Source organism: Diadema antillarum, unplaced genomic scaffold (assembly GCF_040938485.1).
Source record: "Diadema antillarum isolate AM-2024a unplaced genomic scaffold, OU_Dant_1.0 seq00000776_RagTag, whole genome shotgun sequence".
NCBI classification, from domain to species: Eukaryota; Metazoa; Echinodermata; class Echinoidea; order Diadematoida; family Diadematidae; genus Diadema; species Diadema antillarum.
Window position 1 is genome coordinate 1,298,348 of NW_027271665.1, and position 72,089 is coordinate 1,370,436.

General features: G+C 40.5%; 1 protein-coding gene and 1 pseudogene across 1 annotated transcript; one reads left to right on the forward strand and one right to left on the reverse strand.

The window, feature by feature from the left end:
- Nucleotides 1-12,842: 12,842 nt before the first annotated feature.
- Nucleotides 12,843-35,051, forward strand: LOC139738972 (sodium-dependent phosphate transporter 1-A-like). Its single transcript, XM_071649589.1, has 10 exons — nt 12,843-12,942; nt 20,057-20,259; nt 22,068-22,236; nt 23,624-23,764; nt 25,545-25,630; nt 26,395-26,491; nt 28,331-28,450; nt 29,260-29,614; nt 30,133-30,318; nt 34,814-35,051. The coding sequence occupies exons 2-10, from the start codon at nt 20,080-20,082 to the stop codon at nt 35,049-35,051; spliced, it is 1,572 nt and encodes a 523-aa protein (XP_071505690.1). The 5' UTR covers nt 12,843-12,942; nt 20,057-20,079.
- An 8,852-nt stretch (nt 35,052-43,903) lies between these two features.
- On the reverse strand, nt 43,904-49,434 carry LOC139738968 (uncharacterized; annotated as a pseudogene).
- Between the last annotated feature and the right edge of the window lie 22,655 nt (nt 49,435-72,089).

The window sequence follows — 72,089 nt, forward strand, 5'->3', positions numbered from 1 at the left end:
GTTGTTTACAGGATTGACGGCGCGTACGCGTATGCACGCAATTCATCAAAGGAGCCGCCGCGCGCACAGACGATCGGCAATCTACCATAGGATTACAGGCAGTGCAGTTGTACTGAAGTAAAGGAAGGAGGTGTGTCTCATTTCAGCGCTTCCTATTGGCTACATTCTTGAACCCATTTTATAATAGGACCGTCATGTAATTTTGCGAGGCTTCTTGCATGGTATCCCTCCGTAACAGAATAAAACAAACTCGCGATCGCGAGCCGGGCAAATTCACCGGCTCCTGAAAACGCGAAACTGACACAATTTTCATTCAGTTTTATTATAACATACTGATACTCACTTCATTCTCGTATGTCTTCTTTTTCTATCTGATGTCAGACTAAAGGTCTTTTCAGAAGGTTTGAGCACAAATTTGCTCAAAAAACCACACTACCAAACACGATTTGTGATTAAAATCATCACATACAGCCCGCGGCATCGCGAAGCTCGCTATCCTTCAATCGCATTCACTGCTGTAGTGTAGCATCGACCGACCGTCGACCGTGAAATCTGCTGCAAAACCATGTGCGTGATGTGGACCGTGTTGTACATGTATACAGTACAGGCGTACAGTACAGGCGTACATACACGTGTACAGAAGACGAGGCATGGCAGAGCAGAGGCCAGGCCGCGATTATTTTTTCCGTAACCCTAACCTGCCGATCGACACACAAACGATTATGGAACTACTGAGAGTCTTATTCATATTTATGAACAAAATATTTACGTCGATGTAGGGCAATTTGTTAATCAGTTGCAATACTGACAGTCTATTATTAACTTAAAATAGTAAATTCTATTCAAACACTAGCCATATAAACCATGTACCTAACTTAGGGTTTAATAAGGTTCGTGTTTAAATATAGGCAGGGGCTTCAATCAAGCTGTTTTCGAATCGGGGAAGGGGAGGCGGGAGGTTACGGAAAAAAATTACTGTGGCCATGCCAGGCCGTAGTTTCGCGAAACTAGATATAATAGTTCGAGGACATGCCATAGCAACGTGTAGGCCTATATATCAAAACACGCGTTTCTATGGGATGTCCATGAACTAGGGAACGGTTTTGAGAAATTCGAAGTCATTCGAAGTTGAAGTGGTCTTTTCCTATGCATTTTTAGGTGATCCGAGTATCCTCTCGAATCACCTTCTGTATCTGTACGGATTCTTTCTTTCTTTCTTTCTTCTTCTTCTTCTTCTTCTTCTTTCTTTCTTTCTTTATTTCTCCCCAAAAGTTGTGCAGAGGTTAGCTCAGAAAGTGATATGCCTATCAAGTTCATACTTATACCATGTATGTATCGTGTCCCAAAGACGACAGATCTAGTTATTTTTTGTTGTTGTTCATATCTCAAAAATTCGATTTCTTATTTTTTTTTCAACTGGTATTTGGGAGTCTTGTAATATATTTAAAATGTTGATAGAAATTTCTGAATATATTCAGAAAGTACGCCTAGGCGCCTACTGTTTGGATAAACGGTAAACATAGTCTACGTTCGATACGAAGAAATCATTACGTCTTTCACTTGAGGAAAAACATACAAAACAAACAAACAAACAAAAAACACGTACGAACGAATGTTGATAGCCAAAACCAGGGAGGTGGAAGAAAGACCTCCCTGGCCAAAACTTTGATAAGTAATAAGCAGTTATGATGAGCGTGAACTGAAATTAATTGTCACGATTTTGCTGTCTAACCAGGTGATGACTGCATCTCATTGAACCTACTCGTAGTGAATTTCTCTGGGCATACGAGACCTTTTTATTTCTGTGATTGCATTTTTAATTGACTGATTAATCGATCTTTTTTTTTTTTAGTGTTCAGGGAACATAAGATATTCGATCAAGTACACTATATTCGACTGTTTGATGTTTCCTACTATGCGCCAAAAGAAAGGCTATAGAATCACGATATTTTTGCAATGATTCCTTTAATTCAACTAATGAGCTGGTTCTTCGATCGATATTTCCAGGATATTTACACGCTGTTTATTCCAGCGCGCGCATTCTTTCGTCTGGCACGCACCTGGGTGTGGCACCTGCTTTTGTGGAAATTTCCACAAGGGGAGAGAGGTGGGGTGTCAAGTTTCTTATCGAGCCGAAGAGACTGCATGTAACACAATCTCTTCGCTCTGATTTATTGTCATTCGTGCTTTCCCCTTATTCTTTGCTGATGTTGGTAAAATCAGACAACTTGTCTAAAATTTGTCACAAATTTTCTTTAGGTATGGAAGAAGAGAAAGGGGAAAGGAAAAGAGAAAAAAAGAGGAAAGAAGAAGAAGGCCAAGGGGAAGGAAGAACCTGGGGTGTTAAGTTGGATTGACATTTTCGGGGGAATTGGCGACTGTGACCTCTAAAGTCTCTAACAACATGTTAGAGGTCATTTTTAGTGTTTGGGTTAACTGGGGGGGGGGGGGGGGGAACATTTCTGATGGGGGAAATGCCTCATAACCCCCCCCCCCCCCCCCACCCTCTCACTCTCTCTCTCTCTTTAACTTATGTGAATTTTAACACTTCAATCTATCTTTTAGGCCCGTGAAGATTAAACCTAGCAGAATTAGATTATTATCCATAATCATATAGATCTAGGCCTTACAAAGAAATACAGTGTCACTCACGTCGTTACAAGTCGCGACGACGTGGAATCGGGGAAATCTCCACCGACTCCCGTCCTCAGATTTAGAAGACGACCCGAGGGTAAGAATTTGAGACGTCACCTCGTACTAAGCTTGACGTTCGGTCTGGCGTTAGAAAGCTGCCTAATGCAATGAAAAACCCCCACCCCATTCCTAAATAATCCAAACTGCCTTTAGAGCCACGTTCTATTACAACCACAACACACAAAAAAATGTAAATAAAAACAAACACAAAACAATAAATAAATATATATTTTTTTAAATTGTTCCAAATTCGAATAGACTAATAGTAATATAAATCTTAGGGCTTACCTTTATATCAGATGCCATGTACATGGCTTCCTGTGTTATCTTGTTCCGGTAACATGTGGGTTATGAAATTATAATCATCATGATTTAAAAAAAAAAAAATTGATCAAATGGAATTATAAACACTTTAAAATTAAAGAAATCGCGTAAATCAGAAATAATTTGTTTTATGTGTTTATCATTAATAATGATCAAGTCACTTGGTCTAATATCTAAATGAGACTCCATGAGTTTCTTCAGCAGTGGGCTCGCTTTTGACGACATATTTTTGTATCTTGACTCGACTCGACTATACAGTATTCGACTTGAGAAAAAGAATGAAGATGGCGTATCGATATCTCTTGTGAATATCGATACAGACCTCATTTTAACTTTCAACCAATGAAACAGCCGCAAATTTGCAAAGAATCGTTTTTCAAGTAGTTCAAGTTTTGACACGTCCGGCGCACCATGAATCGAAATGACGTCATCTCTTAGTTTGTTTGGGTTTTATCCTTCGATCTCTAACCACTGGATATAGCATAGTACCAAAGACGCTTAATTGAAAAGACTGGGAACTGCGCGATTTTCATGTACAAAACAAATGGACAGCGCGCGGTCATCAAGCGTGCTAATTAATTCATACGCGGGTATACTCAGTCGCACTTGGTGGGTAGTTTCTCAGTTATAGTGGTACGCAATTATACTAATGATGCACAGGATAGAGTGTGTTAGTGAAGGTGTGGCGCGCTCGAGAGTATTGACAATGGTGCGACATGCACGAGGCGCAGCCGAGTGCATGTTTGCAACCGTTGTCAATACTCGAGAGTGAGCCGCACCTTCACTAACGCCACGAAATAATCCTGTGCATCATTAGATTTATAAAATGGGTCGAAAACTAACAGCATTATTCACGTACCTTTGTGGGTCAATACCAGTCAGCTACATGTAGCACTCGCTCAAAAGTCAAGGTGTCCGAAGATGTTCGTCCCAAACATTTACGCACGTCGCACTCGGAAATCCCGCACACTATAAGTACTGTACGTACGTATAAGAGTATACGTACGCCACGTACTGTTATGCACAAGAAAGGCCGCCGGCTGTTGTGGCAGCCCGCGGCCCGAACTAGAAGTTGTTTACAGGATTGACAGCGCGTATAGTAGCGCGTGACGCACTTGTAACAACTGATTGAGTGCGCACTGCTAGTGTAAAACATTGTGACGTACATCAGGCCAGGGAGGTGGAAGAGAGACTCTTCTTAGTGCTTACCTGAAGAAAATAATGCACGCACACGTGACTCATTTCAGCGCTTCCACTTGGCTACATTCTTGAACCCATTTTATAATATACTAATGATGCACAGGATAGAGTGTGTTAGTGAAGGTGCGGCGCGCTCGAGAGTGTTGACAATGGTGCGACATGCACGAGGCGCAGCCGAGTGCATGTTTGCAACCGTTGTCAATACTCGAGAGTGAGCCGCACCTTCACTAACGCCACGAAATAATCCTGTGCATCATTAGTTTTATAAAATGGGTCGAAAACTAACAGCATTATTCACGTACCTTTGTGGGTCAATACCAGTCAGCTACATGTAGCACTCGCTCAAACGGTGTCCGAAGATGTTCGTCCCAAACATTTACGCACGTCGCACTCGGAAATCCCGCACACTATAAGTACTGTACGTTCGTATAAGAGTATACGTACGCCACGTACTGTTATGCACAAGAAAGGCCGCCGGCTGTTGTGGCAGCCCGCGGCCCGAACTAGAAGTTGTTTACAGGATTGACAGCGCGTATAGTAGCGCGTGACGCACTTGTAACAACTGATTGAGTGCGCACTGCTAGTGTAAAACATTGTGACGTACGTCAGGCCAGGGAGGTGGAAGAGAGACTCTTCTTAGTGCTTACCTGAAGAAAATAATGCACGCACACGTGACTCATTTCAGCGCTTCCACTTGGCTACATTCTTGAACCCATTTTATAATATACTAATGATGCACAGGATAGAGTGTGTTAGTGAAGGTGCGGCGCGCTCGAGAGTATTGACAATGGTGCGACATGCACGAGGCGCAGCCGAGTGCATGTTTGCAACCGTTGTCAATACTCGAGAGTGAGCCGCACCTTCACTAACGCCACGAAATAATCCTGTGCATCATTAGTTTTATAAAATGGGTCGAAAACTAACAGCATTATTCACGTACCTTTGTGGGTCAATACCAGTCAGCTACATGTAGCACTCGCTCAAAAGTCAAGATGTCCGAAGATGTTCGTCCCAAACATTTACGCACGTCGCACTCGGAAATCCCGCACACTGTAAGTACTGTACGTACGTATAAGAGTATACGTACGCCACGTACTGTTATGCACAAGAAAGGCCGCCGGTGTAGCGGCAGATAGCGTTCCGCGGCGTTTTTTGTTCTAGAACAGTATCCGCCGGCAGTTATCGTTTCAATCGGCAGTTATCGTTCCGACATGGGCTGAAATCTGCCGCGATTAGTGACGGCAGATACTGTACAGCGGCGGATTTTGTACGTACAGGCTACTACGTTGTAATAGCGTTGCTTAACCTGCCGCGTGCACGTGATCTTCGTCAGGGACTGTGTCGAAAGAGTTCCGCGCTGCGCGGATTAGGTTCCAAGTGGCTACTGCAGCCATTTTAGTAAGCAAAATGCTGCATGAATCGTCACGAGATGGAGTGAATTCTGCCTCCCTATGAATACACAACAGGGCGGACTTATTCCTCTCTTTGAATACGTTACAGGGACTCACGGTTGACATTTTTATAATCTGTTGATATTTTTATAATCTGCGGACATTTTAGTAGGCAAAGTGCTGCATTCACCTAGGCATGATACCTGCACCATGTGCACTGGAGTGAATTCTGCCTCCCTTTCATTTTCTCGTTTGAGGGGGAGCCGAGGGGAGGGGGTGGGGGAGGGAGGGGGAGGGATCATAATGCTATTCAAAAGCATATATCTATAAGATAATTTCTCGCATGGCTACGAAAAAAAAAGATACGTGCGGACCAGAGCTAGCTGTTGTAACCTCGGAATACCGGTCTGGAGTGTAAGTGGAGGCAGCGAAACAGCAGCAGCGAGGGGCGGAAGCAGCAAATATAGAGTTATTGTACGTGAAACTCGAAATGGAAGCAGCGAACAAGCAGGGGCGCATTGGCAGAATCAGCGAAAAGAAGAAACCACAGTGAGAAGCAACGATAGTAACGATACCTGCGCTTCAGAACAGTATCCGCCAGTGTTAGGACACGATCTGCCGGCGGATACTGTTTTAGAACAAAAAAAAAACGCCGCGGAACGCTATCTGCCGCTACACCGGCTGTTGTGGCAGTCCGCGGCCCGAACTAGAAGTTGTTTACAGGATTGACAGCGCGTATAGTAGCGCGTGACGCACTTGTAACAACTGAGTGCGCACTGCTAGTGTAAAACAATAGCCGGGTTCACACGTACAAATTAGCGGGATGACGATCGCGATGCTCATCCCGAGTTTTTTGGCGAGCGTCCACACGTACCAAATTAGCGGGATGGCGATCGCGATCGGTAGGCCTATCCCGCTAATTTGGCGAGCGTCCACACGTACCGAATTATCCCGCTAATTGCCGATAGAGACAACAACAAAGCCTGCAAACTGGGTCACACAGCGCCCTTCTCTAGCCGGGTTCACACGTACAAATTAGCGGGATGACGATCGCGATGCTCATCCCGAGTTTTTTGGCGAGCGTCCACACGTACCAAATTAGCGGGATGGCGATCGCGATCGGTATCCCGCTAATTTGGCGAGCGTCCACACGTACCGAATTATCCCGCTAAGTGCCGATAGAGACAACAACAAAGCCTGCAAACTGGGTCACGCAGCGCCCTTCTCTATCACTGCTTGCGCGCACTTACCTTTGTCCATTGTCTTTTACGCGTCAGTGGTGTGGTTCGCGCGCTGTTGTTATTGTTCTCCAAAGAGGTGAAGGACCTCTTCGCAGAGGCCTCGCTGTTGTGATGTGCGCATTGCATGATGGGATGTAAAAACTCGAGATTGTAATCCCGACCGTTCACACGTACCAGCGCGCGGCCAATTATCCCGCTAATTGACGAACCAGCGCAAGATTTCTTGGGATTAGCATCGCGATGCTTATCCCGCTAATTTTCGGGTTTTTTCTGTCCACACGTGCAAAAAACTAGGGATGACGATCGCGATGCAAATCTCGAGATTTGTATCCCGCTAATTGGTGTACGTGTGAACCCGGCTTCTGTCACTGCTTGCGCGCACTTACCTTTGTCCATTGTCTTTTACGCGTCAGTGGTGTGGTTCGCGCGCTGTTGTTGTTGTGCTCCAAAGAGGTGAAGGACCTCTTCGCAGAGGCCTCGCTGTTGTGATGTGCGCATTGCATGATGGGATATAAAAACTCGAGATTGTAATCCCGACCGTTCACACGTACCAGCGCGCGGCCAATTATCCCGCTAATTGACGAACCAGCGCAAGATTTCTTGGGATTAGCATCGCGATGCTTATCCCGCTAATTTTCGGGTTTTTTCTGTCCACACGTGCAAAAAACTCGGGATGACGATCGCGATGCAAATCTCGAGATTTGTATCCCGCTAATTGGTGTACGTGTGAACCCGGCTATTGTGACGTACGTCAGGCCAGGGAGGTGGAAGAGAGACTCTTCTTAGTGCTTACCTGAAGAAAATAATGCACGCACACGTGACTCATTTCAGCGCTTCCAATTGGCTACATTCTTGAACCCATTTTATAAATCCAATTAATGTACAATACAAATGGACGCGTGCGCAATCACCCATATATTGCGCAGTGAAACTTAATCATGGCAAGGCGCGTGATCAATAAATTCGACGCAACTGATTGGTGATTGATGCGCTTATTTCTTTTGTCACTGATTGTGTTTTGGCGTATTGTGGCATTGCCTATTTTTCATGTACACGAATTAATCCTTATTTTTCTAAAATATTTTGTTACGATTCAAGCACTTTATATCACAAAAATCGCTTAGCTCTGTGATTATAGTTCTGCCCGATCAGTCAGGCGCAAGATCGATTTACCGATCTTATGGAAAAGAATGGTTTTTGGCTGTTTTCAATCACCCGCCGCGTGATGGCGTAGAGATCGTGCTACATAGACTCTACGCAGTCGTTTATTCAAAACAACCAAAAACATCAAAATTATTAATCGATCTGCACGCAAGAATGATAGGAGTTGCGTATACGTGAACGGGTGACATGGTAACTTCATTCACACACACACACACACACACACACACACAAACACACACACATGCACAGAATATTTCTCAGTATAGTTTCTTTTTGAAGGTATTGCAGTTTTGTTACGTTATTAGTAGTATACACACACGCACACACACACACATACATACATACATACATACACACAAACACACATATTTTTAGTGTCTCAATATGTAGCGCTTTTATTCTAAGACAATGCAGTTCCATTTCGCGATTACTATGGTCCAAAAACTACCTGGCCTGATGTGCATGCTTGGTGGGGGGGGGGGGGGGGGGGGGGTCAAGCAGGAGAAGCAAACCCCATAATTTGAAAACCAAACAGGGTGTTGACCCATACGCATTGAGCGGGAGATGTTTTTAGTACCGTTTTAGAATGTTTTCCCCTGCTCGTTTGTCATAATTCAATTGCATATCTTGGTATATAAGAAATCAAAACAAGAACAATTACATAATCTTACCCCCCGGTTCAATAGAGGGGTTTCGTAATGTCAAATTTTATGCACACACCTTTGTTAAATTTCGATAAGCAAACATTTGTTCACCTGATAACAAACAATAACATTGTAATGGATGGAATGATCGTCACCCGCTGTGAATGTTGCTATAGGTTTGACAAGCTACAATGTTTGTCCGACTTGGCAATACTAATGTATGCAGTTCGCCTTCTGACTATTGTGATGTGGTTGTATTTGACAGGTGAATACATAGTTTGTCTACATTACCAAATCATCTATTCTGCTCCACCCCCCCCCCCCTTCTACTCTATGTCTCTGAGCTTCACGATAAGATGTTACATTGATAAACATTAGCGAGTTGCAACCCAACTGATAACAAACAATACCCTTACCAGATTGCGTTATTTGACAAAGCGCCTGTTCGAACACGTCTATAAGGAACGGTTCGTTCAAATCTTCAAAAATATCGAGCCTAATTACGTATTCCAGTGGAAATTCTCAAAAATGTCATGGCTCATTTTCTTTTATATTAACAGAGAAGTATCATTATGTATTCTTCATGATTCATGCGCTTTGTAAAAAATATTGAGCCATGACATTTTCCGTAAATATTTTTTGAAAAACGGTACTGCAAACCAAACATTTGTTGGCCATAGGTATAACACGCAACGCATCGCAAAGCATGACGGGACTAAGGTTTATGTATTATTCATCAGGCCCCAAAACAACCATAAACCGTTCTTTTGGGGAAGAACGGTATTTCGATCTTGTGCCTGACTGCCGATTGCGGTCCAAATGTGCTTGCTCCATGCATACTGCACGCTTTCCTATCTTGTTAACTCTTTGATAGTACCAAAGATATTAGAGTTAACAAGATAGGAAAACGCACAGAATGTACGGAGCAAGCACATTTGGACCTCATTTGGGGAAGGGAGAAGAATTAAAGTGGAATTTTGTGAGAAGTTAACCCGTTGAAGACGAGTCCCGGGTATAATCGGGCTGGGGTCATAAGAATTGCGTGTAATAGCAAAATCAGCTCGTCTTCAACGGGTTAATGGAACTTAGTAGGGTGGAACATCCTATTACCGGACGCTTTTCTTTGTGGCTTTGAATTCCGTACTCATAGAGTGAAATTTCGGCTAAAAACAACACCACTTATTCACAGACTCATGGAAATTACGAATTCAGCCAACTTACGTCATTTCTTCGTTCCAGTTTTTAGAAAATATGCTTCAAACATACCCCTCTAAAAATAGTGGTTTTTTGCGCGGTGCAAAATCGCATTGTATTACCGGACGCTATTTTCGTAATCGAATAATCGAGGTCTTTCGCACCTAATCCTTGCACCAGAATCACAATTCATCCCACAAATCACCATACACATTCTCACCGAGCGGATGACACACAAAAAAATCTGCAAATGAAGCTCAAATTTCGTATTTTACAGTAAAATGTCTGTCTTGACCATTTCGAACAGTTCACGCAATAAAACCTTGTGAGAAATCGACAACTGGTTAGAGTATACGTGCTTTGTCTATGGGAGCTGCACGCGCGGGTGATGAGTTGCGTGCCCCTTAGCGCACAACTATTCCGCATCGTTCGCGTTTGAGGACGATAGCTACAATTTTTCCGATATTGATCAGTGAACTTTTGGTTCTAATAGAATCTTCAGCATTTTTCCTGTATGTGAGTGGGATTTCATAGAATTTCAGTCGCGAAATGTGATTCAAACATGCATAAATATTAACTATAAACAAGGTACGGGTCACTCAACTATAAATTTGAGGTAAAATGTGAATTTTTTCGTTTTTTTTTACATTTTTATGTGGCGTTTTTTGCGATTTCGGTCCACACAAAGTTCTGTGAGGCTAATCTACGAAGTCTCGCGCGTACAGAATGTCATTAGTACGCAAAAATGTGCGTGTCCGGTAATACCATGGTGTCCGGTGACACCATGCTTGCCCCTACAATTTTATGTGACTTTGTGAACCTTTGCGCAATTTTGCATAACTTTGTGAAAAGTTAATGTAACTTTGTACAACTTTGCGCAATTTTTTGCAACTTTGTGAGAAGGTCATGCAACTTTGTACAACTTTGCACATTTTTGTGCAACTTCGTGAGAAGTTTATGCAATTTAGTGCAACTTTGTACAATTTTGCGCAATTTAGTGCAACTTTGTACAATTTTGCGCAATTTTTAGTGCAACTTTGTACAATTTTGCGCAATTTAGTGCAACTTTGTACAATTTTGCGCAATTTAGTGCAACTTTGTACAATTTTGCGCAATTTAGTGCAACTTTGTACAATTTTGCGCAATTTAGTGCAACTTTGAGAAAAGTTTGTGCAACTTTGTACAATTTTGCGCAATTTAGTGCAACTTTGAGAAAAGTTTGTGCAACTTAGTACAATTTTGCGCAATTTAGTGCAACTTTGAGAAAAGTTTGTGCAACTTTGTACAATTTTGCGCAATTTTGTGCAACTTTGTGAAAAGTTTATGCAACTTTGTACAACTTTGCGCAATTTTGAGCAACTTTGTGAAAAGTTTATGCAATTTTGTACAATTTTGTGCAACTTTGGTCAATTTTGTCAATTTTTGGCAACTTTTGTCAATTTCCACTGTGACATGGGGCCTACTGCTGTTTGATGTTCGATCCTCGGGGCCGTGGTGATTTGGCCCTCTATCGTTAGGAGTATGGACAGGCCAGTTGACTTGTGTGTGTTCACAAGGACGTGTATGAGGGTTTTATATTCTTTATGCAGGCTCACACGGCGTATACTCTTGGGACCTGCTAGTCTAAGAATTCAGCTCTCGATAGATACAAAAATTTTGAAAATCGGCCAAGAAGAAGTTGAGTTTTGACAATGTAACTGTTTAACAATAGCCATTGTTTTGTTCTTGTCTTAATCAAATTACGACGCAATGTCAAGTGTAAATCCTGACTAGTGCTGACGAAATTCACCTGTAGATCAGCAGATGTTGGGGTTTTTCTTTATTCTGTATCAATGTATCACTTCATTGTTCGCTCGTGTTGGTTCTCTTGTCATATTTTTGGGGAAACCTGCCTACATCCGCCAAGACATGTTTTTTCTGGTCCCACTAACATATTTTTGTGAGCAATTTTAGTTCTCCAGGGGATGAAAACACCATTTGAATGTTTTTTTGTTGTATGCTGGGGATATATTGAGGCAGGAGGGCTCGAATCTACAACAGAGTGGTCATGATGGAGACCACTATAGGACCTAATCTTGGTGAAATAACTTGCCTCCTTGCCTGGTGTATGGTGAAAACATGTGAGAGTTCAGTGAGAGCTCACATGTCCTGTATCACTGTATCCCTGATAAGATATTCACCATGGCGCTTTTTTTGTCTGTCTCTCTGTTTTTGTTCTATTCTTATTTGAAAGCTGAATGGGTATTTTTATGATGGTTGTTGCTGTTGTGGTTGGTATTTTCTGTGCTAGCTTGGTATTGAAATTATTGTTATCATCAGACATTATTAGGGCCTGTGTTCCACTACTCAGCTGTTCATGTTTCCTTCATATTCTTACAATCAGTATATTATTATTGGTGCTGCTAATCATTATTATTAAATGTTTTTAAGTCTGTGTTAATTTGTTTCCATTTCATGTAAAAGTTATTTCACCATAATAGCATGCAAAGTACATTTGTTCCCAAGAAATATTATAGTACATGGACATGTAAATGCACATAAGTTATAACACCTTGAATACTAGCTGCAAAATTCAAAATGTGACCATGCAACCAGTTCACTGCACATCACAATGCACCAGTGTTGTTTGCAGGCACAGCAATGGGTAATGCACCAGTAATGCACCAGTATACACCACCCACCAGTACCACGTTGAGTAATCCAGGTTCTGGCCAGGGAGGGGTGAGACCCACCAGCCTGTTGACAAGGATTGCGCATGTGCACTGTGCGGCCAAGCGGCAGTAATCTAGTTAGTGGAGTGGTCTCTTAGTTTGGGGAGTGCGGCTCCGAGGATGGTTCGAAAGGCACTAATCCAGTGCCCACTCCTTTTCCTCTCACCTCCCTGCTCTAACGTAACAAGGCTGTCTCGCTGCGCTGCTGGTGAATGGATCACGGATTTCACGTCTCAGTAGCAGGCAAGGCTAGCCGAGAGGATCTGAAGCTGTGTGGGCCCGGGGTGGCGTCGCGTGGCGGTCGACCGTGGTCGGTCTGGTCGGAGGTCTCCATGCCATAAAGTCACTGAGGTCCTGGTTCAGCTCGAATCCAGTCTGGGTATGTATGCCCATAACTCCATTCTTGTTTAGACTAAAGCTGCTAACGAACGGGAAATAAAGAAAAATGTAATACAGGATCTTTAAAAAAAAAAAAAAATTAAATCATAACTTCTAGAATAGATCTAGATTAGTCTAGGGCCTACAACTTACAAGTAAACAAGTATGGTTGGGTGTTCATAATACTTCTTGTTAATGAAATACAAGTGAGGTACCGTCATGGCGGAGGCCCTAACTGTAGTGTTAGGCTGCGTTCACATAGATTTAGAAGTATTCGGTATTCGGTATTCGGGCACCGAATACACCATCACCCGCACCGTCAACTCACCATCTCATGCAGTGAGGATTTCTTCCTCCTACATCCCAGCAAATCTTATTAACAACAATATCTAAACTGCATCAAAATGTCAGTCTAGCGTTACATGCTTATTTTTGCTATAGACCAAAAGTGTCATTATTTCATAAACGAGAGACGGTATACGCTGTGAGAAAATTGAACAAGCTCGATTCCCACTTTGCTATACTTTTCGCAGCTATTCGGTACTTTCGAATAGTGCCCTCCTATGTGAACCGGTGTGAGGAAATCCTATCGTTCGATTCAAGCTATTCGCGTGCCCTCGAAAAACGAGCCCGAATACCTGAATAGTATACTTCTATGTGAACGCAGCCTTACAGACACTTGACAGCCCAGTTGCTGTTCGTACAATAGGTACGTACACGTAGCGACAGCTGTATTCGCACAGTGTACTTTAAAGTGAAAGTTCTGGTAAGGGCTTGAGAACCCGTCTGGCACCATTTCATATTTGCTTGCAATACGAAAGAGTCTACAAAGAAACTTACCTGGCTGACGTGGTTTGCCGGAATGATTAGTCGTTTTGGAGTATTTTGAGAAAAATAATAAAGTAGGTAGACCGACTTTTATTCCAAAAGGCTCCAGACTAACTCGGTCTCGGGGAAAACTCGACCCTATTTCAGACAATTTACACACAGTTCGTGATCGCCATGTTCATCAGAACGCTATAATAGGGAGCTTTAGATTTTAGACGCGCAGACGTTCAAAGGAAAAAAACATGATCTGAGCGTGTGCAGTAGCGCGCGTAAAGTCAATCTATTTTTAGTATTTTTAGCTTGCGTCGCCTGAGTTTTTCACTATGCGTACTGGGCTATTTTCACGTCCGCACAGTTTACGACGTAGAGAGCTTCTTCATGCACTGATCATATGGGGGCGCGATTTTATTTTTTATACCTTGCCTCCCAGCGTAATCTAAAGCTACTTTTCCACACGACGCAGAGAGAGGAGAACGTCCAGCGCAAGCGTCGGCTCAAACGTCCGCGCGTCAAAATCTAAAGCTCCCTATTACTACGTGTACCAAACGAGGCCTTACTGAGCAGACAGGAATGTGCGCGCTAATCCTGTACAAAACAAATGGACAGCACGCGGTCCTCAAGCCTACTAGTATACGCACATCATCTCAGTTGCTGAGACGCGCGGTCTTTGAAGTTTTTGTTGTTGTTTATCAAGCGTCTTTGATTGTTTTTAGAGGTGCTTGACTCCCAGGCACACACTAATTTTGCATGCGCGCCAAAGAGATTTTTGATGCGCGCGTTGTAACAACTCAGACCATTACTGCGAGTAGCCAGAACGCTACAATGTAGTTTAAATTATACAGGCCGCTCCATATGCATAGTACAACACTGTACAATCCAGAGGGACAACCAATACAGCTGTACAACTCATCCCGCCGTCAAGCAAAGCGAGGCCGAGTTATCCCCGAGTCCAAGTCTAGCCTGACCCCGTTCGGGTAAGTTCTGAGACTGAACGTTTTTGGTTGATATTTCCCATTTTCGTCGTTCCCGGTACCCATCGAATATCTTGTTATTACAGTGTTATTCCACACATTTCCTAGGCATACGTTCACATTTTGGAGCAAAATTTGACAACTTTTGCAGGCGTACCAGAACTTTGTTTGGGCTTTAAGCGTCTGGTCGGGCTACAGACACTGCTGCAGTGCTGGGGTGGAAGGATTTTTTTGGGCTCATTTTGCAATACTGAATAGGCCTAAATTAGAATCTCTTCAAGTCAAACAGTTAGTAAACACAGTGATGTGGTATAAACTTTGATAGATTTTTCGAGACTTGGGGTGGTATTCTGAAAATCTTCCTAAGTTAATAAAACAAGCAAAATACAAGGATACATCATACAAGCTGATAGAGGCCCTAGAGGCTTTCCCAGGTGCACTTCCGGGAGAACATTGCTGGGTTGGGGAAAAAACAACAACAATCAAAATCACTATGGGCACATGTATGGCCCTTGGGCCTATCCAACCAACTTTGATAAGGAAGCACATCAGGGAATAGTTGAAACGGACACACGTACATACACAAAAAAACAACAACAACAACACACACACACAACAACAGCAACAACAACAACAACAACAAACCCTTTTTAAATGCAATGCTCGACAAATAATTAAAAATTGAGCAGTTACACTTACAGCAACCCCAACACGTACTACTGCAACAGCGCCCTGGGGTTACATATGGTATGATAGCTGCTGATGGCAAACTTGAGCATTGGTGTCCTGATAAGGAGGTGTTTAGACTTTAGAGAAGGGGTGGTGATATTTTCTTCATAATTTGTACTAGAAACAACACAGTACCGGTAACAACTGTATGCCTATAGATATTCTTCTTCTTCTTCTGTTAAGTGCAGCTTCATGCCTGAAGATTACGCACTGTAGTGTGTGAGAGTGTGCAGCTGTATGTGTGCTCCACCAGTCAAATTCCACAAGTAGTGTACAGTATTTACAAAATATATACATGGAGTGCAAGTAAAAATCCATAATTTCATACATGAGCTGCAGTTACGTCTCCCTCACGAAGGACTTGAATGCCTCGAGGGAGGGTGAGTCAGCTGGGTCTGCTGGTAGGTGGTTGCAGTCTCTGGCAGTTCTGGGGAAGAAGGATGAGCTATAGATCTTCAGTATCATAGACTTTTTGTGTGGCTTTTGCCTTTGATGTTCCATGCTCCAAGCTGCTCTTCCAATGCTCATGTCCATTAATGGGGTTTGGATATATAAGCATGAGGTTCTTGATTTTCATAATTTAAAGCAATATTGTAAAATTATAAAGCAATTCAAAGGGTATTTCCAAGTACAGTGTAAATATATGTTCAAATCCTGTATAAAGTGTATGGTACTTGATGAGAGTATTTTGCAGAACAAATCTTTCCACAACCGGTATTTGTTCAGATCGTGATCCAGACTTCTCGTTAAGAAGGCCTACCCCATGCATGCTGCCATGACTGAAAATAAGAACAAGATAAGAATATTTGCAGAAATAGTAAAGATACCTCACAAAAAATTTATTTCATTTGTTTTGTGCACATTTATGCATAAATTGGTTTGCCAGGTTTAGCATTCTAAAAAATGTTAAATCTTCCAAAGATCCAGAGTATAAATTCAGATTTTGTGAGGGATACAGTGTGAGATTTTGCTGTTACTTGGAATTTGTGATTAAAGGTGTTCACGAACAGTACAGGAAACTGGAGAGTGCAGCTATTGTTGCTAGTGTTTAATTGGGCTCCTCTTTGTTTGGATTTCATTTTGATGGGCAATTGAGCTGGGACTATAAAAGCATGGTAGATAACAATGAAGGTGGTATAAATTAGCTCTTTGTTCTTTGTGCCTTCTCTGTATCCACAACCAAGGAATTTAATAGCAGTATAAAGTGTTTTGTTAGGGAATTAAGTTGGCCACCTTGAATGAGCTTGTTGGAAATTGTTAGAGACAACAGATTTAGGGTTCCTTTGTAGTTGTGGTTAGTTGTAGAGGTTTAATTTTGGTTGTGGGAGGAAGAGTTGAATTTTAGATCTCGCTGAGTACAGACCTACAGTATGTAAGGGAAGACAATTTTGTGAAAATGATGATGAGCTACTGCTCATCATCAGTCAGTCTGAGAATAAAGTGACAGAGTTGTGTCGTCTCAGAAGTTTGAAATATCTTGTGACACTTTGATAGATCTGGTGGATATGTAACTTTGGTTACAGAAATAAAGCCACTGAGGTCAGAATGGAACTATACACCAATAGTTGAAATCTCCCTGTGTCTGAGTATACAGTATGTGTGGCAATGATGGTGATGACAGTCCCAAAAAATGAAACTGTGAGAAAAAGCCCACAGGAGTGCATATGGGTGATGTGCTTCCCTGCTTTATATACAATACAGTGTAAAAGAGCTGTCTTTTGCTTTAATAGCAATCTTCGATAAGACCAATTTCTTCCTGGCACAGAGCATCCGAGGATACAAAGGAACAATTCTTATTTCTTCTCCTCTAACACCTCCCTGTTTACCGAGATCAAAGTTGTGTACTAGAAGAAACTGATTTCAACATACAGGTAGTGGTCTACTGCTACATTGTGAATTGTATGTACCGGTGTTTGTCATGTCAATATATGACTTTGATACCTAAAGTTCATTTGATAATACATTTGGGCAACATTTCACATCCAGATGTACAACATGGATGTGGCATTATTTGCCCAATCTTTGCTGGCTGAGTGTGGGATTCAAGCCTTGGTTCCTTACGTGGATCAACGGATGGTTTTTATCAGTATATTACAAATAGTATTGATACAGTTTGTATACAGACCAAGGCATTTTGACCGCTATTTGCCTTTTGGTGTTATGTAATCAAATCACTAGATTCTTCATGGAAATATATGCATTTATATTTTTAAACATTTTTAAAATAATTTTTTCCCCTTAGCCTTATTAAGACCTACAGGTCTCTTAAAAAGGTCTTCCAGATCATCATGGGCACTTTACCATTCATTGCTATCACTACCTGCAACTTACTCCATAACAGCATCACTTGTTTTAGTAATAAACAATGTGAATATTTTTGACAAATTTTTGATGTCACAACAGGATTTAAGTACATTTGTTTTTGAGGTAGGGCTTTACAGGATGCAGAAAAAAATAATTAAAAAAAATGTTTTAAAATATTATTTTCATGAAGTACCGGTAGTTAGTGATTTGTCTATAGATGTGTAGACCAAAAGGCATCACAAGAGTTCAATATAAATCCTACATTTGGATTGTAGGGAACTTTTAAGAATTTGCAGATTTATATCAGATTTTAATCATGAAATTATATAAAGTACAGTCAAACCTGTCTATAGCGGCCACCCAAGGGAAACAACAAAAGTGGCCGCTATAAGACAGGTGGGCACTTTAGACAGGCTGATGGCCATTTGAATGTCAATACTTGCATTTTATAATAGCAGACTACACTTATTAAAAAAAAACAACCACAAACAAACCAGCAAATAAGTTTGTATACAAAAAAGTGCAGCTACTATGGGGATTCATACCGATTTGCATGAACGGAGCTCACGAGTGGTGAGTTTGATAGAGATTGATGATGTGTGAAGCGATTATGTTAACAACAAACAATACCCAGACAGGTACCGTATTGTCCTTATTTAAAGGGACTTTGAGACGGCATTTTGGTAAAATTCTAAGATGTTATTAGGAGTTGTCTTTGCCTTTTTAGCATCTATTCAGGGTGGCATTACTGAAGCATAGATCTAATCTAGTCAAGTTAAAGGTAAAGACGGCTTTTTGTGGCAGAGAGCTGCATTAATTTTGTCAATCGTGTCTGTGTGATTTTGACTTGACTAAGCTAGGACTTGGTAGAATTCATGCGATGAACATGAAAGACATCTTATTTATGGCTGATTTTAAAATGGTTCAGCCAAATTTTTGTGGCTGCTATACATGGGTAGATATTCACCACAGGATACAAATTGAGTGGCCGCTTGCCGTGTTAGGCAGGTGGCGGCTCTATAAAGGTTCCACAATACTGCAATTTCGTGCAGAAGATTTGTAAGTGGCCACTAAAAGCAGGTGACGGCAATAGAGAGGTGGCTGCTAGGACCGGTTTGACTGTATGATATCAGAGCTCGACACTTCACTTTTTTCTGTGCTGGTTCGTTAGGGCCAGACCACTAAAATCTTAGAATCTGATATTGGTGGCCCCAAAAAGTAACGTAGTGGCCCAAAGCAAATGCGACATAATATTAACAATGTCATCAACAAAGAATATGAAGTGCCCAATTAGGCAACACAGTATTTTATACTAAATTTTTTTGCACCAAAACTGTTTACAGCAATGGTAATTAGAACTTTAATAAAACAGGGCTGTAAAAATTCATCACATGAATTCTTTTCAACAGATATCTAAGATTAAGCCCAAAAGCTCTCACAGGCTATTCCTTTGGTATAGACTTTGTGGTACAGTAGACACCTGTTATGATCAAGTCCTCGGGACTGGCAGTTTTCTTTCATTATATCGAAATTTCATTTTAACTGAACAAATAAACAGTACAAAACATAGAGTGGATATTATTGCAGTTGTAATTTTTACTTCATTGTAACCGGAATTTCCTTATAACCGTGTTCGTTATAACGGGAGTGTCCTGTAAAATGGGAAATGTACACTGATGAGGATGGTTTGATTTTGCTACAACATGCATTTCCCATAGACACTTGGCCGAGTATACTCGGGACACGTCCTCAACAGGTCAAACTCAAGTGACCCCTGCTATAGCCTATAACAAAGTCCTCAGGACCAGCAGTTTTCTTTTGTTCTATTGAAATGTATAGCCGAACAGTATTAAAAGTATAATAAAGATACACTGTGTATACAACATATGATAATTTTGGGACCTAAATTTTTGCTTTGTTTTATATAGAGAATTTTGTTGTGATGGGAGTGCGCTGCACTGCTTCAGTTTGATCAGTGAGAGGTGTAATGGTGTACCATATCCTATTCTAGACATTCCCTGGCCTCTTTATGTGGTCATATCTGTGTTTCTCCTTAATGACTCTTTTGTAATTAACCCTCTTCCAATAACCTCCTCACAATATTCTCGCGCGACTGATAAAATGAAAAGAAAAAAAAAGAAGAAAAGTCTGTGTTGGTCTTAAACTGTGCTCAATAACCAGACACTTGTCTTCCCTATCATTTGTCCAGTCTCTCTGTGTTCTGATATGTTGAATGTTGTGTCTTTATGTCTGTTGATATTTCTAATCTCCCTCAAATATCAGGAGTTGCCAAGACTCTTCTCAACATGGAAACGGTATCTTCTGTGGCAACATCACTGTTGCCCCTGACAACAGCTGGAAACCTGCTTCCCATGTCAGATGTCTTGTGGATGGTCATCGTCGGTTTTATCATCTCATTTGTATTGTCTATTGCCCTTGGTGCTAATGATGTGGCCAACTCCTTTGGGACATCAGTTGGAGCAAAGGTCAGTGAGTTTTACCCTGCGTTCACATTAGGCGTGTCTTCATCAGCCCGAAGTTCAAACTAGCGGGACATTTTGCGGTCTAAGGAAATAGGCCGATACAGCGAATGTGCGTCTTCATCAGCTCGAACAGCCTGCTTCGGGAAATTAGTCCGAAAATTGACGCACGCGCACTTTATTGCAATATTATTCTGCCTGGCTCGCGGTTCGAAAGTGGACTTCCCCGCTCAAAATCTCCCATATCACCGTATGTACGATTCTACAACCAGGGAGGTGAGCAGTACAGCAAATTCTCTCCAAAGGGATATTAATAACGCTACTCTTTCTTCTGTCCAGTGAGGCATCTTATATGAAATTAACGAATTGCAATGTTTAAACAAATCCAAAATGCACACAATCTGCAAGAATCTTCAGCTAAGGTAGAGTGGACCAGAAGAAGAAGTTTACAAAAAAACAGCTAGCATGCACGGCATTGAGTTTTAATAGGGAGGTGAGAGAAATCACCTCCCTGGTTTTAAAGATGACAACAACAGTAGGCCTATAGTGCACACATGTGATCCTTGAATGCACCGTGCGTGTAATGTACTATACACAATCACTAGCTGCTTGTACATGCGCTTTCCATTGCCAGCTGGCTAACCAGAAGCGTGGAGGGATCGAGAAAATTTCGGGCTGATGGAGACGCACCCAAGATAGCGCGCTATTTCACGAATTAGCGCTCTAGTTGACGAACTAGACCAAGATTTTGGGGGAAATTTTCCCGATCAAATAGCGCGCTATCTGCGTCTTCACTACACAGATAGCGCGCTATTTTGACATCGGACTAGTTTGGTAACCGCAAGATAGCGCGCTACTTTGAAACTTCGGGCTGATGAAGACACGCCTATTGGTTCCCGCGATGGGGGGGAGTCCCACACTGTGGGACTTTCTCCTCAAAAACCATAATGTGAAAGCTTGCTGGGACTTGTCCCCTCGAAGCAAGTTGGGTATGGGAACAAGATTTGGAGGGGAGAATGACCTTGGGGCAAAATTGATAGCGTCCAGCTGTGGTCATCAAATGTGTGCATGCGTGATGCCTGGTTTCGAGTGGCAGACCTTGCCCCAAGCCCCAATTGCCCCCACAGCTTGGGGACAGATGAGATAGCAGTGTGGACGGTCAGTCGTAAAAAAGATAAGATCTCTTGTGGCTGTCCCTGTGTTGCAGGGACCAATGTGAACAGGGACCAATGTGAACAGGGACCAATGTGAACGCGGGGTTAGAGACATTTGGAACACATACTAGTCCCCATTCCCTGTAGATATTACTCAAAATTCTAAGGTCGGGTGCTGGTGATTTGGGTGCTCAACTGAATATGCACTCATACCACTGTGGTCTTTTATGCATAAATTGTCATGTGTAACTCACATTAACTATCCCTTTAAATCTGTGAAGTAGCTGGGGTGTGCTTTATAAGTGATGTGCTCAATGTTTTCATGCAGTTTTTATAACGTCACTGAGTGTCTGCAATCACATTGTGTGACACATACTGTCTTGTCATATTACTATTTTGTGAAGAAAAAATATTGGAAATGTAAGTCAATTACAAAGTGTTTATTTCAAGTTGCATTCATGGGGCAAATCTCTTTTACATACTTTAATCTTCATAATCTTTTGTTCAATCTTATCAAATTCTGATATACAGTGTATACAGCTGTATGAAACATTTCATTTAGTATTTACCACAACTGCATTGTTACTGATACTGACCATATTTTGAATATGTGGCCATAATCTGCCTTCTTTCTTTTTTTTTGTATCCTGTTTTTGAAAGGTATTGACACTCCACCAAGCTCTGTTCCTGGCAACCATTTTTGAATCCCTTGGTGCTGTGTTGCTAGGGTCAAAGGTTGCCCAGACAATCCAAAAAGGAATCTTTAATCCAGACATGTATGTTGGGATGGAAGAGACCCTCCTAGCCGGGGAGATAGCAGCTTTATCAGGTGGGCTACGAGTCATGTAATGGATGGATTTAAGTACATATGTACTGTATTTTGATTTCCAGACCCTCTATCATAAAACATTCCCCCCTTGTTTCAGTATGCAATCATCACTATTCTGTGTATGCTATATATTTTGTGAATGATGATTGATTTTTGATTGACAACTACAGTAATGGAATGAAAAATACTTATGAACTAGTAATATCCCTTTTTTTTTAAAGGAGAAAAGTTATTAATTTCCACACTGGCAACAGTGTTTTCCAGTGTATTTGTGCAATAGGAAGCAATATCTATGTGAGTAATTTATTTTACAAACATCAGTCAACTTGCAAAATGTGCAAAAATGATAAAACCTCAAAGTGTATTGCATATGCCAGGTATTCAATATAAGGATATTCTTCAGAAGAGATTATACTCCATTCAGTGTAAGCATACATGTACAGTTCGACCTCGATTATCCGGCCATGTCGGGACTGGCGCTCATCCGCATAAGCAAATTGACCGGATATGGGAGACACAATGTTAGCTGCTGTCCAAGCTGCCATCCCAGTGCACTGGCAGTTAGGCAGGTAGCGTACCCCGCAACGGTGGTGTAATCTATGCTAGCCTGCGCAAAATTTATAGATCATGACTGCTTACTTTTGCGATGATAATGTAGTGTGAATTTATGTTAGTTCTGTCGGGAATATTGTAGGTAAATCGTGTGAGTTTTGTAGAAATTTTAATTGAGTTTAAAGTCACTGTTTTTTCTCAATTTTTGGATGAAAAAAAAAAGTCCTTCTCTGCGTGAATGCGCCCAGATAATAGAGATTTTCGGATAAAAGGAGGCCGGATAATTGAGGTCGAATTGTATGTAGATTTTTTTTTTTCTGCTTCATATGATTATTTCCAGAACTGGGAACTCTTTATTGAAAAAAAAAAAATGTTTGATTAAAAACTGGCACTTATTCAAAAGGAAGGCCAGTGTAGATATGTGGTAAAACAAGCTTTACTAATGTGTCTTTGAGTACACACATTTCAGATTGATGGTCATAATATACACTGAGTAAACAAAGCATGGTATCTGTATGAATACACACATCTGGATCAATGGATAGCTGGAGGCTTACTCTTCTCTTTTAGACCCCTCATCAGATGGACCAGTGAGGACTTTCCATAATTTTTCCAAATCAGCCTTCAATTATATGTTTCATTTTAATTTCAGTCCTTTTATCAACGTTGCTGTTGGCTTCCGGGCTACTTCTGACTTTACTTTTTAGATCCTAAACAGAGTCAAAGCAATGAAATCTTTGGTTGCATAGAAAGTCTTTTTCATTCAGAATATAAATGACTTGTTAAAAACAGGCCAATTAATACAAATATTGTCTCACTCTGCATCCCATGACAGCATGCGCAGTGTGGCTGTTTATAGCCACAGCTCTGAAGATGCCTGTCTCTGCCACCCACAGTATTGTTGGAGCAATGCTGGGATTTCACCTCGTCATCTTCCAGTTTGAAGGGGTAGAGTGGAAGGAAATAGGTTTGATTGGTAAGTGATTTACACAGCATGTGATGATAATGAGGATAGTTCTGTGCATTTTACTGTTTACCTGTTTCAGTGTCATGAGACTGGACCCCGTGACATTACCTATATTAGTTGGTTTTCTATTGGCTGCTTTCCCATTTCCTCTCTCTCTCTCTCTCTCTTCTGCCCATTTTCATAGTCAATACTTTGAAATGATGAGACTATCATGACTTGACATTGACCAATCTATTTTTAATTCAAAATAGGTCAATGGCAATACTGTGCCAAAGATGTGTGTGCTGTGTATACAATGTCTGTCACATGGGAGTGAGCTCATTGTCATGAGTTTCCTGCTAGGCATCAAACTACAACAATAATAGAAACAACATGAATTTCAATATCTGATAGAAACACATGTGTGAAGCAATGGTTACATGAAGTATCAGTCATAGCACAATACATTTTGATTACAGGCATATCAGTACTGCAGATAATTAGTAGTATTTCCCTAACAAAATCTAATGCTCATTTTATGACTGAAATGTAAAAGACATTAATTCATTCATACATAAAGAGGTATGCGCCACTTTGTCTTGTTTTACAAATAGGCTATGAAACTTTAGACTGAAGTTGAATATATTGGTAGAAATGAGAATTGTAATTCAATTAAGTTCAAGACTTTGACTTTTAAAAGAACACAAATTAATATGGTATGAGAGTGAGATGACAGTACTGTGAAATGAATTGGCAATTATTATTCTTTTAACCTATTGAGGACGGGCTGATTTTGTTACAGCATAGACACCTGCCCGAGTACCTGGTATACTCATGACTCTTCCTCAACAGGTTAAAGCAATTTTGATTGCCATAATAATGAAAGGTACAAATTTATATATACAAATTGTATATTCAGTGAGAAATTGAGGGATCCACCATCAAAGAACTGAATTTGTAATCTGCAGGTGTCTCAAATGTCAACACAACCCTTAATGCCAGTTGTGCCACCTGGGCCCCATTTCATAAAGGATGTTAGGATAGCAACTCTTGCTGGAATGGCAACTTCCAGTGGCAGCAGCCAATCAGGGAGCTGGATTCTTGTCGTTACCATGACAATTGCCATTCCAGCAAGAGTCGCTATCATATCAACTTTGTATAAAATGGGGCCCTAGAGTTCAAAACTGTCTTGTGGACGTCAAACTTTGACCATGTCATAATTTCTTGTGATTTCATGGACAAAAGATGCACATAATTCATACGTCCTCTTTTATTGACCAGTATAGAGGTTTGAATATCAGCATGTTCAAAGTCATTTCTTACATACAATGTTCCATTGACTGTAGAAGAAATCATGTGATGTAACAGAAATATGTCTTTAGTATGTCACAATACAGTGTCACATGTATGATGTTGAGTCTATGCTGACAATTTTCTTCTCTAGTCTGTTCACTTTGCCTGTCTTCTGTGACTTATTAGAAGCTGTAAAATCAATACTGCCAAGCAAGAAATTTTCATGAATTGGAGGCGATGGCCTCTTTGGTGGCATGACATTTTGTGAATTGCCTCCAGATGGCATTCAGTGCATATGGCAGAGAAAAGAACTTACCCGGTACGCACATTTTAATTTCCTGAATTTTGGTTGCACCAAGTGCACGAAAGTAAAATGCTCACAAAAATTTCTGGTTGTCCAGTATCCTGTTCACTGTGTTGAAAAGCTAAAGAAGAAATGAAAGATTAAATGTCCCTGTCAAGCTAAAGAAAGTAATCGACTGCATTTGTTCGTTTGTTTGTTTGTTTCTTTCAACAGTTCTCTCCTGGGTGACATCACCGGTTTTGTCTGGTCTTTGTTCTACTGCCATCTACATCATCATGAGATACTTTATTCTTACAAAGGTAGGAAGTGGCAATGTGCATGTAGACTTTATGGTTCTTTATACTGTCCTACATGTATTTATTCTTGTTAGTTTGACTATTTGATTTTGAACAAATGGTCAAATTGAATTAGAGGATAAAGACCATGAACAGTCTATTCATGTAAAGCTGCTGAGTATGCTATTCATCTGGACAAGAACTAATTTTTGAGCACATTTCACTCATATAAGAGTTGTATTGTGTATTATGAATGTGCAGTAAGAGAATGTTTTATCTACAGGTGCTTTCTTTAAATGAATATAATCTGAAATATATTTATGATGACCTTATAAGAATTATGTTCAATATACCCTATGACAGTGCTCTATGCAATATTTTGTGAGTATATTGTGGAATATTTTACAATTATACCACATGGTATGAGACAGTTTAGACCAAATGTGGAATTCCAATTCTAAATATATATGCTTTGAGTTTGCTTGATGGACATGCTTATCAAATCTACTGTTCTGTAGCTCTTTATGTTTCCTGGTTTATAATCTTGATGAAATGTTATGTCTAGTGAATCCATTTATTGATGTCAACATAAAAAAAGGATAAAAAACAAACAAACAAGCAAGCAAACATACAAACGAACGAACGAACAAACAAACAAACAAACAAACAAACAAACAAACAAAACCTGGCACTACCAAAGTCATTCATCGCAAAACAATTTTGGTTATCTTCCAGTGTTACACAAATTTAAAACCCTGAGAAATTTATTCAATGTGGTCTCTTTGCAGACAGAACCACTGGAGCCAGGTCTACGGTCACTCCCAATCTGGTATAGCCTGGTGGTCATTGTCAACTTCTTCTCAATATTCTATGATGGACCTGAAGGTAACAATCCTAGACCTAGAACCACTCTTTGAATTACAAATTACATTTATAGGTCAAATTGATAAGAGTGATTCCATAAATCTGATGAATGTAATGTACACTTATTTTATAGATCTGAAGTCTAATGTCAATAAACTACAGGCAAGTCCCATCCTTGGGACTGTTAGTAGTTTTCTTTTATTATCTAGAAGTATATTACAACAGAACGAATTAAGCATATGAATATACATATAGATAATGATTTTTGTGCCCTTAATTTTGAACCCATTGTAATGAAATTATGTTATGACATTGCTTATAACTGGTAGTGGAAAATTAATGCCCTGTCTTACCTCTTTCCCCATAAAATGATATTAAATACAATATGAATTCTTGTCACCAAATTGTAGTATATACAGCTAGAGCTTTGTCCCCTAGACTCCACTTATAATGCAGGGTATTCAAACTTCTGCCACTACCCTCCTGCCACCAGATTAGTGTCCTGCTGCCATCCTTGTAGTAAAATGGCATTGCCCCTGATCAGAATCCAAGTGGCTATACTGTCATCAAAAAGGTATATCCTGCCACACCAAATTTGTAATACAAGTGCTGCCACTGTTATTGTCAAAAAGCTACAGCCCAACCCCCTCCCCCATTACATACCGGTAATGAGAGGCAGGGGTGCACTACAAATCACAGTTTTTGTTTGTAACTTGAGATAAAATGTAGGCATGTGCTGAGGGATAATACCTGGTAATGAGCATGCAAATAGTAAGCAGGTAGTTGCCTGAAATGACAGTGGTAAAAGGTCGAAGGTCAAATATTTATAGATTCAGCTGAAATTTCTTTATACAACCATGAATTCTACTTGGAATAAGCCGAATGGCAATGTAATTTTTGAAAGGTAAGGGTAAAGATCAACAAATTTAGCTAATATGTTATTTTTTAACTGTAAATTCTGCTAAGTATAAGTTCAGTAGTAGTGTAATTTGTTGGAATGGATAAAGGCAAATGGGATACTTCCTTTGTGCAAATAGAGTTAAAGGTCCTTCAAGGGGGCAATGCCAAGGGCAGTGAGCTTTATCAAAATATGAATGAAGGACCATGTACCACTTCTTGTAGATATAGTGATAGCATGAGTGGCAGAGGCTTTTCAGCCTACTGTGCACTGCAGTGGAATGGCTCATATCGACACTTCTCAACATTTCTTGTCAGTGAATTGCGAACCATCCGACATGATCAATTCTTACATTAGAGTATAAAGCCATTGAGGAAGAGCTGATTTTGCTGTGACACACATTTCCCATAGACACCTTTTTGAGTGTACTTGGGGACTCATCCCCAAGGGGTTAATAGAGCATGCTAAATTTCAACTTAATCTGATAATCCCTTCATTGTTGTTGCACTGGTGGTTTTTATCCTGTTTTTGTCCCATTCATTGCACAGCTAGCACAGCATGGTATTGAAAAGATTAAATGCTTGAAAAGACCCTGTATTTCCGAGCCTCTTTTCTCAGTTCACATGTATCCCGAATGTGTGCATTCTTTCCATTTATTATTAAGATAATGTAGGAGAGTCCATTAGAATTGAGTTATAAATACATCGTTTTAAAGCTTAGAGTCTGCTCTTTCAGAATCTGCCTGTCACGAAAAATCTATGTTTGGCAACTTTTGTGGGGTTTTTGTGATGTAGGGTCACATTAATCTAAGATTATTGCCAGATTATGGCATTGTTTTTTGTTAAATTTAAAAATGCAATTTATGGAAAGTATTTGCTCCCAATGTGGAGGATAGTCACTCTTGAAAATGACATGCTTTCATGCAAAGCAGTAATGTGTGTTGTTGTTTTTTAATGACACAGTGCTTGGTTTCCACCTGATTCCACTGTGGGCAGTGTTTGTGATCAGTTTTGGCTCAGGATTTGTCACTGGTCTGATTGTCTGGTTCTTGGTTGTACCTCATGTCAGAAGGAAAATTACAGGTATACATCTCAATTGATTGCCACTCTATGTGAAGACTTTATCAGTTTGCATCATAGCCCTCAAAGATTGTGAGTAGAATTCAGTAAATTCAGTTAATGAATTAAATCAGCCACTTTGACACTGTCTTCATTCAAAGTGTATGCAATTAATGAGTCAGTGCTAGTCAATTTCCAATTTACCATTGTCATGTACAAAGATGTGTTTGAATGTAAGTTACCTCTGCTCATGCAATAGGAAAGTGGGTTGGATTTACGGTTAGCAAAAGTCAAGTTAATGTTAATATCATGGGAGGGGGTCATTATCAATATGGGTTTGCCCTTTGAGGCATTGAAGTCACAACTAGTGCTAAATCTGAAGGAGTTTAGAAAGTTTATTAGTGTGTAAATAAACCTCTGGCAGATGAGGTAAAGATGCCTTCTTTCTGAAATGTCACAGAACAAAATTACAATTTAGATTGCTAAGCTGTTCACTGAATGAATATCTGTATTGAGACTCAAGCAGTACACAGCTTTTTTTTTGCAGTTTTTGTATTTTTTTATATCACTTTTTCCGACTCTGCTATTCATATCATGTAGAAAGTAAAAAAAACAAACAACAACAACAAAACTTTAATGAAGGGAAACAATTGATTTAATCATTTCATATTCAAGGCATGACAAGATGTTTTTAACACATTTACAATAGCATGTGTGTATGCTGTGGGTAACTTAACTCAGTTTATGATATATGTCATTATCTAATTTTTTTTCTTGTTTGTATCACTAAGAATGATATTTATATTGTGATTTTGTCTCTTTTTAATCTGAAGCAGGTGCACAGGATGCAACGCATGATGAAAATCAGTCCATCATGAAAAAAAATGTTGCCTACTATTCCCATGATGACATGAGCCTATTAAAGGCTAGTCAGGAAATGGCCACAGGGGACAGTGAGGAAGGTGTGAGCAGTGAATGTGATTCTACTGAACTAATCAAAGAAGAGGTGAAGAGCGATGAAGCAAAAGGGAGAGATATGGAAGAAAGACAAACTGAACAGAGCACAGCAAGAGAAAACAAGAACTCTGAGACGGATGATGATCATCCCCATGTCAGAGCACTATGCTCTCCTCTTCAAATTCTCTCAGCTGTTTTTGCTGGCTTTGCTCATGGTGGAAATGATGTAAGGTGAGTATCTTTATATTGAATGATATCAGACTAATCTAACTCAAATAATTTGATAGTGTCAGGTTAATCTGAGGCTGAGTAATATGTCATATCAGGGTAGACCGAGACTGAGTAGAAAGTGATATCGGGGCAATAGTTAAGACTGGGTAGAAAGGGATATCATGCTAGTCTAAGACTGAATAGAAAGACATATCAGAATAGTCTGAAACTGAGTAGAAAGTGATATCAGGTTAGCCTGAAACCGAGTAGAAAATAAGATCACGCTAGTCCAAGACTAAGTAGAAAGTGATATCATGTTAGTCTGAGACCAGGTAGAAAGTGATATTGGGTTGGTCTGGGACTGAGGACAAAGTATTGTGAGGTTAATCCGGTACTAAGTAGAAAGCGTTGTCAATTTTGTCTGAATGTTGAGTTGGTGTTGCTGGGATAGTCTGAGACAAAGTAATGCATGTTGTCAGATTATTTTGAGATCGAGTAGAAAGTGCTGTACACTGATGCATTCTTTTCTTTGCTCACAGTAATGCCATCGGCCCTCTTGTGTCTATCTGGCTGATATTTCAAAGTGGGAATGCAGCTCAAGAAGATCCAATCCCTCTCTGGATTCTGTTTTATGGGGCTACTGGGATCTCAGTGGGTCTCTGGGCCTTGGGTAGACGTGTCATTGAGACAGTTGGAGAAGACATCACGAAGCTGACCCCATCTAGGTAAGATGACTTCAATCAGTGATGTCAAAATGGATAAACTTTAACTTATATTCTCTAGGATTAGAAATTCATTGAAGGATACAATTAGATTCAGCAGTGTGGTGCAGTGTACCTCTGGCACTCACGTAGTATTGTACCTCCGGCACTCGTGCAGTGTTGTGCCTCTTGTCGGCCATTTGGCAGATTTCATTCAAATTCGAGTAGGATTATCATGAGAAAGTCTAGCTCCCGTGGTGTTCCAACTTTCTATCAAACATGCTGCAGTATTGGATTTTCTTCAAAGTTTGCATAGAGGCTTGCTATCCAGTTACAGAACGTGACCACACGTTAATGTTTTAGTGGTGTTGTCCCCATTGTAACAGCTGCTACCAAGTGTGCCCTGCAGTGCTAAGTGTTGTCAGGATGTATTTAACTCTGTGCGTGCCACAATTCTTCGGTCTAAAGGTCTGTGTGTGAAATTTGTGCATATTTGTCACATTGGCACTGAAAGGGTTATGAATAGCAGAAGCCAGATTGCATTTGTGAACTTGTTTCATGTTTGAGATAGTGAGACCCTACCTGCTCCTTGTCAGCATTGTTTATCCCTTGGGTGAAATACCGGTAGTATGTTAAAGATCCCTCAAACCATGTATAGTAAGGAGAAGCAAATATATACCAGGTAGAACTACATGTAGTAATATAGAAGTGAAGAGAGAGAGATAAAAAGAGCATTAGAGTTACTATATTACAGTAGGGTTGTTGCAATGAATGCAATCTAGATGCCACTCAATTTTTACCCGTTCTATCAAAAGCAGCCACAAGTCACTGGCAACACAACCGAGAAAAAACAGAATTAAGTTAAGGTACCGATAAAAGAAAAAAAAATAAATAAAAGTTTGACTTTTGGCTTATTGGAAACTATAGGGTTTTATCTACCACTGAATTAAGTTTCAAGGTGTCAACGCTAACCAGAAAAGTGTGAAATTTCTGACTATTTGTAGGCATTTATTTTTTGGCTTGTCAATTTTTACTGTGCAGCTTGAGTGAGGGCTTTGCATGGCGATTTCATAAGCTCTGCCCCCTAGCAACTGCTCAAAGCTGATTAGCTGGTGATGACTTACTTCACTGAAGTTGTTCATTACCAAAGTGCAAGTAACAAAGCATGATCTATTATAAACTCGAAGCATTATTATTTCTATTGAAGAGACAATTTCAGGGAGCATAGGAGAAACAAACAATAAACAGCTTGTGCCCTGTTGGCTGAACAGACGTAATCTTGTATTCGGTTGTGGTCCTTACTGTTGATTGACAGTTGCGCCCCCTTACTTGACCAATAATTCTGAATGGTGCAGCTTTTGAGATTTTCACATACAACATGTACACAGCCTCTGTTGTACCCCATTGTACCAGTGCACTGGAGATTGAGTCACATACTCGCAAGCAAAATAACATGTGCTGTAAACCGCTTGAGAAGCCCCTTTTTTCTAGTGCTAATTAAGACAGATATGTCAGGGAAAACTCTATTTGCCAACTGTTTTTAGTTATAGTGCCCTCAGTGTCATGACTTCTATACAAAGGGGAATTTTTAATGTCCCCTTTTGTGCTCAAATTAGTGCCTTGTTACTGCATAGATTCCTTCAGATTTGCGTAGAGTTGAACGAACCATGGGTGCGAAATAAGGAACACCTCTAGGTTGTGATTGTGTTGCTTTCATTGATCCCTCGTTTACTCAGCAAACCAATCAGCACCCAGTTGGTGAATGGAATGCTATAGAAGTCACTGAGGCCAATGACAATCCTCTTTGCAGAAATGCCAACTGTTACTCTTTTACAGTTTGTACTCTTCTTTTTTTTTTGGTCAAAAATTCTGCAGGTTTCATAGAAAAAAATGGTTTTTCTTAATTGTATTAGATACATATTGTATGTGTTTTGCAGGAAAGGTAAAAATACTGCCTCCTCCCCCCCCCCCCCCCCCACTTCTTTTCTGGAGCTTATTTCATAAGGAGTTGGGATTGATCTTATGCTTGATATTTTTTAGCGTAACTCGTTGAATTGAGCATAAGTCCTGTTTTATAAAGACACTATGCTTGATTTCAAGAGAAATCAATCATAACTTTCAGTAGATTGAGCCTCACTTGCAATCAATTGCAATGCTGTTTATGAAACGCAATTTGCTTTTGATTGCAACTTACGCTCAATCTTCATGAAACAGGTCCCAGCCCTCAGAATATCGCAATGTTGTTTCAAACATTAGTATCCCTGTCTGTGATCTAAGATTGGTATTAATTGGTATGTTCCTGTCCCAAAGAGTTTACATTGATACACAGTTCATTGCGTGCTGGAACACTTCTTGAGCCATTAAACTGTGGTATGTTGTGGCTTGCTTGATGAGTGTCTAATATTATGGTGAGAATGGCATATTTTCAAGTGGTTAAAAAAAGTGTCAATGGTGATGTATTTTTTGTAAGTATGGACCCAAACCTACACTTTAGATGCTGAGTTCACCGGTCTAGTTTCAAATAATATGGCTCATCTACCATCTTCACAATTAATGTACCAATGTGTAGGATTGGTCAGTTGTGGGTAAAACATGGAACCATGTCTCATTGTTATAGTTGGCCTGCCAGGAGCAGTCTACTTTGAGTGTGTGACAGGCTGCAATGCCCAGTCTATAGGGACAGAGCAGTCATCCTGTACAAGCTAAAGGAATAATTATAGAGCCACAATTTGTACATTACTCTTAACACCACCTCCACTCCCTTGAGTTTGCCTAGTGCGGAGGGAATCACGTCACTGTGTTACAACCAAAAACTCTGCAGCTTGTCATTCTCATGCAAACAAGTATCACAAGAGCTAGGCCTAAATAGCTTTTACTCAATTTGGGTTGCACAAACATGAAATATAGAATATTTTACATTAACAACTGTAAAGTGCAATGGCACTCTGTAGTCAAAATTGCTGTGATTTAACAGATTTAAAATCAGACATGCAGAATAGTAGAAGTTTTGTTGATGTTTTACTGATATTCAGAAAGTTAATGGAATGTTGATAAATATTTACATGTACAAAACAGTGGTATGATATATGATCACAAATCTGATAGGCAATGCCATCATTACATTTCATTTATCACCTCTGAACCTCACTACGATATCCTACATTAGAGAAAGATTAGAAGAGCCTAGTGGATTCATTCAATCTGCACAAATCAGGAAGAAATCAACAAAGTCCAGTTTGAAAGCAAAATACGTATTGAATTGATTAAAATGTGTTGCCAATGTGAAAATCAATTATGACTTTAACAGTGAATTTTTGATAACTTTTGGTGGCTATTAGTCAGGTAGATGAAAACTGAAGAGACCCACAATGTTCTCTCAGTCTATTCTCTATCTACTGCAATGGATTAAATGTCACCATTAATATTATTCACTTGTATAGTGGTGAAACAGTGACAGTTCTGTAGAGAGAAAAAAAAGGTCCAATGAGCAGAATAAACAGTTGAAGATATGTGTGCAATTATGCCAATATATGTTTATGAATACCAGCAGAAGTGAATGAGAGAGCATTACCAAGTGATTGAATGTAGGTACGATGTATGCACAGCAGATCATGTGAGTACCAATGCCAATACACATGCTGTTGAAGCCCCATGAACAAAACAACCCACAGTGGCAGCTAAGAAGTTACAAAATCCATGAACAGAAAGAATAATGTGCTACCTGCCCTCATATGGCAGCGTCCTCTTATTACACAAAGTACTGCAAAGCTTAAGGAATTCTATACTTATCGTTACCGTACATACTTTTTCCCCCTCCATGTACTCTTTGTACACTCAGTAAACTCTGCATTATTAGTTTGCATGTTGCTGGTGTATGAATTGTGCACAGTACAAGAAAGAGAGACAATGTAGAAGAAACCAGGAGCGGGTAGGTTGGCCAACCTTGACTTGTTTATTGTGGGTAGAACGTTGTCTCTTTGTTTTGAGTTTTGTGTCATTACATTTGGCATTAAAAGCATATTGACAGATATATTGCCCCATACAAACGCTGAGAACCATCATCATGTTTAGATATATCTTCCAAATGTGTGGAAGAGGTTATCTAAGTGCATTATTTTCTATTGGAGAAGAATTCTCTAAATGGGACTAAGCCGCTAAGGATATTTGTGATATTTGACCATATTAATGTGAGTTCCGTCAAAAATGTATTTTCTGCCGTACTCTACATCGTTATGCTCTATATCAAATGTCATAGAGAAGTAATAGTCTGCCATGTAACGTGGCCACCACTGTGGCATTTCTCTATCATATTACAATGGGAGAAAAGGCTCAGTATAAAGAAGGTTAATACTGTAGTGGAGAGATTCTATAGGCTTGTTCAGCAATTAGTCCTGTATTTGAAAGGGTGTGGTGAGTGAATTAAAAGGAATTTACCAGTAAGTTCTGCCTCACTTAATGGTATCCTGCTACTGTAGCTGATTGTGATGTTATCTGTATTCTCATTTTCCATTTCATACAGTGGATTCTCCATTGAGCTAGGTGCTGCCATGATGGTTCTTTTGGCATCCAATGTGGGAATCCCAATCAGCACGACTCACTGCAAGATAGGCTCAGTTGTGTTTATTGGCTTGGTTAGAGATCGCCAGACAGTCAACTGGTCACTCTGCGGCGGTATTGTCCTAGCTTGGGTGGTCACTTTGCCAGTGACTGCTGGCATTTCTGCTGCTTTTATGGCACTCTTACGGCTGGCAGTGTAAAGTTGTCAAACCTTTTATATTTCCTTGCAAGGCGTGCCTTTGATGGTACACTTTCTTTACTTAAGCATCAGAGCTGCAGCATAAGTGGCCATTGTCTTTCTACAACTATTATTCAACCCTTAAAGGGATGGTATAGTATTGGTTGAGATGAGGATTCAGCTTTTAAGTTTTTGCAAGATGGTTAAAAACCACTTCATGAAATGTAAACCCCCCCCCCCCAAAAAAAAAAAAAAAAAAAATATATATATATATATATATATATATATATATAATTCTTAACAGAGGAATTCAAAGGTTTTTTTTTTTGAATAAAAACTGGTTTTTAAATGGATGTGATATCCAACAACAAAGTAAAACAAAGCGATCCCAATAAGAGGTGGGTCCTACCTTTATTAGGATCACTTTGTTTTAGATATCTCTGCCATTCTAAAACCATTTTTCAGCAAATAAACTTTGAATTCCTCCTAGAATTATCATGCTCTTTCATATTTCATGAGACATTCCTCATTATCTCAAAAAATCATTATCAAAAAAGTAGGAAACCTGAAATGCTATCTCAATGGAAGCTGTACCATCCTTTTAAAATGATGGTTAGTCATTTAACATGGAGTTGTACTTATTCATCAGTTATGGAAGTTGGTGTATATAAAATGTTGTTAAAAAGTATACCAGCTCTTTAGAAGAAAGTAGGGAATATACAAAGTTGTGTACATATTTAATTGAATACAGAGCAGTTTATTTTTGTACTTCTCTTGTTACTTTCTAAGAAAATATCAGCCCAATTTGTACTTCGGCAATTGCAAACGGACATATATATGTATGTATACATATAATATATATATATATATATATATATATATATATATATATCTGCATATATTTATAACTAATGTTGAATAAATGGTAGTTTGGGTGAAATTTAATAAAAAGCATAATCAGAAACAAATGCAAATATCATCCTTCTTGAAAAATTATGAGTTAATATTTGCTCAAAGAAGCATTGAATTGACTAGAGCACAAAATGTATCTTGTACCACTAAACTCTGTATGTTAATGAGAAATACAACTTTTTTTTGAGAAAAAGTAGATACAGGTATACCTACATTCCCCCAATGACCCGTTTTCTATGCATATCTGATATACACCCATTTGTTTTTGCGTTTTTTTTTTTTTTTTTGCGTCGCTGATAATCTCCCCTTAGTTGTATTGATGGTACAGTCCTCAATTTGTACACACTATGCCATCTTCCACATTGTGCATGAGCAGAAAAAGGTGATTTGTCCCAGCAGAGCATGTTTGTTTTTAAATTCACTGAGTTAAGATCTTGATATGATTATTCAAGTAATCCTTATTAAGTGGAGCTTGCCAGCAAATCCACCTGATGGCAAAAGTGATATTTGGCATTATCGGTGGAAAAAGATTACTGATACATTTAGTGCAAGATAATGAAATGGACACTTTCCCAAGCATTAGTTGATGGACCATTCTGGTCACCTGGTCTTCACAAGGTCTTCCTTTATCTGAACATGACTGATGGATTCTGTAAATTGTTATGTCAAGCAGGTTATGCATTTTGTTCCTTTGAAAACAAGTGAAGTGCCTATCCAACTGAGGATAATAAAAAGAAAGAAAAAGGAAGGTAATTTGTACCCAAATGCACACAAGCTAACTGAACTGGCTTATTCAAATCTCACTGAATGAAAAGTTGCATTTGGCTTGACAGTCTGTGGGTTTGAATTTGATATCCTATTTTTTTATTTTCTTATTATGTCTGTACACATTTTGATATTTCCATCAATTGAATAAAAAAAAATCACATGAAAATTTTTATTTCCTTACATTATTTAAAACCTCAATATTATCCATGTTATGCATGCATTGCTAGAGGAAGGCTCCATTAAACAAACAAAATAATCGTAAGTTCTGTGTTATATGTGTAGATCCCAGTACTCCATGATATCTTTTGACTCATATCTTTTGAGGAAAAGTTGCTTAGAATCTGCACCAAGTGCTACCTGTTATATCACAATGAAAAATTGTGTGCGACAGCACAATTTTTTCTTTCTTCATGAGAAGTGTGGCAGTGTAAATTGTGATGAGAATCCTCACTGGATCTTTGCCACTTTACTTCCACTGGGTTGCTAGATTTCAGCTTATAGCTGTACAGAAACATAAAATGTGTGTGCTGGCCAGGCTCCAAAGTAAACATATACTGGACATACATATGTATTTTTAGCTCTACTGAGCCAAAGGCTTATGAGCTATTGCAATAATTTGTTGTCGTACTTTGTAAATTTGGGTTGTGTGGATATCGCGGAGCAGTGCAATTATTACATGATTTTGCAGTGTTAGTTTTGTCATGACTTGATTTCATTGTGTATGAAGAACTGAGGGAGAAGAGTCACAGCAAAGCTGTCAGAACATTGGTATTTAGCCATTGATCTTAAATTTTTGAAATTTTTTAATAATAAAATTATCACTCTTACTCTCTTATTGTTTGTCAGTAGTTATGTCTGTGTGTGCTTTTAGGACTCAGAGCATAGCTGGAGAGAGAGAGAGAAAGAGAGAGAGAGAGAGAGGGAGAGAGAGAGAAGGAAGGTGGTTGCATGCAACCTCAAATAGAGATACATAGTTGCCATGGAGACCACTTTTGAACAATGGTGGTACTGGTTCAGTTGCCATTTAAAAGAAAAGTAGGATACAGTCCGGCCTTGATTATCTCGCCCTCTCTTTTTAGACTTCTCTATTATTCAGATGCCTCCTAGCAGTTAAGACAAAATAGAAAAACAATTGATTTCAAACACAATTAACACTCCCACAAACTCATGCAAATTACACATTATATTCCCTACAGAAACATGTTAAGAATTTCACATTGAAGTGTTTCATTTTCATGACTATGATTTTATTAAAGTAGGCAAGCATTTATTACGCTACTGTTTCAATGTACACATTATCATTCATACTTTTATCCATCACATTGTTTCTCTCATACGTATGCAGCCACATTACTTACATGTATCTGGGCAGGCGCCAGTCCCAAAATGGCCAGATAACAGAGGGCAGACTGTAAAGTCTGGCAGCCCGGAGGGTTTTGATCAAACAAACAGGGTACCAATATCTGAATAGGGGCTTACACAGGTGAACCTACCATACATGTATGCAGATATTGATGTCTGCCATATTGCTGGTGCTGCATGTGTGCCTGTGCATACATATATCAGAATGCATCAGCAGGCATACACATACATCGTAATATGTCAAACAAAGCACTTTGAAAAATAGGCAATGAGGTATCATGACTCAGACCATCATGCATATCAAGAAAACAGGTGTCTTAAACAGACACCATTTTTCTGAAACAATTGCAGCTTATGTCTATTCCTTGCAATAAATTTTGTTCTCATTGTACTTGGTAATATTCCTGTATACATGTGTACTATCTTTACATAAATTAAATGAGGTAATACTCTTTTTATTTTAGAATCATAAATTTCATATCTTACAAGCATAGTGATACAATTCAATGCCAAATTACTAATGCCCCCCAAACCAAAGAATTTATTTTCCGTCGTAAATATCATTTCTAAACCCGCATTAACATTTATCCATTCTCTTACTCCAGCCCACAATCTTTCAACATAGTGACACTCACTAAATGGTGTATTGTAAAAGATGTATATTAATTGTATACACACTCGGTTCAAGCATAAGAAATCTTTTTGTCCCCGCCGAACGAGTTCGAGCAGGGGACTATGAAACGGGCTCCGTACGTTTGTGTGTCCGTGTGTCCGTGTGTCCGTGTGTCCGTGTGTCCGTCTGTCCGTCCGTGCGTCCGTGTGTGATCAAAATGTTCAAAATGCTACTCCTTCGCCATTTCTAACCCGATTTTGATTCTGTTTGCTTTATATGATAGCACTACATGGGAGCTTTGAAACTTCTATACAGAATTTCAGTTGTGACCTTTGACCTTGACCTTTGACCTATATTGTACATTTTGCTTCAAAATGCTACTCCTTCGCCATTTCTAACCCGATTTTGATTCCGTTTGCTTTATATGATGGCACTAGGTGAGGGCTTCAAAACTTCTACACAGAATTTTGACCTTTGACTTCTTTGACCTTTGACCTTGATTTTTGACCTATATTGTACAATGCCTACAAAATGCTACTCCTTTGCCATTTCTAACCCGATTTCGATTCCGTTTGCTTTATGTGATGGCACTAGGTGAGGGCTTCAAAACTTCTACACAGAATTTTGACCTTTGACTTCTTTGACCTTTGACCTTGATTTTTTACCTATATTGTACATTTTGCTACAAAATGCTACTCCTTCGCCATTTGTAACCCGATTTCAATTCCGTTTGCTTTAAGTGATGGCACTAGGTGAGGGCTTCAAAACTTCTACACAGAATTTTTGACCTTTGACTTCTACACAGAATTTTTGACCTTTGACTTCTTTGACCTCTGACCTTGATTTTTGACCTGTATTGTACATTTTGCTACCAAATGCTACTCCTTCCCCATTTCTAACCCGATTTCGATTCCGTTTGCTTTATGTGATGGCACTAGGTGAGGGCTTCAAAACTTCTACACAGAATTTTGACCTTTGACTTCTTTGACCTTTGACCTTGATTTTTTACTTATATTGTACATTGGCTACAAAATGCTACTCCTTCGCCATTTCTAACCCGATTTCGGTTCCGTTTGCTTTATGTGATGGCACTAGGTGAGGGCTTCAAAACTTCTACATAGAATTTTGACCTTTGACTTCTTTGACCTTGATCTTTTTACCTATATTGTACATTTTGCTACTAAATGCTACTTCCGGCGGGGACATATATTACGCACCGCGTAATTTCTACTTTTCCTTGTCTTTAATAGTAACATGGATCTGCTCTCCATGAGAAATGAATGTATGATCAGTACTTACTGTCATTCCATGTAGAGACCTGTAAGGTGTATAGCAATCATTTTGACCCTGTCAAACTGTTACGAATTCATTACCTGCGAAAGAATACTATCATAAAGGAGTAAAACAGTTGATGGACAAATGTAATGAAAATATATATAATTAAGTGAATAAAAATAACACAAAACAGTGAAACTGGGGAAAGAAAGAATTGCAAATCTTAGTCACTATGTATATAAGGAGAGAAACGTTGAATTTCAATCATGATTATACATGACGGATTACCAGAAGTAATGTACATATCATTGTCTGTAGCGACCACCTGCTTACAGCGGCCACTGAAACATTCCCTGCACAAAATTACTCTATTATAGACCTGTTATACAGTGGTCACCTGCCTAACGCGGTCAACGGCTACAACACTTTGCCTTAGCGTCAAATCAGCCATGAATATGTTGGCTTATGCATTCATTGCATGAATTCTCATGAGTCCTAGCTTGGTCACAATCACACAAACAAGAATGACAAATGCAACTATTTGCCATGAAAAAGCTGTCTCACCACTATAGATGTAGTTGAAATGTTACACTTCTCAAATCAAGTAGATATATAAACGGAACACCAACTTTCTTGGTTGAGAAGGTCTCCATAAACACAAAATGTATTACCCCACATAGAGTATATGATGCAATCATAAGTGAACATGGAAAGAGCTTGGACCACATTGACATCTAAACTAAAATGTCTTTTTCTTTCTCTCAGTTCCTTCCATGTCAGATCCTTGGCTGCCATCAATCTTGCAATCTCTGACGTAAAGGTTCAAGACATCATGCCAGACTGATGACTGACAGTGGCCCCGGCCTTCTCCAAAAGACGTTTTGCTTGCCAGGCTTGGAGATTGAACTCTGCAGCTTTGACAGTACCACAGTCTTGCCTACCACACTTGAAGGTGTAGAAAGCTTGACAGCAGCCTTCAACGAGGAACACATCATCTCTACCGCATTCAGGAATGGCGAGGGATGGAGGGCCCAGTGCAGTATAGGACCACATCCTTGAATCCCTGTCTCACCTGGGCACTGGGCCAGCATTGTCATAGATGAGGTAGATCATCTCACCATCAAGTATCATCTGACTTGCCTCTATGCACATTTTGGTGATGAGTCCTAGCTCAGTCACAATCACACAAACGTGAAGGACAAACGCAGCTCTTCACTGTGGAAAAGCTGTCTCACCACTATAGATGTAGTTGAAATGTTACACTTCTCAAATCAAGTAGACATATAAACAGAACATTCAACTTTCTTGGTTGAGAAGGTCTCCATAAACACAAAATGTATTACCCCACATAAGAGTATGCGTGATGCAATCACGAGTAAACATGGAAAGAGCTTGGACCACATTGACATCTAAACTAAAATGTCTTTTTCTTTCTCTCACTTCTTTCCATGTCAGATCCTTGGCTGCCATCAATCTTGCAATCTCTGACTTTCAAGACATTGTGCCAGACTGATGACTGACAGTGGCCCCGGCCTTCTCCAAAAGACGTTTTGCTTGCCAGGCTTGGAGATTGACCTGCAGCTTTGACAGTACCACAGTCTTGCCTACCACACTTGAAGGTGTAGAAAGCTTGACAGCAGCCTTCAACGAGGAACACATCATCTCTACCGCATTCAGGAATGGCGAGGGATGGAGGGGTGCAGTGCAGTGTATGGAGGGCCCAGTGCAGTGTATGACCACATCCTTGAATCCCTGTCTCACCTGGGCACTGGGCCAGCATTGTCATAGATGAGGTAGATCATCTTACCATCAGGTATCATCTGACTTGATTGCCTCTATGCACATCTTGGTGATGAATTACAGAAATGTCACCCACCTGGAGTAATGCACCAGACTGATGTCATTAGAAATGAATAGGAAAGGTACATGTAACATTGCAATGCTCCACTCTGGTTGTTGAGAGTCCTTCCAAATCTGGCCGGCTCTCTTCTCTGTGCTCTGCTGTAACATCTGTGGGCCTGAATATTGAACCAGTGCTGGATGAAGAAGATACATTACCCCAGCTGACTGATTTAAGAAATGGTAACATAGATTATTGTCCTTTGATGAAGAACTTCAATATGAAGTCCCTGTATTGAATTGCAAACAGTTTGCCTTAGAAAGCAAAAACATTTCTTTTGATTGAGTGATAGTAAAACTAATAACTGGTGAAATGGAGAAAAGAAGAGATGATTCATGTGCGAGGTAGTAGCAATTCATTTGATAGTCATCACCATTCTATTAAAAATATATTTTGTTAACTTACCAGTACCCTACATCACTTACCAGTGACATGGACTCATTAAAAAATTAAAGGTAATGACCTGCTGTAAAAGTGGAAATTTTTTGCGGTGTTGAAATTTTTGCGCACTTCGCACAACCAGAAACTAGCCCGAAAATTATAGCACACTAATATTTTTGCTTGCCATATGTTCCTCTGTGGGATGTCTTGCTTCCGCAGACTTAAAAAAACATGCGAAACTCTTCTTACCTGGCCAAACGTTCAAAGATCTGAGAAAATATGCACAATAGTGAAGGTAGATAAATTATATGCAAACTAGTGTTTTTCTGCTAGCTGGATTCTTCTTGATTATTGATTATATCCTAATTAAACGATGACATTTTATATCTCACCTTTTGTGCTTCCCAGAAGCGTGATTTGGCGTTGACGCCTCCAATAGCTGGATTGCTCTTCTAAGTTTTAAAACTCAGAAGAGCGGTTGGCATTGTCCATCGCAAGAACCACGATAAAGTAGCCCCGCAGAGCAAGTGCATCCCCCCTTACTGAACGATTTCTGCTCAATTACTTCAGCAAGGGTGTTATCCCAGTAGGAAGCCAAAGCATCCCTCAGCTCTGTGAGGTCTCCATCTGACAACTGCTCCTCTAGTGGTAGAGAATAAGATGAAACAAACAAGTGCTTTTAGTAGATTTTAAACCTATGCACAATTTGTTTTACAATTAACAGGTGGAATGCTTGAATCTGATTGGATATGGCAATTACAAATTGTTGTTATTTACAGAAATTGCAAAATTGTGTACATATGTGCCATGGAAAATTGATATGAGAAACCGTGATGATAGCTTTTTTGTTATAACTTACTGGATCTGCCAACATTGGGATGATAAAATCCAGTAGATTTTGTGGAGGTATGATTTTGTGAGGGAGCGGCGGAATGTTGTCCCACAGCAGGGAGTTTTGTGAAGCACGACACATGATTCAGAAACATTTGATAGTAACTGTCAGTTGTCTAAACCATCAAAACTATTTGCTGATAGATTAAATGCTTATTAGAGAGATTTCATTAATTGTCATTGACTTAAAATATACTTCAGGCGATACAATAGATTTATGTTAAAAGAAAATAGAATTTTTAAATGATTCATAAAAGAATGCATTCAATATGATCATACCTCTATTGTCCAGAGGTGGGAGGTGATGCAGTAGTGGTAGATGAGCTTGCCTGGCCCTGTAAAGACTGTTTATAAGTCTCTGAGCGATTCCTGTGAAAAATGACACTTTTGTGGCAAGGAACAGCATTCCCGATCTTCTCTGTGAGAAGAGACTCTAGAGTATCAAGAGTCATTCAGCCTCTGAAATCTGTCTTGTTTTTCTCACAATACTAAATACCTGCTTGCATGCAGCATTTGGGTGGGGAACTACAAGAAGTGCTTTCATCACTCTGCAAAGAAGTGGGAGTCTTCTGCATCCATTTTCATCCTTCATGTCTGAAATCACATTCCACTTCTTGTCAATTCTCAACTTGGTATCAAGAACTTCTGGATGATCCTCAAAATTCTCCACCTGATACTCTGCAAACTCCATCTCTAAGTTTTTTACTGCACTGGTCCCTGAGTTGCCAAGGATACATGGGAACATGGCAACAAAGCAATGTAATGAAGAAAATTATACCTTCCTTCTGAGATTGATGTCTAACACTTCAGCTTACTGCAGAAACTTAACATCAAAGGGCCAGGTCTTCAGTGCATATCCACATGCAGACTCATAATAGTTTTGTATTGATAGATAGAAATAATCCAGACCAACCTTGGTAAGCTGGAGAGACACATAACCTTCATCAGTTGTCATGCTCTTGATGTATTCTTTGGCTTCTGTACCTATCATCAGATCTTTGTCCGACCTTTGATTTTCCTTTCCATAGGACACATCTTTTACACGTGAACATGCAACAATACACTCTGGCTTCACGAATCTCAGAAGCAAGTCCCTGTATGTATCACTGAGCTTCCGATGCACAATGTGCAAACATGGCTCCTCTCGTTGCAAAAGAAGATTGATACTGTCAAAAATCTTGTTGCTGTATTATAGGAAATGGCAATATACTGTAGTTTTGTTTGTGGAGAAATCATCAATCGGTGGATTCTGGCAAGACGTGACCCTTGGATAGATGGTCTATCTTTGGTTCCAGCTTTTGGTGTTAGAAGAGGACGTTTGGATGGTAATGTATCTGCACCCTGAGATTCACTTGCTTTCCTTTTCAATTTATTTAGACCAGACTTGCCTTGTGAAGTTGGAAATGTGGATGAGCCTTTATGTTTGAGGGTCGCTGTTGAAGTTTGCTTTCTGCAGAAGTGAAATGTAGCACTGGAAAGACAGCATCAAAAATTCTGAAAAAGGGTTCATCAACTGAGAAGAATGCTACGGAGGCTTCTACAAGAAAACAGACTTCAACATGACCATGAAACATCTAGAGCTCTTCTACATCTGCAGGAAAGCAAACCTCAGCAGCAACCCTCAAACAAGGCTCTTCTTCATCTGCAGGCGAATGTCCTCTTTTGATTTGTCCTGGGTAAGATTCAAAATCAAGGAACATAATGATTTTAAGTTTTATTACGTCCTCGTCTGATGCTTTTACCAAGAAATTTTTCCCCGTGCAAATTTCTTCCTGGGTCCCTCTGAAAGGGTGATTTTCTGTAGGAAAGACTGGTATCTCTTTCTTAGTCTGGTTTTGGTTTGTGTGTGTGTGTGGGGGGGGGGGGGGGGGGGGAGTGATCAGGGTGGGGGTTGTTTGTGATTTTCTCTGTCTGCGGGTTGCCCAGATTCTTGTCAGTAAAGACTTTTGCCCTATTTTGCACCAAAGAACATTCAGTGACTGGATGCTTGGCTGGCTTTTCAGATATGTGACATTGTCTCGCCACTTACAAGTGGCCTGAGCATAGGTCAAATTCTTTTCTACCTTTATCTTTGGGATTTCCTTTGCTTTCTTTACAGCTTCACACCCATTGTATGCTGCTGAGTGTTTACTTCCACAATTTACACATTTTGGCATGTCTTTTTGTGGACACTCTTCAAAAGTATGTGGCTCACCACAGCGGACACATCTCATACTGGCCCTGCATTTCTTTGTTGTGTGGCCAAATCTTTGAAAATGGTTACACCTGATAATTGGTGGAACAAACTGTTTCACTTGGAATTCATGGAAACACAAATCTATTTTCTGTGGCAGGGCCATTATACCTTCAAAAGATAGAATTACACTTCTAGTTGGGATAGATTTTGCTCTTCTTTCACTGAGATCATTTTCCATTGCTTTCCCTTGTGTGGCTTCCTCATTATCCTTTTCGCATGGATGACATTTTGTCTTGTTAGTTCATTTTGAATTCCCACATCCGTCATTTCTGTTGGAATTCCAGATATGACCCCTTTCAGGGTGTACATCTGTTCCTGAACTTCGATAGGTGTGTTTCTGACAGTTTATAGTTCCTTGAGCTTTTTGAATTGTTTTTCGTTTTTGCATTTGACCGTGAATCCAACTCTGGTGGGTTTAATAAATTCAGGGGGAGAGCCACAACAAGAGTTTATAGACTTTTTCCTGTCTGTCAGGCTTATGTAAGCCTTCAATTTGGGGTGTTTACAGTGTAGTGTATGGGGTGCTGAAGACATGAGTATCATGAAGCTCAGCATCCGACGACGAGTCTGCCCTCGACATGAGATCTTCAACGCCAAGGCTTCCTTCGCACATTTGTTTTTTTTTTTTTGGCTAACTTGTCTGCCAGACATGTCTGTCCGGAAATCGTCATCTGGTGTGGCTTCATGTTCTAGGTCTAAGCCTACTACAACAGTCTCTGAATCCATGAATGGGTCCGGGGTGCCTTGGCAGCCATATTGGCTTGCTGCGAAAAAGCGGGAGATTCATACCTAAAGGCCTAAATTATGTTTTAGGGTTAGTGTGCACAAAATTACCTTACAAATACAGCCCAGTGTAACATTCTTGCTTTCTTCTTCTGTACTACAGCCATTTGGTTGACCCAGTCAGTAGGTACAGCGACTTCTTCAATGATTCCTCTGCCCTCTAATGTGTCAAGTTCTTCCTTGACCTTGGCCTTCAGAGATTCAGGGATAGTGGGAGCAGGCTTGATGCTAGGCTTTGCATCATCCATCAAGGTAAGATGAAGATCTGATCTCATCCAAGTGTACCAACTCTGGTAGACGAGAAGACATCAGGATAATCATCAGGTATGTGTGTCAAGCTTATGTTGTTCACCAGTTCCAGTGAGTCATAGTTCACTTTGATAAGATCCATTTTTTCTGCAGCTTTCTTGCTGATCAAAGGAAGAAGATCATCTTCAACTATGACATAGTCAACATTGTATTTCTTTCCAGTGGCTGGATTTCTAGTTTTGACCTTGCATCTGCCCAGTGCTTGTAGTGTAGATTTGTTCCACATTTCAAGTTTTACTACTTCCTCTCTGATTTCATCTTTGGAAGTGAGAAACCTCTTTGGCAGCAGGTTTACAGTAGATCCCGAGTCAATCTGAAATTGCACTCGTTCATCATGAATGATCATGTTGCACAGTATAGGGCCATCATGAGCTTCAATACAATTGACAGCATGATGTGTGACACAGCTAACGCTTTCAGCTGATGAGGATGCATCATCATTGTCTTCCTCAACTAGGTTTACAGTGTTGGCAGGACAGAGTTTTGAAATCCTGAAATGGTTTGGCTTCTTGCAAGCATTACACCTTTGACCCCAGGCAGAGCACATTTCTTTCTTCATTTCATGTTTCCTGCAGCAGAACTTGCATAACAATATCTTCTTGCTATGCTGTGAAGAATCCTTGGGTGGTTTCTTTGTAAAGTTTGTAGAGTGGGCCTTGTATGACTTACTTGAAGACTTGTGGGAGCTTCCTTTAGCAACGGCATGGACCTCCCTACGCATTGACAACAGCTGAGAAGATGCAGCTTCCATCGCCTTACAGATATCAATGGCTTTAGTCAATGTCAAGTTGTCAACAGCCATGAGACTTTCCTGCATTCGCCTGTCACGTACACCCAGCAGTAGACGGTCCATAAGTAGCTTATCAGCCATGCATTTACAAAATCCACAGGTTTTGCTCCTATTGCGCAGGACACTGATGTACTCATCAATGCTTTCACCAGCATGTTGATCTCTTCTGTTGAACTGAAATCGTTCAAAGTATTCTCTGCATGAGCCCAAGAAGTGTGCATCTAGTTTTGCCTAAATGGTTGATGCTTTAGAACCCGAAGTTTGAACTATAAGGTACTAAAACAGGAATGGAAACTATGTTACATAACAGTTAGGGAATGGAGAATTGCCTAACTCTACACAATATTGCAACAAATGTGAATCAGGGCTCTGATGATTATTTCAGAATAAGTGAGTGTCAGACTTACCATTGATGATAACCATGACCTGATTTTCGTGAGGGTGAGCGTCTTTAGCCTAAGATGCGCTACGCATGCAGTGGTTGGTAATGGTAGGTAGAATGCTATGCGATGATCGATCAAGCCATAGCAATCTTATTTGTCAACAAGCTGCAGTGATTCACTCCTGCACATGTTAGAAGACAAAAAATTACTAATATGGCCCAATTGTTGATTGTCAACTATAGAAAACATGGAAAAACGTTACATAGTAGATTGCAATACTGTCATTGTATCTTTTTGGGCAATACATGTACATGTTCAAGTATTTTTGCATTTTTCTTATTCTGCAGCTGAAATTGCGTTATCTCAGCATCATCACCATGTGGTTTGTGGGGTTGGTGACAGACGGTCCGTTGCAAATGTTGTATAGTGAACTCTTACAGTTTTGAAGCAATTTAGATGAAACTGGGGACACATGATGACATTGAGGTGTAGATATGCAAGACATCATTTTGTGTGTGTGTTTGTTGAAGAAAGTGTTGCCATTGTAACTGCAATTTTCAAAAACCTTGTGGAGGTAACTACTTTGACAGAATTCAAGCAATTTCTTTCAAATTTGGTATGTGTGTAGTGTAATGATCTAAAGGTGAGTAATGCAATCTGCTTTGTATTTGTATGCAACAAGGCTTTGCCATGGTGACTGCATATTTTCTTGGAACATTTACCTAACCCTAACCCTAACTCTAACCCTAACCCTAACCCTAACCCTACCCCAAACCCTAACCCTAACCCTAACCCTAACCCCCCCCTTACCCTAACCCTAACCCTAACCCTAACTCTAACCCCCCCAACCCGAACCCTAACCCTAACTCCTAACCCTACCCCTAACCCTAACCTCCGCTTTTGTGGAATGTACTTCCACAATTTTAAGCAAATGAAACTAAGTTTGGTGTATATAATGACATTGGGGTGTGTAGCCAGATTGCACGGGGTCCTTTACCCTCGCTGGCTGGTGCGGTTCACAAAAGTATACTGTGACTTCAGACACATCACCAAGTTCACCATATCATGCCAGTATTAAAAAAAGAAAGGCAAACATGTCACCATGGGATCGAGAGCTGCATAAACCCTTATAAAGCTATCTCCTTATTGGAGAGATTGCATCACTCATTCTCAGTCAAGCAACCGTAGCGTGTTACAACATGAATGAGTTGGGGTCACATATTTATCTTTTCATGTCAGTCTTCTCCTTTTATTGTTGGGTCAAACAGAATCAGCAAGAATTTAGGGACACACTTGAAAAGGGAGTGGTGTACCCCAGCTATGAGCATGATGAGCAAAGCTCAACTCTTGTGTACAAGTGGTAGAGTGCATCCGTTTGTGACCCAGGCCAAAGAGCAACTGTTTCTGTTGCGTTTGTAGTTTTTACAAGGTTGTGTTGGTGGCCCGATGCTCAACACTCCTCCTTTCTCATACTGGGCTCAGGACCAGGCAACAGCGGAGTTTTCCTGCTTAGCATGAAAAATAATGTCAACAGAAATTACTCCTTGTGCATGCCACAATTACACAAAACATCTTTGTTCCCGGATGCTGGAACTGCAGCCAGGTATGTAGAATGTCGCGTCGGTTTGTCAGATAATCAGTCCTTTATAGCAGTACTGGGTAGTTGTTCTCTCCACAACTGTCGCTAGAATGTCATTTGAGATGGAGCTGGGGAAGTCATGCACAGTCATCTCAGTGCTGGGGTAAGGGGCTGGATCTTGGTCTGGTTCAGAACCACTGTAGGAGGAGTTGATTTCTTCCATGGTGTGCAAATTTTTCAGCATCGCAAGTGGTTTGCTGAAAAGATGTGCTGGTGGCGGAGTTACATCCGTCAAGCTTGGTGAACAAGAGGTCAAAATGGATGGGCTTGGTGGTAAGGCTATTGTCGGAGGAGGTAGGGAAGATAGCTTTTTAGGTTTGAGAGTTGGAGAAGAGGCTAGTACTGGAGTTGTTTTGTGGCTCACGTGTTGGTGTGCAAGCAGTCGGTGTTTGGTAATGTTGCCTCTTCAACTACAGACGTACATATATATTGGCACTGGCCACACTTGTAAATATGGACTGGTTTTTGCCAGGAGTGCTCGTCTCTTAGGTACTGAGATAATTCGCTCCTACTCCTGCACTCCTTATTGCATCTTTGCCACATTAGATCGATATATAGTTTGGGTCTCCTTTCAGCCATCTACATAAAATAACAAAAAGAAATTGGGAATGCTTAAAATGGCATCACTTCTTGTGCCATCATGTGGCTATCTGTGTCTGACTCAAATGTAGTGCAATAGTCATCTAGTTATTTGTTTTTCCTCTTCCGAGTCTGGCATGTTGCACTCCTGTGGTTCTTGGTATCTTAACAAGGCCAGTGGCTTGTCTTGTGTTGGAAGATCTGAGAAAATATGCACAATAGTCGAGGTAAATAAATAACATGCAAACTAGTCTTAGCTAAACTCTTTTTGGTTATTGATTCTATTCCCAATTAAACAATGGCATTTTATATCTCACCTTCAGTATGTACTTCCCAGAAGTGACATTTGGGGTTGATGCATCTAACAGCCATTGTTCTTCCAGGTGCTTAAACTCAGATGGAATGGTTGGCATTGTCCATGGCCATTATCACAATGAAGTAGCCCCGCAGAGCGAGTGCGTCACTCCTGCTGAATGTTTTTTTGTCAATCATTTCAGCAAGCGTGCTTTTCCAATATGAATCCAAAGCATCCTCCAGTTCCGCGAGATCTCTGTCCGATAACTGCTCCTCTAGAGGTAGAGAATAAAAATGGATAAACAAGTGCTATTTACTTGATTTTTACCCACTGACCCTATATACAACTTTAGGGCCTCTTTGCACAATTTGTTTTACAATTAATTGCCACTAGCATGGTAACAGGTAGAATGCGTGAATTGGATTTGATATCGCAATTACAAATTATTGTTATTTACAGAAATTGTAAATGTGTACAATGGTGCCATGGAAAGTTGGTTTTAGTTATAACTTACTGGATCTATTCTCTTTTCTCTTTTCTTTCTAGGAAAGCTTTCTTTCCTTCCACCCTTATTGCAGAAGCAATTTTCCGCCATTTTCTACCCGTGTCACCATTACAAGCCTTGTACAGGATTCCTTCATCAGTACCCTTGGCAGGACCAGTAGTCCACTCAAAAATTTCCAAAAGAATGCAATGCTCAAGCAGTAGCTTGCAATATTTCTGTGGGTTCTTTCTTTGGAAATCAAGCTGTTGATGGCCCCTTCACTTGCTTCTTTTGTCATAAGCAGGCCTTTAATGTGCCCTTGACATATTGGTAGCTGCAGAACTTTAGTGGTTTGCCTGAGATGCTGCCTTGCTGAATCCTTCGATCGGCACTTCCCTATCCTTGATGTTAGATAGCTTTGTCAGATATGTGGAGAAATGGAAATTGTAAGACTTTTTTGGGGGGGTTATAACTTACTGGATCTTTTCTCTTTTCTTTCTAGGGAAGCCTTCTTTCCTTCCATCTTTATTGCAGAAGCAATAAAATGGTCTACCCCTGTCACCAATTCAGGCCTTGTACAGGATTCCTTCATCAGCACCCTTGGCAGGACCGGTAGTCCGCTCAAAAATTCCAAAAAGAGGGCAATGCTCAAGCAATAGCTGGCAACAGTTCTGTGGGTTCTTTCTTTGGAAATCAAGCTGTTTATGTTTCACCTTTAATTCAAGAAAGCCTGCTTTAATGACCGCATCAAGCGAGTGTGCAGCTTTGACAAGCTTTGTTAATGCCTTAATACCAAATGTCGTTGGAAATCCAAATCGACCAACTTTTGCCAGCTCTTTTACAAGCTGGTCAAGAGAGATGCTGCCAGTATATCTCTTGCCAGAAGGAGGGCTTTCCTGTGTATACATGCTGAGAGGAGTTTGATTGCTGCCATGCAGGTCTTACAGCAATATTTGTATTAAAATCCTTCCTGTCACTGCATTTTTTTGCACACAGATAGTCTGAAAAGGTGAACAAACATTTGATTTGAGTCTGCTGAATGTCGGAGCGCATCCAGTTGCCAAGAGGAGGTGGAGTATCTGGCAGTGCCGCTCCATTTGCAGGACCAATAGAGAGGATACCTCTCAATGTTGTAAGGCTTCGACTGTCGCTGACACTACATGCTGGCAAGTGGAGTGGGGAATTGACAAGTCATCAATTAGATCTCTTGCAATTGCTTGTAAAATCTCAGCGAACTACATTGATGGGTCGCTATGGACATCATAAGAGGGGATGAAGACTGGATGGCGCTCTAATACTGTGGCCAAAGCATTCTCTTGGAGGAAATCGTTTGCATCAATAGCATCAGGGATTTGATCTTGTTGCAAAACAGTTACTATCTCCAATCGGCATGCTATGTCCTTGTTCAGTTTGGTTGTGTTCTCCGTCATTGTCTCGATGAAATTTCTTGCCCTTGATGACATTGAGGCAGTTGTGCGGTGGTGGAGCAGCTGGCAGGTTGTAATGATCCGTGAAACAGGATGATGATATAGTGTACCCATGTGGCAGTGTGGGGTATCAGCGTACATCTGGAGAAAAGTGATTTGTTGTGGGAATGCAGGTATCCTTCTAAGTTCTCCAGATATATCAAGTTGCCGGCTATCCATGTTTGTCTTGTAATTAACGGCGTCATACATGGAGACAGCATTGTACATGACACCTCTGGAATTGATGAGTTCTTGAACACCTTGCCTGGACCACAGAATATGAGTGTAATATGCAGAAGCAACAATAGTAACAGCATGGTGGACACTGATTGACTGGATCATACTAGAGGTGAACATGGCAGATAAAACAAGTGGTTCCTGTTTCTTCTGTCCAAACCTAGATGCCATAATCATAACGCATGTCTGTGGGGGACTTGGTGAAACGGTAAGTTTTGATGGATCTAGTATGCCAATGTGTCCTCAAATATTCAACAACCTGAGCTCTCAATGCTCAATGAGGAACTTCTAAATGTGCCTGTGTCTGCAACAGTTCCGTTGGTTCTCTCTTTGGAAATCAAGCTGTTGATGGCCCCTTCACTTGCTTCTTTTGTCATAAGCAGGCCTTTAATGTGCCCTTGACATATTGGCAGCTGCAGAACTTTAGTGGTTTGCCTGAGATGCTGCCTTGCTGAATCCTTCGATCGGCACTTCCCTATCCTTGATGTGAGATAGCTTTGTCAGATATGTGGAGGAATGGAAATTGTAAGACTTTTTTTTTTTGGGGGGGGGGTTATAACTTATTGGATCTTTTCTCTTTTCTTTCTAGGGAAGCCTTCTTTCCTTCCATCTTTATTGCAGAAGCAATTTTCCGCCATTGGTCTACCCCTGTCACCAATTCAAGCCTTGTACAGGATTCCTTCATCAGCACCCTTGGCAGGACCGGTAGTCCGCTCAAAAATTCCAAAAAGAGTGCAGTGCTCAAGCAGTAGCTTGCAACAGTTCCGTGGGTTCTCTCTTTGGAAATCAAGCTGTTGATGGCCCCTTCACTTGCTTCTTTTGTCTTAAGCAGTCCTTTAATGTGCCCTTGACATATTGGCAGCTGCAGAACTTTAGCGGTTTGTCTGAGATGCTGCCTTGCTGAATCCTTCGATCGGCACTTCCCTATCCTTGATGTTAGATAGCTTTGTCAGATATGTGGAGAAATGGAAATTGTAAGACTTTTTTGGGGGGGTTATAACTTACTGGATCTTTTCTCTTTTCTTTCTAGGGAAGCCTTCTTTCCTTCCATCTTTATTGCAGAAGCAATAAAATGGTCTACCCCTGTCACCAATTCAAGCCTTGTACAGGATTCCTTCATCAGCACCCTTGGCAGGACCGGTAGTCTGCTCAAAAATTCCAAAAAAGAGGGCAATGCTCCAGCAATAGCTGGCAACAGTTCTGTGGGTTCTTTCTTTGGAAATCAAGCTGTTTATGTTTCACCTTTAATTCAAGAAAGCCTGCTTTAATGACCGCATCAAGCGAGTGTGCAGCTTTGACAAGCTTTGTTAATGCCTTAATACCAAATGTCGTTGGAAATCCAAATCGACCAACTTTTGCCAGCTCTTTTACAAGCTGGTCAAGAGAGATGCTGCCAGTATGTCTCTTGCCAGAAGGAGGGCTTTCCTGTGTATACATGCTGAGAGGAGTTTGATTGCTGCCATGCAGGTCTTACAGCAATATTTGTATTAATATCCTTCCTGTCACTGCATTTTTTGCACACACATAGTCTGAAAAGGTGAACAAACATTTAATTTGAGTCTGCTGAATGTCGGAGCGCATCCAGTTGCCAAGAGGAGGTGGAGTAACTGGCAGTGCCGCTCCATTTGCAGGACCAATAGAGAGGATACCTCTCAATGTTGTAAGGCTTTGACTGTCGCTAACACTACATGCTGGCAAGTGGAGTGGGGAATTGACAAGTCATCCATTAGATCTCTTGCAATTGCTTGTAAAATCTCAGCGAACTACATTGATGGGTCGCTATGGACATCATAAGAGGGGATGAAGACTGGATGGCGCTCTAATACTGTGGCCAAAGCATTCTCTTGGAGGAAATCGTTTGCATCAATAGCATCAGGGATTTGATCTTGTTGCAAAACAGTTACTATCTCCAATCGGCATGCTATGTCCTTGTTCAGTTTGGTTGTGTTCTCCGTCATTGTCTCGATGAAATTTGTTGCCCTTGATGACATTGAGGCAGTTGTGCGGTGGTGGAGCAGCTGGCAGGTTGTAATGATCCGTGAAACAGGATGATGATGTAGTGTACCCATGTGGCGGTGTGGGGTATCAGCGTACATCTGGAGAAAAGTGATTTGTCGTGGGAATGCAGGTATCCTTCTAAGTTCTCCAGATATATCAAGTTGCCGGCTATCCATGTTTGTCTTGTAATTAACAGCGTCATACATGGAGACAGCATTGTACATGACACCTCTGGAATTGATGAGTTCTTGAACACCTTGCCTGGACCACAGAATATGAGTGTAATATGCAGAAGCAGCAATAGTGGTACAGCATGGTGGATACTGATTGACTGGATCATACTAGAGGTGAACATGGCAGATAAAACAAGTTGTTCCTGTTTCTTCTGTCCAAACCTAGATGCCATAATCATAACGCATGTCTGTGGGGGGACTTGGTGAAATGGTAAGTCTTGATGGATCTAGTATGCCAATGTGTCCTCAAATATTCAACAACCTGAGCTCTCAATGCTCAATGAGGAACTTCTAAATGTGCCTGTGTCTGCAACAGTTCCGTTGGTTCTCTCTTTGGAAATCAAGCTGTTGATGGCCCCTTCACTTGCTTCTTTTGTCATAAGCAGGCCTTTAATGTGCCCTTGACATATTGGCAGCTGCAGAACTTAAGTGGTTTGCCTGAGATGCTGCCTTGCTGAATCCTTCGATCGGCACTTCCCTATCCTTGATGTGAGATAGCTTTGTCAGATATGTGGAGAAATGAAAATTGTAAGACTTTTGGGGGGGTTATAACTTACTGGATCTTTTCTCTTTTCTTTCTAGGGAAGCCTTCTTTCCTTCCATCTTTATTGCAGAAGCAATTTTCCGCCATTGGTCTACCCCTGTCACCAATTCAAGCCTTGTACAGGATTCCTTCATCAGCACCCTTGGCAGGACCGGTAGTCCGCTCAAAAATTTCAAAAAGAGTGCAATGCTCAAGCAGTAGCTTGCAACAGTTCCGTGGGTTCTCTCTTTGGAAATCAAGCTGTTGATGGACCCTTCACTTGCTTCTTTTGTCATGAGCAGGCCTTTAATGTGCCCTTGACATATTGGCAGCTGCAGAACTTTAGTGGTTTGCCTGAGAAGCTGCCTTGCTGAATCCTTCGATCGGCACTTTCCTATCCTTGATGTTAGATACTTTGTCAGATATGTGGAGAAATGGAAATTGTAAGACTTTTTTTGTTTTGGTTATAACTTACTGGATCTTTTCTCTTTTCTTTCTAGGGAAGCCTTCTTTCCTTCCATCGTTATTGCAGAAGCAATTTTCCGCCATTGGTCTACCCCTGTCACCAATTCAAGCCTTGTACAGGATTCCTTCATCAACACCCTTGGCAGGACCGGTAGTCCGCTCAAAAATTCCCAAAAGAGTGTAATGCTCAAGCAATAGCTGGCAACAGTTTTGTGGGTTCTTTCTTTGCAAATCAAGCTGTTTATGTTTCACCTTTAATTCAAGAAAGCCTGCTTTAATGACCGCATCAAGCGAGTGTGCAGCTTTGACAAGCTTTGTTAATGCCTTAATACCAAATGTCGTTGGAAATCCAAATCGACCAACTTTTGCCAGCTCTTTTACAAGCTGGTCAAGAGAGATGTTGCCAGTATATCTCTTGCCAGAAGGAGGGCTTTCCTGTGTATACATGCTGAGAGGAGTTTGATTGCTGCCATGCAGGTCTTACAGCAAGATTTGTGTTAAAATCCTTCCTGTCACTGCATTATTTTGCACACAGATAGTCTGAAAAGGTGAACAAACATTTAATTTGAGTCTGCTGAATGTCGCAGCGCATCCAATTGCCAAGAGGAGGTGGAGTATCTGACAGTGCCGCTCCATTTGCAGGACCAATAGAGGGGATACCTCTCCATGTTGTAAGGCTTTGACTGTCGCTGACACTACATGCTGGCAAGTGGAGCGGAGAATTGACAAATCATCAATTAGATCTCTTGCAATTGCTTGTAAAATCTCAGCTAAATTCATTGATGGGTCGCTATGGACATCATAAGAGGGGATGAAGACTGGATGGCGCTCTAATACTGTGGCCAAAGCATTCTCTTGGTGGAAATCGTTTGCATCAATAGCATCAGGGATTTGATCTTGTTGCAAAACAGTTACTATCTCCAATCGGCATGCTATGTCCTTGTTCAGTTTGGTTGTGTTCTCCGCCATTGTCTCAATGAAATTGTTGCCCTTGATGACATTGAGGCAGTTGTGCGGTGGTGGAGCAGCTGGCAGGTTGTAATGATCCGTGAAACAGGATGATGATGTAGTGTACCCATGTGGCGGTGTGGGGTATCAGCGTACATCTGGAGAAAAGTGATTTGTCATGGGAATGCAGCTATCCTTCTAAGTTCTCCAGATATATCAAGTTGCCGGCTATCCATGTTTGTCTTGTAATTAACGATGTCATACATGGAGACAGCATTGTACATGACACATCTGGAATTGATGAGTTCTTGAACACCTTGCCTGGACCACAGAATATGGGTGTAATATGCAGAAGCAACAATAGTAACAGCATGGTGGATACTGATTGACTGGATCATACTAGAGGTGAACATGGCAGATAAAACAAGTTGTTCCTGTTTCTTTTGTCCAAACCTAGATGCCATAATCATTACGCATGTCTGTGGGGGACTTCAAATATTCAACAACCTGAGCTCTCAATGCTCAATGAGGAACTTCTAAATGTGCCTGTGTCTGCAACAGTTCCGTTGGTTCTCTCTTTGGAAATCAAGCTGTTGATGGCCCCTTCACTTGCTTCTTTTGTCATAAGCAGGCCTTTAATGTGCCCTTGACATATTGGCAGCTGCAGAACTTTATAGTGGTTTGCCTGAGAAGCTGCCTTGCTGAATCCTTCGATCGGCACTTCCCTATCCTTGATGTGAGATAGCTTTGTCAGATATGTGGAGAAATGGAAATTGTAAGACTTTTATGGGGGGTTATAACTTACTGGATCTTTTCTCTTTTCTTTCTAGGGAAGCCTTCTTTCCTTCCATCTTTATTGCAGAAGCAATAAAATGGTCTTCTACTGTCACCAATTCAAGCCTTGTACAGGATTCCTTCATCTGCACCCTTGGCAGGACCGGTAGTCCGCTCAAAAATTCCAAAAAGAGTGCAATGCTCAAGCAGTAGCTTGCAACAGTTCCGTGGGTTCTCTCTTTGGAAATCAAGCTGTTGATGGCCCCTTCACTTGCTTCTTTTGTCATAAGCAGGCCTTTAATGTGCCCTTGACATATTGGCAGCTGCAGAACTTTAGTGGTTTGCCTGAGATGCTGCCTTGCTGAATCCTTCGATCGGCACTTCCCTATCCTTGATGTTAGATAGCTTTGTCAGATATGTGGAGAAATGGAAATTGTAAGACTTTTTTTGTTTTGGTTATAACTTACTGGATCTTTTCTCTTTTCTTTCTAGGGAAGCCTTCTTTCCTTCCATCGTTATTGCAGAAGCAATTTTCCGCCATTGGTCTACCCCTGTCACCAATTCAAGCCTTGTACAGGATTCCTTCATCAACACCCTTGGCAGGACTGGTAGTCCGCTCAAAAATTCCCAAAAGAGTGTAATGCTCAAGCAATAGCTGGCAACAGTTTTGTGGGTTCTTTCTTTGCAAATCAAGCTGTTTATGTTTCACCTTTAATTCAAGAAAGCCTGCTTTAATGACCGCATCAAGCGAGTGTGCAGCTTTGACAAGCTTTGTTAATGCCTTAATACCAAATGTCGTTGGAAATCCAAATTGACCAACTTTTGCCAGCTCTTTTACAAGCTGGTCAAGAGAGATGTTGCCAGTATATCTTTTGCCAGAAGGAGGGCTTTCCTGTGTATACATGCTGAGAGGAGTTTGATTGCTGCCATGCAGGTCTTACAGCAAGATTTGTGTTAAAATCCTTCCTGTCACTGCATTATTTTGCACACAGATAGTCTGAAAAGGTGAACAAACATTTAATTTGAGTCTGCTGAATGTCGCAGCGCATCCAATTGCCAAGAGGAGGTGGAGTATCTGACAGTGCCGCTCCATTTGCAGGACCAATAGAGGGGATACCTCTCCATGTTGTAAGGCTTTGACTGTCGCTGACACTACATGCTGGCAAGTGGAGCGGAGAATTGACAAATCATCAATTAGATCTCTTGCAATTGCTTGTAAAATCTCAGCTAAATTCATTGATGGGTCGCTATGGTCATCATAAAAGGGGATGAAGACTGGATGGCGCTCTAATACTGTGGCCAAAGCATTCTCTTGGTGGAATTCGTTTGCATCAATAGCATCAGGGATTTGATCTTGTTGCAAAACAGTTACTATCTCCAATCGGCATGCTATGTCCTTGTTCAGTTTGGTTGTGTTCTCCGCCATCGTCTCAATGAAATTTGTTGCCCTTGATGACATTGAGGCAGTTGTGCGGTGGTGGAGCAGCTGGCAGGTTGTAATGATCCGTGAAACAGGATGATGATGTAGTGTACCCATGTGGCGGTGTGGGGTATCAGCGTACATCTGGAGAAAAGTGATTTGTCATGGGAATGCAGCTATCCTTCTAAGTTCTCCAGATATATCAAGTTGCCGGCTATCCATGTTTGTCTTGTAATTAACGATGTCATACATGGAGACAGCATTGTACATGACACCTCTGGAATTGATGAGTTCTTGAACACCTTGCCTGGACCACAGAATATGGGTGTAATATGCAGAAGCAACAATAGTAACAGCATGGTGGATACTGATTGACTGGATCATACTAGAGGTGAACATGGCAGATAAAACAAGTGGTTCCTGTTTCTTCTGTCCAAACCTAGATGCCATAATCATAACGCATGTCTGTGGGGGACTTGGTGAAATGGTAAGTTTTGATGGATCTAGTATGCCAATGTGTCCTCAAATATTCAACAACCTGAGCTCTCAATGCTCAATGAGGAACTTCTAAATGTGCCTGTGTCTGCAACAGTTCCGTTGGTTCTCTCTTTGGAAATCAAGCTGTTGATGGCCCCTTCACTTGCTTCTTTTGTCATAAGCAGGCCTTTAATGTGCCCTTGACATATTGGCAGCTGCAGAACTTTAGTGGTTTGCCTGAGATGCTGCCTTGCTGAATCCTTCGATCGGCACTTCCCTATCCTTGATGTGAGATAGCTTTGTCAGATATGTGGAGAAATGGAAATTGTAAGACTTTTTTTTTGTTGGTTATAACTTCCTGGATCTTTTCTCTTTTCTTTCTAGGGAAGCCTTCTTTCCTTCCATCTTTATTGCAGAAGCAATAAAATGGTCTTCTACTGTCACCAATTCAAGCCTTGTACAGGATTCCTTCATCTGCACCCTTGGCAGGACCGGTAGTCCGCTCAAAAATTCCAAAAAGAGTGCAATGCTCAAGCAGTAGCTTGCAACAGTTCCGTGGGTTCTCTCTTTGGAAATCAAGCTGTTGATGGCCCCTTCACTTGCTTCTTTCGTCTTAAGCAGGCCTTTAATGTGCCCTTGACATATTGACAGCTGCAGAACTTTAGAGGTTTGCCTGAGATGCTGCCTTGCTGAATCCTTCGATCGGCACTTCCCTATCCTTGATGTGAGATAGCTTTGTCAGATATGTGGAGAAATGGAAATTGTAAGACTTTTATGGGGGGTTATAACTTACTGGATCTTTTCTCTTTTCTTTCTAGGGAAGCCTTCTTTCCTTCCATCTTTATTGCAGAAGCAATTTTCCGCCATTGGTCTACCCCTGTCACCATTTCAAGCCTTGTACAGGATTCCTTCATCAGCACCCTTGGTAGGACCGGTAGTCCACTCAAAAATTCCCTAAAAGAGTGTAATGCTCAAGCAGTAGCTTGCAACAGTTCCGTGGGTTCTCTCTTTGGAAATCAAGCTGTTGATGGCCCCTTCACTTGCTTCTTTTGTCTTAAGCAGGCCTTTAATGTGCCCTTGACATATTGGCAGCTGCAGAACTTTAGTGGTTTGCCTGAGATGCTGCCTTGCTGAATCCTTCGATCGGCACTTCCCTATCCTTGATGTTAGATAGCTTTGTCAGATATGTGGAGAAATGGAAATTGTAAGACTTTTTTTTTGTTGGTTATAACTTCCTGGATCTTTTCTCTTTTCTTTCTAGGGAAGCCTTCTTTCCTTCCATCTTTATTGCAGAAGCAATAAAATGGTCTTCTACTGTCACCAATTCAAGCCTTGTACAGGATTCCTTCATCTGCACCCTTGGCAGGACCGGTAGTCCGCTCAAAAATTCCAAAAAGAGTGCAATGCTCAAGCAGTAGCTTGCAACAGTTCCGTGGGTTCTCTCTTTGGAAATCAAGCTGTTGATGGCCCCTTCACTTGCTTCTTTCGTCTTAAGCAGGCCTTTAATGTGCCCTTGACATATTGACAGCTGCAGAACTTTAGAGGTTTGCCTGAGATGCTGCCTTGCTGAATCCTTCGATCAGCACTTCCCTATCCTTGATGTTAGATAGCTTTGTCAGATATGTGGAGAAATGGAAATTGTAAGACTTTTGTTTTGGTTATAACTTACTGGATCTTTTCTCTTTTCTTTCTAGGGAAGCCTTCTTTCCTTCCATCGTTATTGCAGAAGCAATTTTCCGCCATTGGTCTACCCCTGTCACCAATTCAAGCCTTGTACAAGATTCCTTCATCAGCACCCTTGGCAGGACCGGTAGTCTGCTCAAAAATTCCCAAAAGAGTGCAATGCTCAAGCAATAGCTGGCAACAGTTCTGTGGGTTCTTTCTTTGCAAATCAAGCTGTTTATGTTTCACCTTGAATTCAAGAAAGCCTGCTTTAATGACCGCATCAAGCGAGTGTGCAGCTTTGACAAGCTTTGTTAATGCCTTAATACCAAATGTCGTTGGAAATCGAAATCGACCAACTTTGCCAGCTCTTTTACAAGCTGGTCAAGAGAGATGTTGCCAGTATATCTCTTGCCAGAAGGAGGGCTTTCCTGTGTATACATGCTGAGAGGAGTTTGATTGCTGCCATGCAGGTCTTACAGCAAGATTTGTATTAAAATCCTTCCTGTCACTGCATTATTTTGCACACAGATAGTCTGAAAAGGTGAACAAACATTTAATTTGAGTCTGCGGAATGTCGGAGCGCATCCAGTTGCCAAGAGGAGGTGGAGTATCTGACAGTGCCGCTCCATTTGCAGGACCAATACCGAGGATACCTCTCCATGTTGTAAGGCTTTGACTGTCGCTGACACTACATGCTGGCAAGTGGAGCGGAGAATTGACAAGTCATCAATTAGATCTCTTGCAATTGCTTGTAAAATCTCAGCTAAATTCATTGATGGGTCGCTATGGTCATCATAAAAGGGGATGAAGACTGGATGGCGCTCTAATACTGTGGCCAAAGCATTCTCTTGGTGGAAATCGTTTGCATCAATAGCATCAGGGATTTGATCTTGTTGCAAAACAGTTACTATCTCCAATCGGCATGCTATGTCCTTGTTCAGTTTGGACCGCAGAATATGGGTGTAATATGCAGAAGCAACAATAGTAACAGCATGGTGGATACTGATTGACTGGATCATACTAGAGGTGAACATGGCAGATAAAAGAAGCGGTTCCCGTTTCTCCTGTCCAAACCTAGATGCCATAATCATAACGCATGTCTGTGGGGGACTTGGTGAAACGGTAAGTTTTGATGGATCTAGTATGCCAATGCACCTTCAAATGTTTAACAACCCGAGCTCTCAGTTCTCAATGAGGAACTTCTAAATGTGCCTGTGTCTGCAACTGATCAGCGAGGGCATGGAACAGACAGTTTCCGTCTGCTGGTGTCCTAAGCTCTCTATAACCTTAGGCCAACATTGGCAATGTTTGTGTCAAGATTTTTGTGATTTGTTGTTTTGTTGGACTTCATTAGAGTTTTGACATTTTCTCGTTCGATCTATCAAAACTATCTCAACCTCATTCAGATTTTTCATTTGATATCACTGGTAGGTTTGTTCTTGCGATTGTTGTAATTTTCTTGTGCATGCTTGTGCCTCCACTCTGTGAAATTTGCAATTTTGGCCATTTATCCTCCAAGACACTGCATTCATGTTTTTGCTTGGGGTCTCCAGCAGTTTGTCTGTCATTTTGAATGGGGAAAGGGAGAGGGGATGGAGCTGGGGACTGGGCAGGTGTTGGGGGATTTGCAAATGCTTCATCTACATAGTCTTCTTCTTCCGAGTCTGACATGTTGCACTCCTGTGGCATTTGGCATTTTGACATGGCCAGCTGCTTTCCGCTTGGCCTTCATGAATTAAATGTTGGGGAACGTGTAAGTGATATGGCCAGTCTCACTGCTTCTTTTTTATTTCTCTAGTTGGACTATTTACCTTCCGGATCACCTGCCTGCCTTCTGTTGCAGACTTTCTTGCAGCCTGGCGTATCAGAGATCTTGACCTGGGGCGTGAACAAGCTCGGGAATCGCTGATGCTCATGTTGCTTCAGGTGAATATGACGGCTGTGGTTATTAGACCAGTTTGTCTCATAGGGGCACCTCTTGCATTGATAATTCCTGGAAACACCAATGGTATGTGACTCTTGAAATTGTTCAAAAAGCCTGGACTTCTGCTGGAACCCGGCATCTCATATTCGGCATATGTTGGACTTTTAGACGGAAAGTCGGTCTGCCATCTGTGGTAATCAACATCAAAATATCACAATATTAATAGGGTTTGTTGTATACAAATATGTACATTATGTTTTGAAATTTCCCAAATACTTGGGAGGGTGTTGTTTTCTCCGTGGATACCTCCTACTTTTATGTACATCTATTTTATCATCATCATCATTTCCTTGTTTATCTGATCTCTGTGTAGAATCATTTGTTGGAGGAGAGAGAGGATGGTGGTCTGCTTCTCCTTCTGACTCGGAGGCATGTTCATTAAAAATTTCTATCCATCTCATCGAGGATCTCTTCCTCATCCTTTTCACCCTCACTTTCTATGATGGGATCAGATGGTTTCTGCCATGTCTATGTCTGTAAATCGTGTCCCTGGTATGGCTTGAAACGATCACAAAGAACGACTATTGGTTTTGATCTAGGTGTAGTTTGCATCGGAAATGTCACATCAGACAGTTTGCTGACTATGAGGTACGGTCCTTTCCATCACAATTGGAGCTTGGGTGAGATACCCTTTTTCTTAGAGGGGTCAAAGAGCCATACAAACTGATTGACTGTCAGGCTCACTTCACTACTTTGGTGATCGTACAGTTTCTTTTGTTTGCGGGCTCTCTTTTTGGTGACTTTTTCAAATGCGTTCTTTAACGAGCCGTTTGCAATTTATCTCGTAAATTTTCTGCAAAATCACTCACTGACTTTAGGGGCTATGTTGTCTGGTGAATAGTTAAGGTCCCTCTCAAGGTCGATCATCTTCCTCTATATCTTCTTACTCCTCTTCTGTCTCTTCTTCTTTGTCCTCCTCGTCTTCCCTTCCTCCTCTTTCTCTTTACCTCTTCTTTCTCATCAGCACCAATTTCCTGTTCTTTGGTTTCCTTTTCCTCATTTTGTCTTCGTTTGATTTTTTAAACAAAGTATTTTTGAAATGAACATTTGTGGATGGAATCAAAGGTGCAAATGATGGAAGTATGTGCACTGGTGATATACATTTAAACATTTGATGTATAATTAAACATCTTCTAAATTCTGATTATATATAACAGTATTATGTCATATACTACAACATAATATTATAATTATGTACATAATTATGTATACTCATGTACACCTAAATACTATTCATAGTTACCACCTGCTTGTACATGAAATACTCGCAAATATCTACGGTCTGGTGCCATATTCCATGAGGCCGGAGGCCGAATGGAATATGGCACCAGACTGTAGATTTTTCCTGTATTTCATAAGAACAAGCAGGGGTAACAATTTCATCTCTTTAAGTGTAGATTTTTGGGTTATTTTTGGGCGTAGTGCTAACTTTCTTCTTGCTGATTTCCTCTTGTGAATGATGTTGAAGTTGCAGCCTCCAGTCTTTTACACACAGTTTTGTAGACAGCGTCAACAATTTTGTTATTTACTGAGCCTGTCAAAAGCGCTTTTGTGAGTTAATCTGTTTCAGGTCATTGTCACCCCATTCTCCATCCACCATGTCTACAGCTGAGTGAGCACGTTGGTAATCACCTTTGCTGGGCGGTCAGCGTCTGCAGGCTCCCGAGGCATAGTGCTGTGCTTAGCGTTGAGTTTTATGATGTCATGTTGGTTTTCCTGCCTCTTTTTTGACCCTTTGCATGTAGGCCTTGGAGGCATATTGGCAGTCAGCAAATTGCCAGAAATCAACCCAAAGCAGTGTCATTGATGATAACTTTGATTTCCAGCTACATGTGTATGAAACCACGATAGTTTGCGAGAGGAAAACAAAAAGGAATAAAAGCAATCCCAACCTGATAAAGCGCCCTCACTTCAAATTCAAGAGAACTCTATGAATCTAATCCTGAGTGTAGTGACTATCTGGCAGCATTCTTTAATACTAGAAGAAGAAGAAAAAAAATGCACTTCTATGATTAACTTACATTATGCCCAGTGTTGATTTTACTTCAAGCATAACAAAACAAATCAAAGTTACTACTTAGAATTGTGTCTCTCCAACCCATGCTGGCAATCCACATTTTGGTCCCATGAGATACTGGATAGCTTTTCCTCTGCTGCATTTTGGCAAGGATATTTCCAGGTGGAACATTTCTAAAGTCCCATCCAGTAGATATCTCCGCCTACTAGGGGACGTGGGATGGGGTCTCTTCAGCAGTTTGTCTGTTGTTTTAAATGGGGGAAGGGGGATCACTTTTGCTAAGTTTGAATGAAATTGATGGAGAAATAAAGAAATGAGAGCAATTTCAACAAAAGCTTTAACATGTTGTAAAAATGATGCACATGGCCTCATATCATTTGACCTTTGATCCCTAGATGACCTTTGACCTCATCATCCTCATCAACTCACATCTGCTATTACCCAAGGATCATTTGTTCTAAGTTTGAATGAAATTGATGGAGAAATAAAGAAAGGAGAGCAAGTTCAACAAGAAAAAAATAAAACTTGTTGCGGACCCTTATGCATATGTAACTTTGTAACTTCAGTAGCAAATGTCAAATTTACATTTAAAAAAGAAGTATGCCATAGTTCATTTCTGAATCAAACTGCATAAAATATGGAAGTGATGTGTAAGTGAGTGTAAAAAGTCTAAAAAGCTTTGAAACTAAGAAACTTTAAATGCTTAAACAACCCTGAAACAAAATTTTTTGTTTTGTCTTGACTTCATTTTTTTTTGTTTCATTTCCTCTGAAGTTCCATATGACCTCATGAACCTCAACAGCAGAAAGTGTCCTCTCTGCAGGTGATGTTCTTGCAGGGTACCACTGCGTTCCACAAATTTGGTTATTGGTCTCATTTTTGTAAGCTTTAGGTACATGCATTTTCCTTTGACATATGTGAAATCCCGTTCTTTATTGGTGATTCTTATGTTCCAATCAGGTCCCAGGATGGCTTTCAGCTCAGTCATTAGGTTACGATCTTGAGTATTTTTACAAGGTGCAAATACTTCCTCAAACACCAGTGGATCTACAGGGACACGTGCCACGCACTCAGGATTCTGATTTATGCTGATTGTAAGCTTTTCCTTTTTGGCAAGCCTGAGCGCAGTCTTGACATCACTTGCTGTTCCACAGCTGCTTGAAAAATCCTCTTTGGTGATGAGATCCGTCTGAAATTAAAAGTCAAGTTCATACAATCTTTCAGTACATCAAAGATGATAATACTAAATACCCATCATTTATTAGATAAGTGGTAAATAAACACACGAAGGAAATGTAGGTAGAATGGGATTATGCACAATAAATATAATTGAATTATAGCAATGGCTTTATCCCTTCGGCAGTATAATGTTGAACACGGGCCACAGGATGTACAATTTTAGGGTTCATAATTATAATAGTGACAAAGATTGTGTTAAAGGTATTGAATTTCACAGTATGTTCCATGGGGTACAAAGTTGCAAACAAGTTTTAGGAATTTAATTGCAATTACACAGATTAATATGACAGCCGTGGGCAGAAAAGGATTAGGAATATATGTTTTCCTGTTTAAGATCATATTAGTGGGTGCAAGAGTATAGATAGTTCGTTCAATTTCGATGCAGGGCAACAAAAAATTCATAATGGGCATTCAGTTTCACATTAGAGCAATCAAAAGAGTAAAAACATCATTTAGATTCTATATACCATAGGACATTCAAGTAAGCATGAAAAGATATGTGACTGAAGATTCCTGGTAGATTATTTGAATTATTTTAAACAATTAAGAACAAGTATCTCTTCTGAATTATACATCCAGAAAATCCAATTGTGCATGTTGATTCCTGGTGATTTGCAATGCTGCATACATCTCATTTTATTGTGTTACTCGCTCATCTTCACATGTATACAAATGTATGACAAATTCTCAAACATTTTTGTCAATGATATCAGTTTCTCAAATCCAAGCTTCACTCTAAAAAATCAAAACAAAAACAAAGCAAAAAAAAAAAACACACACACAAAAAATCCTCCATCCAGATCACATTCTGGAGCTGACATCTGTTAATCACAAGTCATCTAAACTAAATTCTGCAATTGACAGTGGAATTTAACTTCCCCAGAAGCATTAAGCTCTCAAAATAATTGCATGGTTTTTAGGGACTTTATACAACACATTCACAGTTCCTTCATTTTCCTAGAGATGGACAGCATTTCTGACGTAGGAATTCTCTTCTATGCTGGTATTGTATCTTATTTCAAAGAAGTGATCAACTCTGGGAAGACAACATTTCAGTATCTATTGTACGTTAGCGTAGAATGTTAGTTGAACTGACTGGTGATTGGCAAATGATGTGCTCTCCAGAATGTACTCCTAAGTATTTTTTTATTTGACCACATTTATTTGAGCTTAGGTTTGAGAAAATAATTGACAAAAATATTCCAAAATCTATTTAAATAAATATGAAGATGAATAAGTACACAATTATCAAATGAGATGTATGCAGCATCCATGCACATCAGCAGGAGTCAACACTCGTTTTGCTTTCCATTGACCTTTATATTTTGGAAGATACATTTTACCTTTTCCAGCCACTGATCCCCCCATCGGGCAAAGTGAACTAAAACCCTGTGAGTGTAATCATCTTCCTCCAGAACCTTTTGTGGAAAAATAAACAGAGCATCAATAATTAACTTTAAGAACTATGATAAAAGTTATGAAATGAATTATAAAATGGGTTCAAGAATGTAGCCAATTTGAACCCTGAAATGAGTCACGTGTGCGTGCATTAATTGTTACTATCATGCACGGCCTTGCAAAAAAGCGTAAAGTCACTGACGTCACAATGTTTACACTAGCAGTGCGCACTTAATTAGTTGTTACAAGTGCGTCGCGCGCTACCATACGCGCTGTCAATCCTGTAAACAACTTCTCGTTCGGGCTGCCAGCCGGCCTTTCTTGTGCACAAAAATCATGTGGCGTACGTATACGCTTATACGTACAGTACTTACATGTGCGGGATTTCCGAGTGCGACGTGCGTAAATGTTTGGGACGAACATCCTCGGACGTCTTGACCCACAAAGGTACGTGAAAAACGCTGACAAATGCTGTTAGTTTTCGAATTTTCGACCCATTTTATAAAACAAATGATGCACAGGATTATTTCGTGGCGTTAGTGGAGGCGTAGCTCACTCTCGGGTATTTACAATGTAGTGCAACATGCACTCGGCTTCGCCTCGTGCATGTTTCACAATTGTAAATACCCTCGAGTGCACTATACGCCTACACTAACACACTCTATCCTGTGCATCATTTGTATAATGATGAAAGCGAAAAGAATGAGATGAACAATCTAGACTTAATAAGCTATACCTTGTGATACCCAATTTGTTAGGGTTTGTCTGCGGCTTGCCATGGGGAAAATGCAATAGGCTAAGGGCTAAATCCGGCTTAAAACTGCATGTGCGCCCTATGGGAGTTGTGAGTTATGAGATGGGGGCTCATTCGTGTTAATTTAATGGTATTACACTCACTGACCCTCGACCATGTTACAGTTGGTGCTGTTAGTGTTTGGTGAATGCACAAATGGTTTTGAGTTTTAGGTTTAATCTCCTTTATTAATTACACTAGTTTGATTCATTATATTCTACATCAGAGCTCACAGTTACATGAGACAATACCTAAACAGGCTTCAAAATATAAAAATGATGTTTTGATTGTCGGCCTATATAGGCCTATCTGTACCTCGACATCAAATGCTGACTTTTTGTTCCAATGGCACTGCAGTTGTTTTCCCCTGGGTCTGCGGGTAATTCTGGAAGTTCTTGAATTTTTTTGAAATGTCCGCTGCAATATGAAGCACATCTTCTCCTAGGTCTTTGGCTTGGGCATTCATTCATTGGTTCCAGAAGGAGAAGTTTATACTTGTTCTTGTAGAATAGAGACCTACTCGATGAATTTATCCAAATAAGTTCTATCGTTTTGCATGCATGTTCGAAAAGTATGAAATACATGTGCAGTCATGGTGTTCCTTCGATTATCATGCGCAATGCATGCATATGCAATTTAGTTTTTACTGATGCTGCGCGCATGCTGGTATTTTGCGGAACGTGAGTGAGCCGACCATGCTAGCCCGCCGTCCAGCGCTAGCTCGTGATTGGCTAATATTTTTGACCTGTGTTTGTATGCAAATGAGGTCAATGCGTGATCGATTAATGAATATTCATTATTCACTATCAGCAAGAGGTTTTAATTGGTTGTATGTCAAAGAAAATATGACATCATAAGTCATTATGAGTTTGTCTGCCGACGTGTGTAGACTTTTTATAATGGACCATCGATTCTTGGATTCATGGTGGTAATAGCATCCTTGTGAAGAAGGTACTGGAGTTCATGCACAGTAAGGATGTATTTCCTGCACTTCGTGTTTGTACATTTCAATAGGATATTGCGTCTAGCATTTCTCGAACATTGCATTAAGTGATTATTTATATAGGCCTCAATCATCAGCTAAAATGGATTTAAAATTTCCGCATTTATTGCAGAGTTTGGAGATTTTGTTCAGAAACTAAATCTGCTCCCAGGAAATGTGTTGATCTGTATATGTGTTTCAAAAAGTCCAAATGTCTATATAGAAAGAAGAACACCAAGAAGCCGACGAGTTCACTGTGACATAGAGATCAAGTGAAGGAGACTTGATACTCATTCCTATAATAACATCAAGCCTCTGAAAGATGGAAATGAAAAAAAAAAATCACTTTTACGATTGCATAGGGTGGCGTGCCCATTTGCTATCCTAAAAGTGATTTTTTTTTTTCATTTCCATCTTTCAGAGGCTTGATGATATAGGAACGCGTATCAAGTCTCTTTTAATTGTATCCCCCGAACAGAGTTTGGAGGATACTATGGATTTGGCCTCGTCGCGCCGCGTCCGCGTCCGCCGCCGCCGCCGCCGCAGAGATTTCCTTGTGAGCGCTCTACCAGCAGCGTTTCTTTTCCGATCATCTTCAAATTTGGCATGAAGGTGTATTATGTATAGACGAAGACGCCTATTGTTTCTGGTGATGGCGCCCTTGCTTGTTCCGTCTGTATACATGAAAAGGTAAATCCAATAGGGTCTGTTTGTGAGCACTCTACTGGCTGCAGTTCTTCTTCGATCATCTTCAAACTTGGCATGAAGGTGTATTATGGTTAGACAAAGACGCCTTTTGTTTTTGGTGATGGCGCCCTCGCTTGTTCCGTCTTTATACATGAAAAGGTAAATCCAATAGGGTCTGCTTGTGAGTGCTCTACTGTCTGCAGTTCTTCTTCGATCATCTTCAAACTTGGCATGAAGGTGTATTATGGTTAGACGAAGACGCCTATTGTTTTTGGTGATGGTGCCCTCGCTTGTTCTGTCTTTATACATGAAAAGGTAAATCCAATAGGGTCTGCTTGTTAGCGCTCTACTGGCTGCAGTTCTTCTTCAATCATCTTCAAACTTGGCATGAAGGTGTATTATGGTTAGACAAAGACGCCTATTGTTTTTGGTGATGGCGCCCTCGCTTGTTCCGTCTTTGTACATGAAAAGGTAAATCCAATAGGATCTGCTTGTGAGCGCTCTACTGGCTGCAGTTCTTCTTCGATCATCTTCAAACTTGGCATGAAGGTGTATTATGGTTAGACAAAGACGCCTATTGTTTTTGGTGATGGCGCCCTCGCTTGTTCCGTCTTTATACATGAAAAGGTAAATCCAATAGGGTCTGCTTGTGAGCGCTCTACTGGCTGCAGTTCTTCTTCGATCATTTGTTCGATCATTTTCAAACTTGGCATAAAGGTGTATTATGGTTAGGCAAAGACACCTATTGTTTTTGGTGATGGCGCCCTCGCTTGTTCCATCTTTACACATGAAAAGGTAAATCCAATAGGGTCAGCTTGTGAGTGCTCTACTAGCTGCAGTTCTTCTATGATCATCTTCAAATTTGGCATGAAGGTATATTATGGTTAGACAAAGAGGCCTATTGTTTGTGGTGATGGCGCCCTCGTTTGTTCCGTCTTTATACATGAAAAGGTAAATCCAATAGGGTCTGCTTGTGAGCGCTCTACTGGCTGCAGTTCTTCGATCATTTTCAAATTTGGCATGGAGGTGTATTATGGTAAGATGAAGAGGCCTATTGTTTTTGGTGATGGCGCCCTCGCTTGTTCCGTCTTTATACATGAAAAGGTAAAATCAATAGGGTCTGCTTGTGAGCACTCTACTGGCTGCAGTTCTTCAATCTTCAAATTTGGCATGAAGGTGTATTATGATAAGACAAAGATGCCTATGGTTTTTGGTGATGGCGTCCTCACTTGTTCCGTCTTTATACATGAAAGGTAAATCCAATAGGGTCTGCTTCTTGATGCTGTGGGTTCGGGGGATACATATGCTCGGCTGCGCGACCCGCCGAGCACGAAATTTCTAGTTGATCTCTTCAGTGAACTCATTTTAAATCACTTTTAGGAGAGCAAAGGGGCACGCCACCCTATGCAATCAAAGTCAGGTCTACAGGAGAGTTACTGCCCAGACCTCATTTGTCAAAGCTTATGCTTTACTGATTGAATACTACGAACAGGAAATGAGTGTTCAAGACACAATTTAGCATAACGCATGTAGATTTCTGTAACTGACCCATCAGTAACATCACCGACTGCAGTTTGTAGCAATTCAAGCTCAAAGGTCGACCAGGGTCTTCTAAAATTTGCAGGTAAGTTCCGAGTTTCTACCGGTACCTGTTCAACTTTTTGTAGTGTCTCTGTCACGGATGAATCACCAAACTGCGGAAAGTCATCTTCTGCTGGTTTCTCAACAATCGGAGCATCTCTACGCTGTTCAGCGTTTCCATGCCCACAAACGATGGGGATCAGAATCTTAAATGGTATGTGCTCATGCAGCCTCATTACCTTTAGTTTAAGGACACCAATTAGAAAGTAATGTGACAGGATTCCAAGACGGCACAAATGGTTCTGAATGAGAGGCATATCATGTTCTAGATTAGCCATATGGGTGTAATCAATGTAAATGCCGAGCTGCAGAAAAGCAATACAAGTGACAAAGAGACAAATAGTCACCATTTGATCTTGGTCTAAGTTACTCCCATCTAGCCGAGAGACCACAGGTAATAGCCAAGGCATTGTGGTGTCCCTCACAGTTCTTAGCTTCCTAGCAAATGTGAAATTATTTGATTCTAATCTCACAAGGACAACAGCAGATAGACTTGCACATTTTGCTGTAAGT

What these genes read in the sequence shown, in the direction of transcription:
- LOC139738972 (XM_071649589.1), top strand. Translation starts at nt 20,080, where the DNA reads ATGGAAACGGTATCTTCTGTGGCAACATCACTGTTGCCCCTGACAACA. An exon ending in GGACATCAGTTGGAGCAAAG is followed by an intron (nt 20,260 to 22,067) that starts GTCAGTGAGTTT and finishes TGTTTTTGAAAG; the next exon opens with GTATTGACACTCCACCAAGC. An exon ending in TGTCAGAAGGAAAATTACAG is followed by an intron (nt 28,451 to 29,259) that starts GTATACATCTCA and finishes TTTAATCTGAAG; the next exon opens with CAGGTGCACAGGATGCAACG.